The 72,089-nt window shown below is 46.9% G+C and overlaps 1 protein-coding gene across 1 annotated transcript; it reads left to right on the top strand.

Annotated features, from left to right (window-relative positions):
- The first annotated feature begins 34,828 nt into the window (after positions 1–34,828).
- Positions 34,829–46,704, top strand: LOC129385512 (uncharacterized). The gene is made up of 3 exons (XM_055072136.2): positions 34,829–34,950; positions 41,691–41,933; positions 46,411–46,704. Exons 1-3 carry the CDS (start codon positions 34,829–34,831, stop codon positions 46,469–46,471), a joined length of 426 nt encoding a protein of 141 aa, XP_054928111.2. The 3' UTR covers positions 46,472–46,704.
- Positions 46,705–72,089: the final 25,385 nt, after the last annotated feature.

The following is a 72,089-nucleotide window of genomic DNA, read 5'->3' as shown; positions in this document are numbered from 1 at the left end:
TCGCACACGAAAGTATTCTCCGTGACCTGCGCCAAACGGCGTGCGGAATGCGAACATTCAAATATGTGCCGGATTTCGTAAGCATTAGAAAGGCAACGATCAAAATTGGAGAAGAGAAGTCGAAACTGATAGCCCTGGGAGACAGAGGCACCCCACAAGGATTGGTTCTTTCGCCGCTTCTCTTCAGCGTGGCACACCTCCCTCTCCCGGCTTTGCTTCAACACATAGAGGACATAGATCACGCTCTCTATGCAGACGATATCACTGTGTGGACGTTGAGGGCAGGGTCGGAGAATTGGATGGAGGAGACCCTTCAGAGAGTGGCAAAGACCGTGCACGAGTTCGCTAAATTGTGCGGCCTGAGTTTCTCGCTACAGTAGTCAGAGTTACTCATCATCAAGCCAAGAAGAAAGAAAGGAGACCAAGAGAACGCCCGCATCACCCTCAATGAGACGACCATAACGCCAACCACTTAAGCACGTATCCTGGGTGTCATCTTACAGAACAATGGCAAGGTGGGGGCGTCGATCGGCAAAATCAAGGTTTCAACGGAACAAATCTCGAACATGATCTGAAGCGTCACAAACAGACAAAGAGGATTGAAGGAGGACGATGCACTGACACTCGTCCAGGCCTTCGTGACGTCGCGCATCGTTTATGCGGCGCCGTACATCAAGTTAGTCAAGAATGACAGGGACCAGTTGAAGGTCATTGTACGCAAGGCCACGGAAATGGCGCTGGGCATGCCGAAGCATTCTTCGACCGAGAAATTTCTGGGCATGGCCAAGCACAGCGTCGCTGAAGCGTTAATAGAAGCTCATCTGTCTAATAAAAGAGTTCGACTCAGTCAAACTTCGGCAGGACGTCGCGTTCTTTGCAAGTTGGGCTGGCAAGAGGCAGAGTGAAAGAAAACGGGGCCGTTACCCAGGTTGTGGGCGCATAATATCGACAGTAAGTCGCTGCCTCGAAACATGAGGTCGGGTCGTAACAATGGCCGCAGAGTGGCTCGTATAGCGGCCTTGACGGAGACTTTAGATCAAATAGCAGAAGAGGAAGAGGGGGTCACTCTCTTCACAGACGTGTCATTACCCAAGTTTTCGTCGAAAGCCACGCTGGCAGTTACGACGCGGGATGTGCTCGTAACCTGCGCCTCCATCAAGACGTCTTTTCCGGAGGTGGCAGAAGAGGCCGCGATAGTGCTAGCACTCGCGCATCCCAAGGTGAGAAGAATTGTCACTGACTCGCAAAAGGCGTATAACAGCTACAGAAAGGGGTGGGTGTCTCTTGTGGCACTAGATATTCTCAAGCGAAAACGCGACGTACCTGAAAGGAAAGTTGAGTTGATATGGACACCAGCTCACTCTGGGCTGAAGGCCAACGAACTTGCCCACCAGTTCGCCCGAGAGATGGAGCACGTGGCAGAGGAAGGTGAGCCACAGTCCATAATTAGTTACAGGTACATTACGAACCAATACAAGACGGAGAGGCGCCGTTACCCCGATCCTCACAAATCGCTTAGCAGAGAACAGCTAGAAATCTACAGGCAGATACAGGCAGGATCCTTCCCACACCCTTACCTTCAAAACAAGATGTACCCGGAAAGGTACGAGAAGGAATGTAATTTCTGCAATATTCAGTTAGGTACGCTCCAACATGTCATTGGTGTATGCGATTTTGTCAAGGCAATCCCCCCACTTCTTACCTGCCCCACTTCCCTACCCCATCCCTAATCCATCCTTATCGAGGGATGGGTGACCTTGCTAGCCAGCCCCGCCCTTGAAAACCAGCTCGTCCTGATCTCCAGGGGCCAGGCGACTAGGGAAGTATATGGGTCCCGTGAAGAGGGAACCACTTCCATCGACGGCGTCTAAGAAGTTGTGGAGCTTGGCTCAATAAAGTTGTTTCTCTCTCTCTCTGTCGTGCCTAAGGACCGCCATTCAAAATAAACATTTCGAAGAACCTGAGTTAACCGTATGCGACATAGACAAAGTGTGGTTTGCACGATGACTAGGGCCACAAAGTATATGGCCCTGGGTATATGCTACTTTTTAAAGAGAACATGTTTACGGTAGCTTGACCAGGGGTGTAAGCTGGGTTTCTTGATTTACGTAGTATATGGCACAAGAACGCAGAAGGAGGGGCGTCTCATAATGGCGACGACAATGCATTAGCATTCAAAGGATTTTTTATTCTATGCAAAATTTTATTATAAGGCAAATGATACAAAGGGCAGAACGCTCTCGGTAAGTGACATTACAGATGCAGAACGCCGAATAATATTAAAAGCAAGCGACTACGACAAAATGTAAGCAAGAACTACAACGACAAAACTAGTACAAAACTAAAACGGGTATCACGAAAAAGCGTTTGTAAACCCGTTAGAACAACCCGTTAGAACATGGCAGCAAGGCGCATATATCAAAACTTGCAGCCGAGATGCCTAAGCTCTATCAAACAGAGCATGTGAAGGTGACTAATGCAAGCGCCTCCCTCATAATGCATAATGTGCACTTTTAAATTTCGCGCATACGTTGGTTAGGGCAGTTATTAGTTACCCTTCCATGATCAAAAAGGCGACCAACCGCATGAGCTGCGTGAAACAGCCACTTTACTACCTGTTCATTCGAATAAATTGGCATGTTCACGCATTCTGTCATTTATGTACCTCCCGGTTTGCCCTACGTGACATTTCCCGCATTGTAATGGAGTGCAATAAAAAGCGTTTTTCGTACATTCTGCGAAGAAGTTCCGGTGCTTTTTGTCGCAGCAGCAGGTGCGACAGAACACGCCGCAGACAACGGATGGCAGCTGAGAAATCGGTGGTGTCAATGTGCTTACTAGACGGCGGAAGCAACGGACAGAGGATGGATATTGCATCTCGGATTGCCAAGAGCTTCGCCTGTGTCGACGGCCAGGCAGGGGAGCTTGCATACGAGCAGGTTGCCATTTCTGACAATATTTCCGGACAAGCTATAGCTGTAGTGACGTGATCATTACTCACACTAGCGTCGACATGCGCTATATGTCTGCAGGAAGAGCTCGCACTCGTAGTTGATGAGCTATTTGCTATTATACTCGACTCACTAAGGTGGCCAACGTATCGTGTGCGTATGCGAGTCAGAGGCCGATTGTCCGTAGCTTGCTGGTAAAGCCATGGTGGTCGTGGCGGGAAGGAATCGCAGGGCATCACTGAACCGTCTGCCATATAGTTCTCAAGAGCTGCGGCTTCAGGGATATTATGGCACTTTGCGGAACGAGCTTGGCGACGCTGTTGCACCAGTTCGTCTAGCGTATTTAATTGCGCTTCGGCCTGGAGTGCCTGAATGGACGTAATTTGTGGGAGACCCGTAATAACCCGCATTGCTGCTCGATTGATAGATTCCAAGCCGTCCCACTCTGCTCGTGTCATGTGGTGAAACTGGGCTTGGTATATCAATCTTGGCTGTAGCACAGTACGCATGAGAAGGCGGGTGATGGTGGTTGTGGCACCATCTGACTTTTGAGAAATCCTACGGATGAGTTGCACCATTTGGGATGTCTTCTGACGTGCTGTGCGGTTCCAGGGGCCGGCGGAGCCCAAATCGTACAGCCCGAGGACACGGAGTGAGTTGACGACTGGAATTCTGCTTCCGTGCAAGAGAAGGACGATAGGGGTGGTGTTAAACGCACGGCGGCCGCGCGCATTCGCGACCGGAAGCAGAGCCGTCTTTTGAGGCGACAACGTGAGTCCTACAAAACAACGCCATTGATCTGTAATTGTAAGAGCGAGCTGTAACCTTGCGGCTTGAATTTGGAGAGACGAGTGGACGGTCTAGACTGTGATTTCATCCGCATAAATGAGTGCATGTAGGTCAGCAATGTCGCCCAATCGCCATGCCAAGGGTAGGAGGCTAATGTTGAAAAGTATGGGGGCCAGCGCTGACCCTGAGGAAGGGTGTGAATAAACTTGCATATGTGGGTGGATAACTGAATCCAGCATAGCATTTCAACGAGGACAGCGTGGCTGACGTGGTCGTATGCCTTGCGCACATCCATGCCGATAGCGGACCTACCCTGGGCCGATCGGCCACCAATCAAAACCATAGAGGACCAGTGACCTAGGCCGTCTTCTGCGCCAAGGTGGGGGCGGAAGGCAACTTGCGACGGATGATACCAGTGATCTACGTCTAGCCACCACTGGAGATGGTTAGCCGCCATGCGTTCCAACATGTTCCATAATGTACACATAAGAGAAATTATTCGAAGATTTGATATGTTGTCATGAGGTTTGCCGGGCTTTGGTATGGCGATTATAGCTGCTTGCAGCCAGTGCTCCGGTACTTCTCCTGACAGCCATGCAGCGTTTAACGAGCTGAGAACAGCTTTCAAGGTGACTCCTGCTAGGTTTTTAAACGCCTCATAGGTCACGCCGTCAGGACCCGGGGCAGGCTTCAATTTGGCTTGGTCTATTGCAGCGAGAAATTCCGCCTCCGTGACTGCATCCCAGCGATAGCGTGAGCTGATGGACTCGGCGGAAACGTACATGGAACGGAGACCACAGGTGGTTGCGTATCATAACAGGGAAATAATGCCTGCGCCATGTTAAATGCAAAGACGCCTGCAGGGTTGCCAGACGCGAGGCACGTGCTGGAACCCGAGTCGGGAGAGCGTCAACCAGACAGACAGACAAAGAACTTTTATTTTGGTCCTGAGAAGACGATGAGTGTCCCCGTTAGGGGGCAGCGTCTGCGGGCCGCACCCACGACGGAGCCGGGAGGTTGAGACTCTCGGCGATATCGCGGGCTCTCTGGACAGCCCTAAGTTGCTCTTCCTTGGCGGAGCTGGTGACGAGCCGGAGCCAGTCTTCCTCCGAAGAGGGAGACCCTGAGCCCCCGCACAAGTCGAGGCACTGCCAGAGCATGTGCTTAAGAGTGCATCTGGGATGTCCACAGCGCGGACAGCCCGGGTTGATGCCGTCTAGGAACTTTGAGCAAATAAATGGAGACGGATACGTCTCCGTCTGCAGCATTCGCAGGGTGATTGCCTGTGGTCTGTTAGGTGTGGGTGTGGAAGTGGAAACTTCCAACGCCCTAGTTGATAGTGCTTGCAGACCTCGTTAAAAGTAAGGAGAGGGTCCCTGTGCCATTGCCATCCCCCAGCCTCCGATTGCCCACTTCCGGCGCGGCGGGTGAGATCTCGCGCCTGGGAGTGAGCAAGTTCGTTGGCGTTGGGGACGGCTTCATGAGCATCGCTGCCCATGTGACCGGAGAACCAGATTAAGGGCTTTTTGCCTGTCCAAGATGCTGCAGAGAGAACGCGAGCGGCTTCCTTGCATACCGAGCCTTTCATGAATGCTCTAACGGCAGCTCGCGAGTCTGTGAAGATAGTGGAACGGTTCGTGGTGGCCATGGCGATGGCTACAGCCACCTGTTCGGCTTTGTCGGCGTTCACATTTTGATGCGTAAACGACGTCAGCAGCTCCCCACGCAGCGATGTAGCCACCGAAACAAAATGATTGGAAGCAGCGTATTGCGCAGCGTCGACGAAGGCGACGTTGTCCTCAATCTTAGCCGCTAGGCTAAGAAGGGCCCTGGCCCTCGCTTTACGTCTGCCGTAATTGTGCTGAGGGTGCATATTTCTAGGTATCTGGGATACTGAATACATTTCGCTGACTTTGACGGGGAGCGCGCACTCCCTCTGTTTGGTGATGCACGAACCTTGACCGATATGCGCAAGTAGCTGTCTGCCGGCTTCCGTGGAAGCCAGTCTTGCAACTTGTGCCATCTGTTGCGCCTCGACTATCTCTTCAAAGGTGTTGTGGACACCTAGCTCCAACAGCCTTTCGGTACTGGTGCTCTGTGGGAGACCCAGTGCCTTTTTTATGCTCTTGCGAATGATTGTTTCTACTCTAGCCGCGTCCCTTCTGCTCCATTTGTGGGCCAGGCTATATAGTTAACGTGGCTGATTAGGAAGGCGTGGAAGAGTCTCCTAAGATTATCCTCCGATAGCCCCCCTTTTTTGTTGGCCACCCTCGTGATTAACTTTGTCATGGAATCGGCTTTGGTAGCGATGCGCTCTAAGGTGTAGTCATTACTGCCGTTCTCCTCCAGGAACATGCCCAGGATTCTGATTCTGTGTACTACCGGAATGACCGATCCGGTCTCGGTGGTGATAGAGATATTGGGAGGTGTCCCTTTCTTTGCACCGATTGTGGGTCGGTATAGTAGCAGTTCCGATTTCTTAGCCGACAGGCAGAGTCCTGCCTTCGCGAGAAACTCCTCAACGACTGTGATCGCTGTTTGTAATTTCTCTTCGATGTACCCGTCGCTACCTCCCTCGCACCAGACTGTGATGTCGTCAGCGTAGAAGGCGTGACCGACACCCTCAATCTCGGCCAGCTTTTGGGAAAGAGATCTCACGGATAAGTTAAATAAAAACGGGGAGAGGACTGCCCCTTGCGGGGTGCCTCTCGGTTCGAGATCGAATGTTCTCGAGCCCAGAGCTCCTAGGCGAATAGTGGCTTTTCTATCCTCTAGGAAGGAGCTGATGTACTTGTAGAATTTTTCTCTTAGACCTGCTTCTTTAATCGATTCGAGTATGTGAGAGTGTGTTACCTTGTCGAAGCCCTTTTCTAGGTCCAGTGCCAGGACGGCTCTGGTGTCTCTGGAGGCCTTGTCAATAATCTTGTGTTTTAGAAGCAGCATTACGTCCTGTGTGGACATGGATGGTCTGAATCCAATTTGATTAAACGGAAATAGATTCCTTTCCTCTGTGAATTTAGTGGCCCTATTGAGAATGACGTGCTCGGTGACCTTTCCCACACGGGAAGTGAGTGAAATCGGCCGGAGCGAGCCAAGCTCTAAGGGTTTCCCTGGCTTCGGGATGAAGATTACGGACGCGTTACGCCACTCCAGTGGTACCTCGCCTGTCTCCCAAACCTTGTTGATATTATTTGTGAGGAGCTCGATGGCCCCATCATCCAAATTCTTTAAGAGTTTATTAGTGATCCCATCGGGACCCGGTGCTGATCTGCAATTGAGTTCGTATAATACCTCTCTCACCTCCCCGTACGTGAAGGGGGAGCCCAGAGGGTCCGTTTCGTTCTCGTGCGTCGCAGAGAGGTAGTCATTGTTTGTGCCGGGTTCGATACAGAGGTACCTCGAGGCCAACTCGTCTGTAATTTGTTTCTCGGTCATGCCAGAGTTCTTTAAGTTGTGGATGAGCCTATCAATAGTGAGCCTCTGATTGGCTTTGGATTGTTTGTCCCCAAGCAGATGCTTGAGGATGTTCCATTTTGCTCCGCTCCTCATTTGCCCGTCGACGGCGTTGCATACTTCGTCCCATTGTCGCCGAGCGAGGGTTTGGCTATGTTCATCTATTTGCTTATTAAGTTCTGCAATCTTTTTGCGTAGGCGTCTATTTAACTTTTGTGTTTTCCATTGTGCCTGTAGCGCGGTTTTGGCTTCTAGCAGGTGTGCTAATCTACTGTCCATGCGCTCTACCTCTTTGTCCGTCTCTATTTCCTTTGTGGAAGCAGCAACGTCTTCTCGGAGGCGGGCGAATAATTCCTCTAACGAGCTGTATTTAGTCTCGTCCTTCTTTCTGATAGCTCTAAAGAGGTCCCAATCCGTTACTCTGAATTTTCTGAGAGGCGGTGGTGACACTCTTATCGCGAGGCTGCTGATGTAGTGATCACTGCTGAGGTTCTCTTGTAAATTGGTCCATACCGGTTCCTCCGCATTCCTAACCATGGTCAGGTCTGGCGTGGTATCCCTGCTGACTGAGTTGCCAATTCTGGTGGGGTATTTTGGATCGGTGACCAAGGTGAGACCGCAGGCTGCTATCTGTGCCGCGAGGGTCATGGAATGATGGCGTCGTTCCTGAGCGGTGGAAGTCCAGCCGCTTGATACCACTCCTGAAGCCTGGAAAGTCGCCACTTGACCTGGCGTCCTACCGACCCATTGCGCTGTCCAGCTGTGTTGGGAAGGTCATGGAAAGAATGATTCTCACCCGCCTAGAATGGTATCTTGAGCGCCACGACGTATACCCCGATGCCATGGCTGGTTTTAGAAGAGGCCGTTCCTCTATTGACGTCATCGACCTAGTCTCATCTGTACAACAGGAAAAACACCACAAGCGTATATCGGTCGCACTATTCCTCGACGTGAAAAGCGCCTATGATAATGTAACGCATGAAGCCATCCTTGATGCCCTGGAAAATAATGGAATAGGTGGACGCATGTTTCGGTGGATTCGGAGCTATCTATTCAAAAGATCGTTCTTTGTGCACAGTGCAGATGGCCGAACTGCTGACCATTACACTTACCGTGGCGTCCCTCAGGGTGGGGTTCTTAGCCCCACTTTGTTCAACCTTGCAATCCTTGGCCTTGCCGACGTTCTACCACATACAGTAAACCTTTCCATATATGCTGACGACATATGCATATGGGCCTCGGCAGTTACACGTCCCCAGGTGCGTGCACGGCTCCAAAAAGCCGTGACCCTAACATCATCGTACCTGCGTGCGCAAGGCCTCAGCATTTCGACCGAGAAGTGCGCCTTAGTCGCCTTTACCCACAAGCCCATGACCTGGTACCCCATTTCTATTTACCACCAACCAATTTCCTACGCAAAAACTCACCGATTCCTAGGCGTTATTATAGACAGAGACCTTTCATGGAGCCCCCACATCACATATTTGAAGAAGAGGCTTACTTCTATCTCCCATATACTAAGGTTTCTCGCCGGTAAAACGTGGGGCACATCCGTGGCATCTATGCTTCAACTATACAGGACGCTCTTCCTAGGATACTTGCGATACAGCACACCAGTGCTGTCCAATGCTAACAAAACTAACATCCATGTCCTACAGAGCATTCAAGGCCAAGCCCTTCGAACATGTCTGGGGCTACCTCGAAATGCTTCAACCGTGGCAACAATTGCCACCGCGAGAGACCACCCAATAAGGACCTATATAGATATCGACGCGCTCCGGGTGCATGTTCGCCATATATCCAGAGTCCCTGACCACCATCTCGCTCGATTGCCTGAGAAAAGACCCAGGGCAGCGTTCTCCAGATCAATTGCGGCTAACCGGCACTCTTTGTCTTTGAGGCACTCACCCGCAACAAGAATGCCATCCCCTATGTGGTGCTTGAAGAAGCCTCCTGTGTACCTTGCTGTTCCAGGAATAGTGAAGAAAGCTAGCCTGACCACCGCGGCTCTCAAGCAGATCACATTGGAACTTCTGCATTGTTCATACTCTAACCGCATTCATGTTTACACGGATGGTTCCGTCTCGGAAAATTCTACGGGCGCCGTTGTTCTACCATCTCAATCGGTCGTCATCAAGTTTAAGACATCACACGTAACGACATCTACAGGCTCTGAACTGGCCGCTCTTCGCGCTGCTGTCGAATACATTGAAAAAGAACCGCCCAACAAATGGGCAATATTTTGTGACTCGAAAGCAGCCCTCCAGAGCTTGAGAAGTTTACGACGTGGCAATTATGAACAGCTGGTGTCACAAATCCACGAAAGCTGCCATTGCGCTTCTGAAAGAGGACATAATATCATATTTCAGTGGCTGCCGGGACATTGTGGCATCGTTGGTAATCACCTCGCCGATGACGCTGCCCGACGTGCCCAGGCTGGCTCACCGACACTCCTTATACCTTTATCCAGAGTCGACGCTGCAAGAGAGCTTCGCAGTCTCGCTCGTACAATCACGTTAGGTTGCTGGCATACACCTCAGAACTCTAAGTGTCGTTTACACAGCCTCGACCCATCACTGAAACTTACATTACCAGCGAACCTTCCACGACGTGACGCAACACTGCTGTGTCGGCTGTGGGTAGGAGTAGCATTCACCAACTCCTACAGCTATCGTATTGGAATGGCGGATTCACCAATGTGCGCGAAGTGCAAGTCTGAAGAGACCATCAGTCACCTTCTGTGCCACTGTTCTCGCTTCGATAATCAACGCGAGACTCTCCAGTGTGCCTTAAATAGACTTGATGACAGGCCATTTACGGAAGCGAAGATCTTGGGGGCCTGGCCTCATAGTTCATTGGCCCAGAAAGCAGTTCGAGCGCTTTTTCGCTACCTGAGGGAAACAGACTTGAGTGCCAGACTGTAGACATCCTATACCTAAGTTCTCTCTCTCCCTCTTTCACTCCCCATTCCCCTCCCCACGTGTAGGGTAGCAAACTGGACTCAGTCTAGTTAACCTCCCTGCCTTTCTGTCTTCCCTTCTCTCTCTCTCTCTCTTGATGTAACCCCAATCTTGGTGTTGTGCGTTAAAGTCCCCTGCTATGATAAGCGGATGATCGCCTGCAATTCGACATGCCTTCTGGAAGAGAGCGTTAAACGTCTCCCTTCTGTCGGCTGGCGAACTGTACACGTTCAGAATGAAAACGGATTGGTTGAGTTTAGCGTTTTGGATGAGCTCGATCATGATGTGTTCGACTTTTAAGTTCGGCCTAACGTCGTGACGTAAATAGGCGAGACTCTTTGAGACGAGTGTCGCAATTCCTCTTTTGCCCTCCGAAAAGTGCGCTTCTGCATGGTAGTCGCGAAGAGCGATCACATCGGTGAGTGTTTCCTGGAGGAGGATTACTGACGGCCTTTCGTTAGCAGAGCTAAGTAGTTGTTGCAAGACTGCCTTCCTTTTGCGGAAGCTGGCGCAATTCCATTGCCAGATAACTAGATTGCTTGAGTTAGCCATTTTACTTACGTAGGGGGGGCGTACCGAGCAGCGCAAGCTGTCTGTCGGAATCTAAAATTTGGAGCATCGCTGTGTGCTCGTTCAGTTGTAGCTTGATGGGGCTAATTTCGGCAACTATGTCCGATCTTAGCTGGTCAAGCAGTTGCTTAATCCCCGAGACGTTAAGCGTCTCCTCGTCCATGGGCTCGGGGCTCGCCCTGCGTTTAGCGCCTCTGTTAAGAGAGGCGGCAGCTTGGCCGCCTATCGCGCGTTCTCTCTGCTGCATTTCCTGCAATAATGACTTAATTTCAGACAGTTCCTTTTTAAGAGACGCGTTTTCGCGCTCGAGTGATTGAATTTTGCCTAGCGTTTGCTCTTGGAGTTGCCCTTGTTGTGCGGGAGCACGGCTCTCACCTGTTTTGGCTGCCTTGTCCGCCCAGGTGGGTTGTGAGTTGATCTGGACCCGGGATCTGCTCCTGTATCTCGATCTAGAACGTTCCGCGGTGGCGTTCTTGGGAGCGTCCGTAGCTGGCGTTGTGGCTGGAGCTGGGGTTCCTCGACCCCTAGCACTGCTCGTTGCGTTGTTCTTCTTGTTGCCGCGTTTCCTTCCTCTTCTGCGTCGTCTCCTCACGACATAAGGAACTTGATACCTGTTTTTGCAAGTTCGGTCGCCGGTGAGGTGAGCGTCTCCGCAAAGCGCGCATTTGGGTTGCACACATTCGTGTCCGTTTGTGGTTTGCAATGTTCCGCACTTTTCACACACTTTTTCGGTCGGTCTGGGGCAAACGTCGTGCCTGTGACCGACTCGTCCGCAGTTGCGGCTAGTGTCTATTTGCCTCTTGTACAGCGTGCAGCGCTCCATGTTGGTGCCGCAGCGGACATAGTTGGGCACTTTCATGCCGTTGAACGGTATGATCACGGTAGTCGACTCTTTTATGCGCCTGACTCCGAGCACCATCGGGTTTCTGGGTGTGACAAAAAGGCTTTGCAGTGCAGCTTCGGGCAGATTGGCATCGACGCCTCTGACCACGCCTCTGCAGGTATTACCCGGAGGCGTAATGTATGCCGCGATAGGGTGCCGTTTATCCGCCAAGATAATCTCCCGGACTTGGGAGTATGCACTGGCGTTCCATTCGGAGGGTGTGCTTATAACAAAGATATTCTGCATTTCATTCGCACACACGATATCCTCCTCGGCTGCCACCGGGGGCAGCTTGGCCGCCATTAAAATGGCGTTCGTGACTTTGATCTGACTGCATTTTCGCACGTGTAGCCCTCCCCCCGGGCGGACGACAACTCGAAAGTGGGATTTAGGCAGGCGCGGTAGCCTGGAGGCTGCGGCAACCTTTCTTAGTTGGCTGGCTTGCTTGGCGCCAACGCGGGCGCCTTTTTGCTTTGCCTTGCGCGTCTCGTTCTCGACGCAGGTTTTGTCCGCGTTCCGCTTTCTGGGAGCGGTAATCCAGCCGTTGGACTCGGCGTCTTCTTTGGAGATTTGCTCTCCCTCTACCATTGCCTCGTAAGGCATGGCGGAATATTCTAGAACGCTCTTGGGCGTCTGCTAAGCGAGCGTCTGCGCCTTCCCGCGCTACGGCGGAGCCGATGTCTTGCTAAGCCAAAATAGGCTTAACCCTTGGTGTCGGAGAAAGGACCCACAAAACAGGTTTCAGTGGACCTACCGTGATAAATGCGCCATCCAATTGCTCCTTGTAACTTCCCGGAGTCGTTCCAGTAGAAATTGTGAGGAAAAAGTACATTGGAACAAGTAGGTCAACTTCGGTTGGCGGAGCTGATGCAGACACGTCCGCACGTCACGCCGCCAACTAGCGTTTCCAGAGCGTCCACCAACTTCCATTGCTCGGAACGTTCTCCAAATTGAGGCGGCGCTGGTGGTTGGACCTCGCGAAGAACGCCACGCCAACCAGCATTGATGTGAGAGGTGGCGTTCGTGGCGCCTAGCTGCAGCTGTTAGCTGACGGTGGCGGAGTTGAGCCTCCACGGAATCTGTGTGTGCCTGGCATGAACCTCGGCCTGACGACGCTGTGCCCAAAGCTGTAGGAGTCGAAGATCTGGTGCCGGACGAGATTCCTCAACACACGATGTCAAAGTGGCTGTTTTGAGCGCCGATTGTAACATTGGAATGGGGTCGCATAGAGAGGCGAGAGCGTCCCTTGATAACGAAGCACGAAATGTGTCCCATTCGATCACCCTACATTGGCGACGGAGGCGGTCGGTTTTCTGAGGAGCTAGGCCAAGCCGAATGGGATCGTGATCACTCCCCCGGCAGTCCGGTTCCCGATGCCAGGTAAACTGTCTGATCACCCAACCACAAGGTCAGGTCCGGTGAATACGGTGGCATTCGTGGGTGGGTGCAACGTCGTGTAGGCATGGATGCGTCATTAATCAGACTAAAGTTGTTCTGGGTGAGAGTATCAAAGATGAGACGCCCGCGTGCACTGGACACAGGGTACCCACACACACGGTAAGGAGCATTGAAATCACCGGCTATGAGAATAGGACCACCAGGATGATGCCGATGAAGCCAGGTGATCCACCCAAGCGCGATCGCAAGAGCGATCCGATATTGAATGATGATTGGATTTGCATAGACAACATCGGAATGCTTGGAAAGCCGGGTTAGGGCACGACGCACGCATGTGGCCTTGTAGTAGGCACTGGTAACAGTATACTACGCTTGGGCGGTATGAACGAGGTCGAAGGACGCACCCATTGTAGATAAACCGTTTGGGTGGGGTAGCGGGTCCTGAAACTGTTACCAGGCGTGTGCGACCGCATACTAGGTAGTGGGCTAGCAGCACATGACGAGTGTCAAAGATCAAAGCATCACGTAGTGTCTCCGGCGATTCGTCGGGATCGACCCCTGTGACCACGTAGCGAGAGATGTCCGTGCCAGAGAGCAGGTATGCTTGAACGGATAGGACGCGTCCACTGGGAAGGGTGATTGCTGTCAATGTGCACATGGCACACACTTTCTGTAAGGACGGCACCCACACGGACACCGTGTTGGAGGCCCGGTGATATGTCTAGCCTGAGAAGGCCGTCTCGGTGACGCAAGAAGCGAGCGTCTTCTGAACGGTAATCGTAGGGATGCCTTCTATGTTGTAGCTTTCCTTTGGACGGATGGGAACTTTGTACGAAACAGGGGGGCTGTTAGATGGGCGTTCCGGGACGGAATCTGGATTCAGCAGACACGGACGCTTTTGGACAGGAGCATCTGACGAGACAAGCACGGGAGACGCGCCCGCTGATGCAGCGTTGCACGGAGACGCCGGTGGTCGCGGGTCCTCTACCTCGCCTTCTATCATCTCTGTAAGTGCGCTGCCTCAAATCATGTTCATGGCCCACTTTAAATTTGTTGTTATGCTGCGTGATGACTGTTCCAATGTATGATTCCGCTGCTGTGTGCATTCCCTGTCTTTTGGTATCTCCCCTTTGAATTTATCTAAAACCGACGACATAGCGTTGATGTCATATCTAATGCGCTCTCATCCACATTGGTGTCGCAAACGTCATTGGCGTCGGCAGTTGTTTCCGCAAGTCTTTTCTTAGACGGCTTTTCCCCTTACCTCTGCGTGCTAGGTCCGAGCGACAGATCCTGCTTTCTCACTCAAAAAAGCATTCATGGCAGCCGCTAATTTACGAGCCTCTTACTGCAATTTCATATTACCTGCTCTTAGCTTCTTATTTTCATTACCTGTTCGTTCCAGCATTGCTTTCATCGTGCTGTCCTCAGTATTATTCTCTTTATCTTGGTCCTTTTTGTGACTCTGACCAACGGAGGTCACCAAGGCCTGGGTCACCTTTTATCCGGTGGCGTTGCTTTGTTTTGCCATGCGGGATCTTCCTCTCTGGGGACCCTTGAATTTTGTTTCTTGATCTCAATCTCATACGGCATCTCGTTCTGGTACAGGAGTGACCCCTCCGGACCCTGGATGGTGTTCACTTCCTGCGATTGGGGCGACTGTCCTTGTCATCATCATCATCATCATCATCAGCCTGGTTATGCCCACTGCAGGGCAAAGGCCTCTCCCATACTACTCCAACTACCCCGGTCATGTACTAATTGTGGCCATGTTGTCCCTGCAAACTTCTTAATCTCATCCGCCCACCTAACTTTCTGCCGCCCTCTGCTACGCTTTCCTTCCCTTGGAATCCATTCCGTAACTCTTAATGACCATCGGTTATCTTCCCTCCTAATTACGTGTCCTGCCCATGCCCATTTCTTTTTCTTGATTTCAACTAAGTTATCATTAACTCGCGTTTGTTCTCTCACCCAATCTGCTCTTTTCTTATCCGTTAACGTTATACCAATCATTCTTCTTTCCATAGCTCGTTGCGTCGTCCTCAATTGAAGTAGAACCCTTTTCGTAAGCCTCCAGGTTTTTGCCTCGTACGTGAGTACTGGTAAGACACAGCTGTTATAAACTTTTCTCTTGAGGGATAATGGTAACCTGCTGTTCATGATCTGAGAATGCCTGCCAAACGCACCCCAGCCCATTCTTATTCTTTTGATTATTTCAGTCTCATCATCCGGATCCGCAGTCACTACCTGTCCTAAGTAGATGAATTACCTTACCACTTCCAGTGCCTCACTACCCATTGTAAACTGCTGTTCCCTTCCGAGACTGTTAAAAATTAGTTTTCTGCAGATTAATTTTCAGACCCACCCTTCGGCTTTGCCTCTCCAGGTCAGTGAGCATGCATTGCAGTTGGTCCCCTGAGTTACTAAGCAAGTGTCCTTGTACTGTCTCCTAAACTCTTGCTGCAGTTTGCATTGCAGGCGTCATAATAGCGCACACGCCATTACCCTAACACCAACTACCTTACCAGGAACAGCACCTGAAGTGTTCTACGATGACATCATTTTTTCATCTGTAAGAATCTGCACCCTTCGCTTGCAAGAAAATTACATCCATACACCTGATGCCTCTCTAGGCCTAACACCGATAAGGCCCCTTGCCACCAAGAACCAACCGCAACATCACTGCCGCGTGTGCGCAGCAAGGCCAAAAAAGGGACGAGGCCAAACCTCTCCTTCATTGGACGTATTTGTCCTCCTAAGCCAAGCTTAAATGTTGGCACGCGCAATGACTGACTCCGTGGTACGCGCAGCTGCTTCTGCCCACACACCGCAGCAAGACAAAAGAACAACCAGCAATAAGGATACGATTGTCGATGACCTGCAAGAATGGCTACAATAAACATGGACACACGACCCTAATAGTCACAAAGCAATCGAACCGCAACAGCAGTGGCCACAGTGAGAAAGGAAGACCCAGAAGTAACAACCGAGTATAGAAGCAGCAAGCAGCGACCCTGCAGCGCAATCCTCTCAGCAAACCATGCAAGCAAGTGTAAAAATAGTGCTCACAGGGAGCCCACTAACCTTCCCCTCCCCTTTGAAGATGTCGAGATCATCTGCCAATCACAAGCTGGGCTGCAACTGTCCGAGTAGACTTCACTTGCAATTGCACGCGCTATTTGAAAAGCCGGCAGGCTCACCCAGCGAAGCTTCTCTGATGGCTTGCACGTGAAAGTCCAAGTCAACGAAAACATAATCATTGCGAGTACAGTCAATGGGACCATGACATATGAAGCACTCAATTAAATATCACAGAAATCAAGCAGGGTGGAACAAAATATAGCATCAAAGACGACAATAAAGCGCCTGAAAGGGTCAGCAACAGCTTTACACACGACATTCCACCAAGCACACCGCCCTTGCGGTGCGAATTATAGCCCAGTCTTCACTTATCCTGATGGAAACCGTGTGCCGTACAGTGTGATCATTCAAAGCAATGACCTTCAGTGCCGCCCCTACAGAAAGTCAGTCTAATCATGCGGCGGTCTGGGGCACTGGCAAGACGCGTGCCCCAACTGCAGCCAGACCTTTCTTCCCACTGTGGCGAAGCAAACTGTCCCCAGATCCTACCTGCCAATCGAGGTGAAAGATATGCCAACAACAGCATAAAACCGCATGCTAAAACTGCAAAGAAAGACCCATGCAGGACCCACCCTTTCTCCGCATCAGACAAATATGGGTAGCCAAGAATTACCCACAGGAACTGTGGTGGCCCGCAGGCTCTAACCGTGCCTTCCATGACACCTCAACCGCAAAACCGAGCAGCGCAATTCATTTCAACCCCTCACGAAGAAGGACATGCACCTGAAGCTCACGCTCCCAATGCCACGCTCCCCAGTGCTACTCAGCCCGGAATAGGGTGACTATCGTACAGCCCGACACCGACCAGAGGAAGTTGCAAGCTAAACTACAATAGCAAACACTCATTGACAAGGTGGTGAAGGCATGCAAAGAAGTCATTATAAATGGCTGTAAACCAAAAGACAAAGCGCCAATCCCCGACCGACTCGCAGAAGAACACATCAGGGAAGTTATCAAAGATCGACGAAGCGATCCATAAAGCACTCATACTCCTGGTAATATAAATTACGCAGCAAATCATGTAGCAGGCCATCCATCGGGTTACGCAGCACACAACCCAATTGCTAAGTCAGGAATTGCAGTAAACATTTCTGACCGGCCTTTCATGCAGGCGGATCTACAGGCTGTCCGGGCAAATCTCACCCCGAACACCTCTCCCGGAATGGACTGAATAAACAACAAAATCTTGCGCCACTTCAACTAACAGGCGAGAACGTACCTTCACGATCACCTAAACATCTAGAAGACAAGGGATATACCAGATTTGTGTAAGTGATTCAGAAGCCTAAGAAACCACCCGAACTCCGGATTATGCGCCCTGTATCCTTGGCGTCACAAACAATGCAGTTCTACGAGTACATGGCACTGCACCGCCTCACGAGCCATTTGCAATACAAATGGCACATTCCCAATGCACTCTACGTCTTCCGACAACTATTTTCTACTCTAGATATTATGCACGAACTAAAAAGGACCTCATTCACCCCCTTGAGAAATACAGCAAGAGAGTTATCCTCACAGTGAACTTAAATCGGGCATTTTACATTTTATCACACACTGCAATTAAACAGAATCGTGGTGGTCACCTTTTCTCTAGGCCGAACATGCGACTATGTAGGAGCACTCATGAAGAACCCTACTGCTACCATCCATCTGGGAAGCCTCAAACTGGCGGAATATCAGATAGCCGGAAAAAGGCACCCCAATATGTTCAGTTATGTCACCCCTCTTGTTTATTATCGCTATGCTAAAACTTCCGGATGTTCTTGATAAATTCGATGGCATATGGCATTGCCTGTATGATGATGATAAACCAATTTAAATTTGAAGCTGCCCTCCAGGACACCCACAAGACGTCATCCAGGAAGCCGCAGACTGCACCGACAACTACCTAACTAATAGCGAACTTGCCTGCGAAACTGAGAAATGTGATGTCCTGGAACTTGAAGTCGTAACTCGAAGACCGACGAAAGGTGAAATTGCGGATCGTAAATTTCTTGTTCATGGTGTCTATAACCCTTACGTCACCTGCCTGCACATTCTTGGCTTTCCAGAAAGACGGCACAGGAGCTACAACACTACCGATACCTTAGGATACCGCGACTCAAGTGGCGCACCTGGTACACTACGTGTCTAACAGAAGAGACAGTGTGACAATACAAAATAGCGTCTGCATTTTCTAAGCTCTCATTATAAACCGCATACAACACGGGACAACATATTTGGATATAAATAATTCATAACATAAAACTGAACGCTCGATCTGCAAATTCGTCAAAATAGCCATTGGTATGTATGAACGCGCCTCTTCACAACGTTTTATGCCCCTGCGCGTTCGCTACACGTGAAAGGGGCTTCCAGAGGCACGCAAAGTCAATCAAATAAAATTCTTAAACAAACATAAACAAGACGTTCCTCAGTTTTGTGCTGAATCGCTGATAATTTTGATACGGATGGGATGGGTTTATTTGCACGATGATTAATAGGCGCAGATGAGATCGCAGGCAATCAGGCATTTTCTAGAGCGCGCGCAGTTCTTCAATTTCCTCTTTGTCTCTGTCATGCAGCGTAACATCTTCCTCCGGCGCAGACGAAGCACGTCGAGCGAGTTAGGGAACCACATGATTGGTAGTGCTTGAGTTGGGCAGCCAATGAGGGTAGCGCTTCAGGTCAGCCACGTTAAACACTTGTGTCACCTGCGTCCGGCGATTATTGAATGTTAGTTTTGCTATGTAATAGTTGGTCAAGTCACTTGAGTATCACAAATGGACCTCTATAGGTTGAGATAGACTTGCGATACGCGCCTTTCTTTCGTGGAGGTGTCCACAGTAAAACGTGATCGCTTTGTGCGAAAGTGACAGGTATATGTCGGGTGACATGCATGCCTTGGATGAAACTTTCGAAGTTAAACTTGCGAAGAGAGCAAGCCGACGCGCTTCTACGGCACGGTAGAATGTTTGTGCAATGGATGTGTCTTTGATCAGTGTAAACGGCGGAATTCGGTCCAAGAACGTTTGCTGACTGCGAGCACACAACAGATAGAAAGGCGCATACCCGGTTAGTTCGTGCTTGTCTGCATTGTATGTGTTCGTGACGAAGGCCAGCACGGCTTCCCGATTGTCATTATCTGCTGAGACGTGCAGTGACAGCATATTGGTAAGCGTACGTTCCGTGGATTCGGTGAGGTCTTTCGTTTGTGGATGGTATGGCGTTGAATGGCCATACGCAGAAACACAAAGACGCAGTAGATCTTCAACTTCGGTGGTGTGCTGCCGTCCGCGGCCACCTATAGCAACACGTGGAGTACCATGGCATAGGATATCAAAGTAAGCAGTCCCACACACCCCGTGAATGAGTTGATAACGCCGAGTTAAATGCCAAAGTCGACTTATCAGCCTCCGAAAATAAGCCAACGAAAGCACGGACAATTATTGAAAAGCCTTCTGGTGCACCAGCAAACGCCGGTTGTAGTCCAAATGCCGAGTCAAAGCCAGAGTTGCAAAAAGTCAACAAGATATATGCTTCAAATAAAACAGTTACATTCACATATGCACACTTCGGCTAGACACACCACAATGCAATTCAGGTGGGTGTTACCAAAACTCTGGAAAATTATGAACGACGCGCACTAAGAGATCAACACGTACAGTACAAATTGAAGAGGAGTAACAAGTGTCCGCTTGCATTCACTTGTGCTGTTCTTGAGCCAGACGTCCCCGACCTAACTTCAGGCAAATCTCGAAGAAGGAACTTCTTCAGCAAATGCAGCTCGTCAGCTCGTCAGGACGCGGAAGCTGGAAACTCGTCAGCTGGACGCGGAAACCCTTTCTGCAGGTGGCCGGTCAACGTGTAACAGTTCTTCACCGTAGTCGTTCCCGCTCCGATTCTATCTGATACCAGCATGGCACTTTTATAGCCTCCGCCGGCCTTTCTCCACTTTTGAGACGGAGTTGTTCTCCCATAACATGAACAAAGCCTGGGAGTCTTTTAGACATTTCTCCATTTCTCGCGTTTAAGCTGCGGCCACAGTTACTCATCCGTCGGCACACGCCCGGGCTGTCACCCCCTCTCTCTTGCTTTCCTCGCCGTGTGTTGAGATCTAAGAGGCGTTTAGGCAGGCGCGCTCTCTTTCTTGTAAACTTCTAGTCGTCGTTGCTCGCGTCGCTTGTGTGTGCTGTATGCGCTCTCTCCTTCCGTGGAAGTTGTCGTGGGGCCGAGGTGCCACTTTGCTGGCTTAGGCTATACGCGGCGCTCACTATGATTACGCGAACTTTCATGACAAGCAGAAAGCGCAGCAAATTGACAATTTTCTTGTACATCTGGTCGTCTCAAAACACGTACGGCGTGGTTTTACCTGACGTCGGAGCAGCCACCCGTACGGGTACCAGTGCAGGATCGCAACGTTGTTCACATTTAATGGTTCGGACGCCAGGCAACTCGATAATGCTGGCACGAAATTCGTCGAAGTCGCCGTCAGTGCTTGAGTGTTGCGATATCAGACGAGAAAAGCAGTCTGCATGGCCGTGACTCCGACAGCTCTTGAAGGCGATAGAAAACTTGTATCTTTGTAGCCGTAACGCCCAACGTGCCAGCCGTCCAAAAGGATCGCGCAGTCCAACAAGCCAGCAAAGGGAAGAATGATCCGTCACTGTCCTGAAATGGCAACCATACAGATATGGCTGAAACTTCTGGGTTTCGAAGCCTACTGACAGGCAATCTCGATCGCAGACAGGGTGATTTCGACGCCTTTCTTTAATGGGATTTTGTTGCTTTCTTTATGGAGGACTACGGTGGCTGAGGAGCCGCTATAGATATCTTTCAGTATTTTTACATACCACTCGTCTACACCCTGATTCCGTAATGCCGCCATGTCTGGTGAAGTTTCGACTGAATCAAATGCTTTTTCGCAATCAATGAAAGCTATATGTACGGGTTGGTTATATTCCGCATATTTCTCTATCACCTGATTGATAGTGTTTATATGGTCTATTGTTGAGTAGCCTTTACGGAATCCTGTCTGGTCATTTGGTTGACAGAAGTCTAAGGTGTTCCTGATTCTATTTGCCATTACCTTAGTAAATACTTTGTAGGCAACGGATAGTAAGCTGATCGGTCAATAATTTTTTAAGTCTTTGACGTCCCCTTTCTTATTGATTAAGAATATGTTAGCGTTCTTCCAAGATTCCGGTAGGTTCGACGTCATGAGGCATTGCGTATACATGGTGGCCAGTTTTCCTAGAACAATCTACCCACCATCCTTCTACAAATCTGCTGTTACCTGATCCTCCCTAGCTGCCTTCCCCCTTTGCATAGCTCCCAAGGCTTGCTTTACTTATTCCGGCATTACTTGTGGGATCTCAAATTCCTCTACACTAGAATATTCTCTTTTCTATTATCGTCGTGGGTGCCACTGACAGTGTATAAATTTCTATAGAACAGCTCAGCCAATGATATTGCCGGCATTGTCTCTTAACGCATAGAACTGATTCTTGCTTTATTCCTAGTTTCTTTTTCAATGCTTTTAAGCTTCCTCCGTTCCTGAGAGCATGTTCAATTCTGTCTATATTATACTTCCTTATGTCAGCAGTCTTACGCTTTTTGATTAACTTGGAATGTTCTGCCAGTTCTATCCTAGCTGTAGGCTTAGAGGCTTTCATACATTGGCGTTTCTTGATTATACCTTTTGTCTCCTGCGATTGCTTACTGGTACCCTGTCTAACGGAGTTACCACCGACTTCCATTGCACACTCCTTAATGATGCCATAATATTGTCATTCATTGCTTCAACATAAGGTCCTCTTCCTGAGTTAAAGCCGAATACCTGTTCTGTAGCTTGATCCGGAATTCCTCTATTTTCCCTCTTAGCGCTAACTCATTGAGCGCCTTCTTAGGTACCAGTTTCTTCCGTTCCCTCCTCAAAGCTAGGCTAATTCGAGTTATTACCACCCTATGGTCTCTACAGCGCACCTTTCCAAGCACGTCCCCATTTTGTATGAGGCCAGGCTTTACGCAGGGTATAAAGTCTATTTTATTTCTAGTGTCGCCATGCGGGATCCACGACGTCCACTTTCGGCTATCCTGCTTGCGGAAGAAGGTATTCATTATCCGCACATTATTCTGTTCTACCAATTCTACTAATAACTCTCCCCTGCTATTCCTAGAGCCTATGCCTATTATATATATATATATATATATATATATATATATATATATATATATATATATATATATATATATATATATATATATATATATACCTCAGAGTCGTCCGTACGCAACAAAAAGTGTTTACTGAAGCCGAGAGTCTTCGGTACAGGCTGCTGTGAAAAGAGCTCATTTAGTCGCATGAATGCCTCTTCGTGCGGTGTCGGTTACGGGCACAGCACCTCGCCATTGAAATTCAGCCACGATTCGATCCATTGTTCTTGTCACAGCCTTGTGAATGGCGAGGGCCCCTTCACGCGCCAATTTCATCAACATCCCCCTAATTATTCTGTGGCACCACTAGTTGATGGAGTATTTTCCCAGGTGACACCGTGTTACCTGCAGAAAATGTCATCATGTAAGTAATCGCTTTCACGGCCATCCGCGATCATCATCTTGCCGCCGTTTTCGACGAAACGCCTGAGACCCATCGTGTCTCTCCAAAGCCTTCAATATGCTTTGCTCTATTCTAGTGACTGCAGTTTGCATAACAGCCAGTGCAGGGAGGGACCATGTCTTTATTTTCTTTGTCATCGCGACGACGTCGGTACCAGGTTCACCGGCTTCTCTATGTCTCGAGGAGGCGGCTGCGCTGCCATCTGTGGACAACGTGTGACCCTCTATGTCTAGTCGCTCTCATTGAGCAGTAAATGACATCCTCCTGGCAGGGTAACTGGCATTGTCGCTGTTATGTTCCTGTTGAGACCTTCAACTGGCCGGGTATTTAGGTGAACGGGCAGCTTCAGTGTTTCCAAACATCACGTCCTAAAGTTGATCTCGCATACATATAACTCGCGCGATGCCTGCAAAGAATCGTGTGTCTGAGTTCACTATCGCTTTCGGTATGTAATGAATCATGCGGTCCAGCAAGAACACTGCGATTTTTGTTCCTGTCAATTTGTATTCAGGCACCAAAGAGATAAGAACTACTACGGTATTGCAGTCCGTGTGCCGGAGGACCGACACCGGTTGTTATTCGAGGAAGCCTCTTCCCACTGGCAGACTTTAACCGTCACATTTCGGACCTGGCCGCATTAGCGTCATGCTAACTGTTGGGACTGTTTCCCCACATTGAAGCACGATGTATCCGCCCTCCTCTTCTGTCAATTTTGCGGCTTGTGAAGGAGCAAGCATGCGTGTAGCTTGTCCTTGATTTTCCCTTCTTTGGTCTTCACCTTCTTTTTCCTTTCTGTCGCACCATCCATTACCTGCAGGGTTCTCTTTAGTCTGGAGCCAGCACTGTGAAGCTCGATGTCCTGCTTTACCACAAAAGAAACACCGATTAGTTGTACGCGGCGTAGCCGTTAGACGTTCGGTCTTGCGAGCAGGGTCTCATACGAACTTCTTGGAGAACTTCTCTCTAGCTAGATTGGTGCGGATTTGTGCCTCTATGAAACCATTGGCACTCTTCGACAACGTATTGATGGTCTTACAGCTCCTTTGTTTGAGGAACACTCGCAGCCACGCCAAACACCTCCTCACAAACTGTTCAGCAATCATGCCATGTCTGAGGGGTCGAATTTCCCCTCAATGTGGGGTATTTGAAACCAGTGGTCGAAGTAGCCAATATTCTACCTGCATATAGTAGGCCAGTCTCTCTGTCTTCAGGCCTTGCGTTTTAAAACTTTTCTCCGTATCCCTAAGCGGGTAAACGAAATCACTGTTGTAGTCTAGGAATGCATTCGAATCAAGTCGTCCTACGAACGTTATCGCTTCTTCTGTCCGGCAGAGGCTGAGGGAGAGTGCCCATTCTGCACGGGGCCATTCTTGACTTGTTGCCATTCGCTCCAAACGTTGCAAGTAGGTGCCTAATCATCCCACGCTTCGTTAAACTGAGGCATCAACTTATGGGGACTGAGGAGCTCAGGAGCCTCCCTGGTAGCCGACTGTTCAGTGGTTCTGTGACTCAACGCTCTTTGTGTGCCAGCAATATTTTCCTTCCTGGGACTCTATCTTGAGCTTTGCCACTGGTTCTCCGTCTCCAATCACAGGCGCTCTTGTTCGGCCTGCGCTTTCCCGTCTTCACGATGTTGGGTGGGCTGGCCCCGTTCCCTTGCAATTTCTGCGCCAACCCAGCGCTTAGCTCCGCCCCTGCCATTCCTAACTCTTTCCCTATGACGTAGAACTTCTTAATCCCTGTCGGCCTTCCTGTGCGTTTTATAATCCGGGCAGCCTCTCCAAAATGTGATGGGATGCTGTCGGCCCAGGCCTCAAACGCACAGGGACGGCACAATAATAAGAGAGATGCCTTAATAACACACGGAGGGGTCTAGGGTAACGTACACGATCAAACACGTGTTTCTCTACTGATATTGTATATCTGTCGCTTAGTTAGGTATGCACAGCATCACTGTAGGAAGACTTCTGACGGCCTGTCGGTTATCACACATTGACGGCACAAGGAGCCGCAACGACCAATCTGGAGCAGCGGGTGGCGCAGGGGACGGAGGCCAGGGCCGAAGCCCGGCACACGATGAGCCACTCGCGTGACAGTTGGGGTGGTACCCCGTAGAAAGCCTCTTCTGTCAGCTCGCACAGGAACACCGGCCTTGGGTAGGCGGACTATGCGGCTCGTTCGGAAAGACAAGCCAGACCAGGCAGCTCAGGGAGGTGGCATGCCTGCCCCTTTAGCACCAGACACCCGTCTCTCCTCTTCCTCCATCGCCGCACCACAACAGTAACGCGTGTTTGGCCGCGCCATTCAAATAGTCTAAATTGCTATTACACTGTCATATTCTCTCAAACGGGTTAGTGTTCCGGTACCCGTCTTTGGTGCCTTCGGCTAGCTCGCTGGTCCTTGTCCATGTTGGTGTTGTCCTCTGGTTTCGCAGTTCAATCGTGGCTTGGGGGCGGGGCGTCCCAGTTGAAAAAGACAACAGGAATTCTTGTCACTACTACAGAAATGTCTGTCGCGACTACAGAAATTTCTGTTGCATGACAGAAGTTCCTGATGCTTCTGTAGTTGTGACAGACATCTCCGACGTTAGGACAGAAATTTTCGATGTCGCAACAGAAACATTCTGTCGCGAACACCAATAGTTCTGAAGTCGCAACAAGAACGTTCTGCCGCGACAGCAAGAGTTCTGAAATCGTGACAACAGCTTCCTATCGTGACAGCGATTCTGACGTTACGACAGAAATTCTGTCGTCGCAACAGAACGATTCTATCGCGACGACGAAGAGTTCTGAAGTCGCAACAGAAAAGTTCGATCACGACTACAAGAGTTTTGTAGTCACAACAACACTTTTCTATCATGACAGCGATTCTGACGTTACGACAGAAATTCACTCGTCGCAACAGAAACATTCGGTCGCGACGGCCAAGAGGGCTGTAGTCGCTACAGGAACGTACTGTCGCGACAACAAGAGTTTATGAAGTCGAACAACAACTTTTTATCGCAACAGTGATTCTGACGTCGCAACAGGAACTGTCTGTCGGGACTACACAGAAATGAGCCACTTTCTGTCCCAGTGACATAAGTTCTAACGCCGCGACAGAAGCGTTTCCGTCGCGACGCTTTAAAATTGCATGTAAGTTTCGCATCGGTGGTGTACACTGTACTTTTCTCTTGCGTGGTATTCAATCGTGCTACTCTGAAGCCGGCAATGCTGATAGCACCGACACCGGTATTAAAGTCGACGTGGCCACTTGTTATAATTGTGCCGTGACGACGAGGCACCTGCAACGCCATACCGGCCTCATCAAAATCATACCATCTGCAGGAATGGCTGCGTATCCGTTTCGCTTTATTTGGTAAGATGTGGCACACAGGCCTGTGGACTTACATGTGCCGTTACACTGACACATTAGTTAATTTCCCAGAAATATTGCATAAGCTCTTGCCAAGCGAAAATGAAGTCTTCGGTTGTTCCACAAAATTGCGTAAAAATCTGTCTCGCTCGGATCTCATTATTCTTGTACCGCGCTGCCGTGAGAAGCCAGTATGCTGTCCGAAAGAACACTCATCGACGAATGTTTATGTAGCTATTTTGCATTGAACACACGAATTACATGCGCGCTCAAAAGTGTAAAGAGCGAGAAAAAACTGTCCAAATTAGCAGTAACAACGCTAATGCCACCGTTGTCTATTTCTGAATTTCGTATTTAATGTGGATATCGTACAGCAAAATCGATGTTCTAGCACTCCACGATGGGCCTCTTGATGGTAACAACACTTTTGCTCTTCTAGAGATGCGGCAGTTGAAGCGGTGGGGTGATAGCGGATCTTGGCTCTTAAAATGCAAATGTAAACATCAGCGCAGACAGAGATTCGTACTATTGACATGGCCAAAATGTACACCCAAATCCATGTTCGGAGTGGTGCAGTGCAGTGGTCGTCACACACCGTACTCATTCCTAAAACTGATGATGCAGTGAAATTAAGATATGTTACGGCGTATTTTCCCATAGCACTCACCAATATCCAGTATAAATTCTTTATGGAGATATTGGCGGGTACATTGCAGTCAGTGATACAGGACATCGTCGGGCCTCACCAGACATGTGGGATTAAAGGCCGGTCTATGGTTGCTAATATTTACAGAGCGCGCAGTGTACTTGAGTGATGGGATGATAGTAATAGTCGGATTACCATTTTACAGATTGACCTCGAGAAGGCTTTTGATTGCGTGGCTCCTGAAATCTTGTTTGCTGTCTTAGACCATGCGAATCTTGGATCTGTAAACTGCGAGGGGGTCGCCCTGGCGTACCGCAACTGCACGACGAGACTGATCATGAATAAGGGTTTGGGGGCGCCCATTAGCCTGCAGCGTTCTGTGCGTCAGTGCTGCTCCCTCAGCCCTCTCTTGTTTTGTATCTACATTGAAACCCTGTGCATGAGATTGATAGAAAACAATAGAATTACTGGATTTAAGCTATAAGCTGTAGAAGTGAACCTGCTGGTTTATGCAGATGATGTCGCTGTTTTCACGGAGGATCAGGGGAGCATATTCGAGGCAGTAAAATGTGTCCGTAAATTTAGACATGTCACTGGTAGTGGAGTTAACTGGTAGAAGTGCCTAGGGCCCTGGCATGGATCGTGGCCAACGGAGCCAGATCATTTCGCCGACGTGCATTGGATGTTGACCCCGGGCAAGTACTTGGGCGTCCCGCTCGATGCTTATCGTGATAGCGAGCAGTACTGGAAAGGGCAGGCCAAATACACACGCGAGAGAGCGGAGAAGTGGAAAGGCACTAACCTCTCTATTTTTGCCAGAACCACCGTTTGCAACCTGTTCTTTATCACCAAGCTTTGGTACGTAACGCAGGTACTGCATTGTTCACGGTCCAACAGTCAGAAGCTACACAGGATTTTCGCCGTCTTTTTCTGGGCGTCGTAATGGAAGTGCTGTAGCCGGACTAACTTGTTCCGGTAGGCAAAGACGGGGGGCTGGGATTGGACCACCTCTTTGTACGGCAGCTGGTAAACCGGGTTTTATTCTTTAGGGACGCGACTGACCCTTTCTTGCGCACGGTATGCCAAATGAGGCTGAGTAGACGGCTGCCAGAGTATGTTGTTTCAACCGAAGAGCTTTCGGGAGGGATTCGAGGTTTTTACAAAGAAGTCGTATCGAGTGTCAGATTTCTTTCGGTGCGCTTTTCGACTGATTACCTGTCCGGTGTTAACAAAAAGACACTGTATCGTGCTTTGTGCGACGTTCTTTTCCCAGTGCCGTTGTACAGGTCCTTGTGCGGTGGAGGCCCAAGCAGCGATGTTTTAAAAAGAGTGAAGAAAATGCAGGTACCGCCAGGAACAAAAACCTTCTTTTTTAAAAAAGACATACTGGAACATTACCAGTTAAGAAGTTTTTGGAGGGAAATCGAGTATATATACCGTGGGGAACCCACTGTTTAATTTGCAAGCAGCCAGAGACAATAGATTGTCTTTTTTGAAACTGTTGGGAAGGCGTGTTCTTCTGGGATGTAATGCAGAGGACACTAAAGAAAGAATTTCCACTAGACCCGTATGACATCCGTTACTTAAGCATAGATAATGAGGATGGGGTTCCTTTTGATTTAATTATGCTCTTGGGCCTCCACTGTGTTTAGCACGCGAGAATGGCAGGATACCATGTCTACAAAAATGCGCAGCCTGCACGAGTGTATTTCAGGGAAAACATGCACTGGTTTGTCGCTATCCATAAAGCGGCAGAGGAACCACCCGAGTGGCTCCCAAGAGTAGAGCCATTGGTAGCATTGCGCGAATTTTGATTAGACGGAGCCAGCACATTGCTGGTTGAATATGTGCACATTCAGCAAAGGTATATTCTACTTTTGTATTTGTTACGGGGATTGTTGTCTCTTGTGAAACTATCTACCACAGCCAGGCAATGCATTAGAAAAAAATCGGTGTGGTGCAGTGGTTAGATGCTGGGCTCGGAATCGTCAGGGCGGAAGTTCGAATGCCTCGCGGGGACGATTTTTTACTTTTATATTTTTCTTTTTTCTTCTAACAAGTTTATATAGCCTCAAAGAGGTCTCTGTCAATTTTTTAAATAAATATTGATCAAGAACTGCAGGCCTTTTGACTACAGCACGTCAAACCACAGACAATAGAACTACAGAAAAACGTCCCAAAATACGACAGACTGAAATTTCCTGCTCTGTTTTTCAACTGGGGTTCGGTACATCAACGCACTAGTACCTCCATGAGATGTCGCCCAGTAGTCACAGTGAAAAACACAGAGGTGAAACTATGAATGAGGAAACTAAGTTTTTATTGGGTGAACCTGTGCCCACATAAGAGGCTACACTCAAAGCACAACCATATAGGCTAGTTATGTAATGCTAGTCGGCCTTTACGCATTACTCATCGATGGTTCTAGTGTAATAGATGTGGTGCGCGTGGTTTCTAGGAACTACTACACTATTTGAGTCGTTCATGGAAATAATACAAGGTTCGGTGAGGACATGCACAACAGATAGCATGAACGGTAACATTCGCCTAATTTCGAAATTATGTAGGCACGTCTTGCATTGAGAGAAAATGTTTAGGATTCCTAAGCCAGTGAACAGCGGCCAATGGAGAAAAATAAACATGCAGACATGTCACTATCCCTGAGCCCCAATGTGTCGTAACCGTTGCCTACAGGTGGAGATGCCTCCCCTCACCAATTTTGGCCTGATGAAGCAAGTTCTACTTCGATGAATACTGGTTGCCAAGCTGCGTGGTATATCAGACGGCTACGTCACGGCTTCTTCAGTAGACGTCTGCTGTGAGTCTTGCGCATGTCCGCGGGATGCACGTTGCTTCGACGCCACATTTTGTTCTATGATTGCTGCGGACCTAGTGCCTGAAGAAGCGGCAGTTTTATGCGCCCTTTCGGTTTACTACAACGAGAGCTACGGCCTCAACATTCGACAATTTGGCCACACGTCACTTAGTAAGCATCACATATATACAGGTAATGATATTTACTTATTTATTTATTTATTTATTTATTTGTTCGGTATACCTACATCGCCTGTACGGCATTATCGTAGGGGGGTTGAAATACAGGTGGACACAATGGAAACATATTCAGCCACATCAAAAAAATACATCAGTAAATACAACATAGTTAAAGCACTAAACTTCGCAAAAGCGGAAAACAAGCTAACAAACTACAAAACAAAGTAACAAAGTAACTAACAAAAAAAAGTTGCGTATGTGCAGAGATGAATAACATAGCAATAAAAGAATATGGCTATCAAGAGCATTTTCAAAACTAGAAGCTGCCATCATTTCATTAGGGAGCTCATTCCAATCGTTAATCGTGTTAGGAAAAAATGAATACTTAAACACATTGGTACGGCACTGACGAGCTCTAATTTTGTTAGCGTGGTCTCGCCTAGATGAAACGTAACGCGGCTCCTTGATGAACAGCGTTTTGTCGATACCAGTTATACTTTTATATATATTATACAGGAATTTCAATCTTAGGATTTTCCTGCGTGAAGAAAGAGTTTTCTAACCCAACCCTTCCCGTATTCCGGATCCTCTGATAGTAAAATTATAATTTCCTGTTACGAAGCGTGCTGCTTGCATCTGGACGCGTTCTATTTTATCTGTGAGGTTTTTAGTGTATGGATCCCAGATAACGCATGCATATTCTAGAACAGGCCAGACGTTTTTAAGTACAAGGTTGCCTTCAGTGATGAAAGAGAATGCTAAAAATTTCGTCGGAAAAAGTGAAGAAGACGGTAAGCTTTCGCGCTAATTGAGTTAATATGATTAGTCCAGTCAATTGCGTTACAGAAAACGTAACTCCGAGGTATTTAACATCCTTAGCGGTACTGAGTGCAATATTATTTACGCAATAGGAACTCGGGAATTTTTGCTTTTTCTTTGTAAACTGCACATGGTAGCATTTCACGTTCATCGCTGGCCATATCAAGTTTCTGCATCAAAAATAAAAGTTTCTTCACAATGAAGTGACCAAATGCTTGCCAGAGGCATTCTCGAGCCCCCGTCGAGTGCTTGGGCGTTGCCGTTGTGCTTGTTAAAAAGAAAGATGGCGCGTGGCGCTTTTGCGTACGTTATCGTCATCTCAAACTAATTACCGAAAAGCACTTCTACCCCTTGCCTCGCATTGAGGACGCCTCGATTGTCCTCGCGGTGCCAACTACTCTTGATCGACAGACCTTCGGCCTGGTTATTCGCACATTTATGTCCATTAAAAGGACCACGAGAAGACCGGATTTGTAACCCCTGATGACATATATCAAATAAAAAAAATATGTCGTTGGATCTATGGAACGCCCCAGCAGCGTACAAAGGTACAATAGACTGCCTGCTTCAAGGATTCAAATGGTCAACATGCGTTTGCTACCTAGACGACGTTCTCATATTTTACTCTACATTGAGACACATCTTTAGCGCTTGTCAGCTATTGTTCAAGTATTCTACAAGGCTGGGCTTCAATTGAATTCATCGAATTGTCCCTTTGGTCACTGGCTGATTACAGAGCTGGGTCAGCTCGTTTAGGCTTGCGGTATTTCACCACACCCGCATACAATTCGTGCTGTCACGTCTTTTCTTGTACCTCAGTCTGTCAGAGACATCCGACATATTACAGTACTATGCTCCTATTTCCGACGGTTTGTAAAAGACTTCACGGTGATTGCTCGACCACTTACTGATTTTCAGAAGAAGGATGTGCCGTTTACATGCGGTCGCGCTCAAGCTGCCACTTTGCTCAATTTACCACCACTCTCCAGACACCTTCTATACAGACCCACTTTGACCCATACTCTTCTGCAAAAATCCCTAATGGTACCAGTGGTCACGGGATTGGAGCCATTTTAGCCCAACACCAAGGAACGCAAGATCGTGTTATTGCATTAACAAGCCTCCTCTTTACAGCAGCGGAGTGCAACTTTTGATTACAGAGCGTGAATGACTGGCTCCAGTATGCGCTGTTTCAAATTCCGCCTGCATTTTTATAAAACGTACCCCTTTGTAATCATGCATTATCACGCGCTTGGTTGCCTGTCATCAATCAAGCATATCACCGGCCCGCTTGGTCACTGGCACCTGCGGATACAAGAATATTCCTATATATTAGTGTACAAGTGGGGCTGCCACATCAAAACGCAAACTGTTTATCACGCTGTCCAGTGGACGAACCACCCGCTCTCCCTGACATCGATACCGACGCTTCTGCTTTCTTCGTTTCTTAACTCCTCCGCATCGCCGACGAGCAACGTCGTGACACAACCTTGCGTACCATCATCGACGACTGGGAATCTTCACGTTCTGACTCGTCCCTTCTCTTGTTTGTCCTCCGGAATTGTGTAATCTACCACCACAACATGTGCCCTGATTGTCCCGCTCTGCTCATCGTCATTCCACGGACCTACTGTCGGCTCTTTTATACGAACTACCTACCGCCGGCCGTCTGGGCGTCTGCTGCACTTACGACCAGATTTGCCAATTCTTCTTTTGACCAGGCGTTACCCGCGCCGTCAAGAAATACTTTGCAGTCTATGATAAATGCCGCAGCCTAAAAACAGCATCGATGCTCCCTGCCGGATGCCTTGAATTGCTCGACGTCCCGTCGGAGCCGTTCTGTAGCTTTGGCTTGCACTTACTTGGCTCCTACCCTCTATTCGCATTCAGCAGCAAGTGGGTCGTGGTGGTGGCAGATTACTGCACTCTGTACGAAATCACCAGAGCACTTCTAACAAGCGGCCCTACAGTTGTTGCCGTTTTTTTTATAACACGTCATCTGGAGCTCAACACCACCTGATCACTGACCCTGAACGGACATTCCTTTCAAAAGTTTTCGCGGACATTCTGCAGTCCTGCTCAACCAGGCACAACCTGACTACGTCTTACCATCTGCAAAATAATGGTCTCACGGAGCCTTCGAATTGAACCCTGACAGACGTGCTTGCTATGTATGGCTCGTCCGTCTAAACTGATTGAAATCTTCCCCTGCTATAGGTCACATTCGCCAATAATTCTTCGTTCAACGACGCAGCTTTTTATTCCCTGGTCATCTTGTTATTACGTCGAGAACCAACTTTGTGACTGCATACGTCCGTTCCATTTTCCGCAATAGAAGCCAGCGAATGTTCAGTAGACGCCATCCCCAAGGCAGCAAAAGCATGCGAATTTGCTCACGCTCGCCTCTTCATCTTCCAATAGAACCGACCGCGCTTGTACGATTGACAACACAGAGACGCTCAATTATCGGCTGAATCCCTGGTACTGCTTTGGTTGCCCACCCGCCACCTTGGGCTGTCCGAAAAACTCCTGTCTCGGTACATAGTTCAATACCCAGTGTTTTATGGCGCGACTCCAGTTACATATCAAATTGTCCTAGTCAGAGCCAGTGCTTCATCTGCACTACATTTCATGAACGTTGTGCACATCACACTCCCCAAGCCTTATCACTCGCCTGCTGACACTGATATCTAGACGCAACGGGCAGGTGCTTTTGCTACTGGGGATAATGCCACATGCATACTGTGTGCTTCTTTGGACGATAAGCGCAGGCGCCCCCGACGAAACGAAAGAACTGCCCCTGGGTCTCGAAAAGTCGGTAAAACTGGCCGGCGCTGCAGCTATTGTTGTAAATGTTTATTGTAAATAGCATTCAGTGCTTCATCCCCCGTTCACGTAACAATATAAAACAACGCCATTTGCCACAGTGGGTATGACCGTCAATTCACCAGGCAGTTCACCACCGACGTGATCCCTTTTTCGTCCCTTTATTGGGCGAAAGAGCAACAGCGACCGACAACTTCATTTGTGAGTAGTAGCAATGGGGCACCACGAGAGCATCAACGGCAGCCATGATTTATATTTTTCGTAATATCATCCAAAAGTCTGAATTTGAAACAAACATTATGGTAAATTTCCGAATATTTCATTTAGTGGTCCTCTAAGGAACACATGCATACGGCTTTAAAGAAGAAAATGACTGCTGAAATACATTGTTTTTAGCCTCAGATATCAACAAGCGAGGCAGAAGAAGAAGAGGGTCCATAAAAGTAAGGCTGCCTTGTTCGGTGCCTCCCTATTTTAGCGAAATGTGCGCCTCACATCTGATGACTAGCATTGTAGAAATAACTTTTCTGGTAACGTTTTTATGGCAAACAATGCCATAAGCTCCAAAATGCCTTGAAAGTCATCGTCGCAGAGACATTTCTTTACTGATGTATGGAGCCAAGCTGTAGTCCGGGAATGAATATTTAAAAAAATGAAAGTCTTATAACAGAAAGCTGTTCCAGCAGTTTGGATTAAGGGTGTTGTGCAAGTGCAAAGTACTCTAGAGCAAATCGGGAAAAAGCATGACATTGCTCTAGCGACGTTCTGCACATAGCATATAACCGCTTCTCGGTCCCTTTAACCAAATAGTTCTTAAATTGAGAGAAACTCACGCAGTCAGGATTATGTGCGATATTAACATTCGGGCAGAATGAAGTTGCTAAAGCAAGACACAGGGCCCAATAGATTAGAAGCCGGTTTTTTGCCTGTTCCAACATCTTATAGTGGTCCTAAATATTTTGACCACAATATTTCCAGGATACAGTGAGCATACAGCTAAGTTGCACCACGTGACTATTTAGATTCAGTTCGCGTTTGGTTTGCTGACAGTGCTGATGTAAGCGACTCCATCCTCATATATCGTGGGGTAGACTTCACACACACAAATGCGTTTCACCCATTATTCGTTCTTTCGGGCAACTACTCATTTATATTTAATTTTACATGTATGAAGGCGTTCTTTAGTGCACTCTTTCTTCGATACGAATGTGAACGACGGTCAAGGCACATAAAACGCTCTTGCTTTCACCATTGCACTCTATGTGAAATCTGGACGATTGTGGCTTGTCTTGAACTTGTCTTACATCAGTTTACAAGCGGATCATGCTATGTGTATTCAGCTAAACTACTTTGTTTATCCACTTACAGGCTTGGTAATTTGTTCGCACAAGCATGCTGTCTCTACTGTGCCGCGCAGTGTCCCTGCCAAGCGACCGACCGAGGATGAGTCGGCAGTTGGCACTGCCCCTCCGCTCGCTACCACCGTCGAGGGCGGGATACGTGCACGCGTTACCATGGGGCTTGCCGCTCCACCACCTAAAGGGCCAGAGCACGCCGCTGCCTAGGTAATGTCGACGTTCAGCAGGCTGCAGCTCATTCACGGAAAGGCATTTAACTCCTGCGATGAGGTCGTTTCCTATCTAAGGCCTTTCGCGAAAAGGCGCGCATGAACAGGATTCGCTCAATATGACCACGATAGCATTCCTTTCAGTTGTAGTGAGCGTGACATGCTACTTTCCTTCCCCCTCTTTCTTTATTAGGCTTATCAGTATTGCACAAATATTAACTGAAGATTACTTTTCAGTCCTTTACTATTTATTGGCGCTCAACCTTGCATGTCCATGCGCTGATTCAATTTTTGTATCAATGATATATTCCACAACGAATTGCAAGTTCGACTAGAAGCTCTCGGAAACGTTATCTCCTAGTTTTCACGGTTTCCGGAAAGAACTAGGCTTACCCAATGTATATTTAGATGGATAGGTGGACATGCAAAGGGTGATGTGCATGCAAACTTTAAACTCTATGGCTAAATTAAAAGTAAACAAAAATTTAAATTCCGCCTACAACTGCTTATTTGAGGGCGTCATTTGAAACGATCCTAAGTTTCGCCGCTGTTCAAGAGAACAATTAGCAGTAACAGTTACGTAGTTACAGACAATCAGGGTCATGTCATGGGTCACGTGTACTAAAAGTTTTGGTTGTGTCGGTTATTTACACGCTTTCTAGGAATCGCTTATACTAGTGTTCGACAGTATTGCAAACATATACTACGCACCACACAGTGAGTTTGCCGCATGTTGAGAAGGAAACTTAAAAGCGACAAAATTTACATTCTAAAAGAATGGGGAATGCATTATGCGCCATGAGCGTGCAAATTGTCGACATTGTTAGATAAACACAGATTTTGCTACAAAAAATACCTTAAGCATTCGAAAGCGTCAAAGGGCCGTTACGTGCTATTTTCCATTATCCAGAGAGTCACACCGAACTCTAGTTGATTCAAAAAACATCTTTTGTGCCCCCTCAGTGTCGTGCATTTTCGTAGTGTCGTAGTTGGTTTCCATGTTTTCCTCAATGAACAATACGACACCCTGATATATATGATGTTAACACAAGCCCCCACCAATAGGTGGTGTGCAAAAAAAGTTATAATTGTTTGTTGTAATCCGTGCCTTTGTATTAAATATCGCATGGAAGTTCAACGTGTTATTAAGCCTGTCTTCTACGATTGGCATAAATGTTAGCCCACTCCGCTTGCATAGCCACAAATGCTATCCAGATAAATCTTGTCACAAATGGTGAGGGTTCCGTGGCCTATCATTGTGCGAAGTTAAATGAGAGTGGAAGGATTAGGTCCTTTGTGAAAGCTTGATTTATCAAGCTTTGAAGGTGTTATATGGCCATTTCGTCTGGCTCCCAGTTCATCGTACATCTAAATGTTACATGTCACATGTTACATCTAAAGCGATTAGGCTTCATTGCCTAGTTCAGTATTTTTGAGCCTATATATATATATATATATATATATATATATATATATATATATATATATATATATATATATATCTGTCTCGCATATTACGCCGACCTGTTGACCCTAATTGTTTACAAGCTTAGCCTAGTTATATCCCCGTGGCTATGTGCAGTCGTGGTCGTTCGATTGCCATCATTCTAGCTTCACGATTTGACTTTCGGCATGACGTTGTTGTTACGCCTTCTACGCCAACCAGGTCAACCAGGTATTGAATAGCTTATGTTGAAGTATAATTCTGTCACCCAGCAACGGGGAGGATAAAAGAAGGAAGCAGAGGCTAGAGCTAGAGTCATTATTACACGACATTTCTTGTAGTGTCGGAATCTGCCAGTCATCGCCGTTCCACTTCTTTTAGCTTCAGTGGCATCCGCAGGGCGGGTGCACAAGAACCGTATTGCGATGCGGGCCAGCTTTACTAAAACAATTACGCAAATGAACTAAGAGCTGCAGGCCTGCGTTCACGATGCCTGCCATTAGGACAAACACGTCACCTATCTTATTAAGAAGACTGGAGCTCGTCAGCCTCGATATGCAAGTCTTCGACGCAACTGACGACGGCGCTAACGATGAAGAAATCGTGGCAGCGGCCGAATACGACCAAATGGTGTCTTACACAGTGACCGGAGCGCGGTTCTTTCTTCGAGGGCTCGTGAAAAAAAACGATCATGACGAGCCACTCAAGGCCGGCAGCAACTATACCCGACGCCGACGGCTGCAGTGACTACTACTCAGTAGAAAATAAGCTTAGTGCCTCTTGACCTCGTATACCAACCTACACAATAGCTCCCAGTGACGGAGCCATGCCAGGTCATCGTATATTGGACTTGGCAAAAATAAAAAGTTCTACGTTTTCTCACGCACTTCGCGATTGGCAGTACTTCTGGGATCACTTAGATGCCTCAATCCCCATGAGCACAGGGTTAGCCCATGGAGAAATTTAAATACCTGTTGAATGGCACAGCGAAGATAGCAACCGAGAGTATTTAGATTTACCGAAGAAAATGATGGCATCGTCATCAAGATTTCGACAGAGCGATTTAATCTGCGCGATCACGATGAAGAACTCATCTTGTCACCAGTCAAGTTTTCGGCTGAGATCGAGAACCTTCGGCTGCTCTACGACAAGATGCAGTTTCTGGTCTCCACGTTGACGTTTTGGGCGTCTCACTTCATCAATTTAATGTAGCTCTCAACCGCGTGCTGAAGTGCCTGCCTGACGACCTGGCGATATTCTGTCGCCAGAAGTCTGCGGAAGTGTCGTAGGTCATATCATCTTACGCAACTCCTTACGAGAGAGATCGGCAGGCTACAGAGATGCTGAGTTTTCTATGTGTCCAGAGTGAAATTAGAGAGGACTGAAGGCCAGGGCGCGCGGCGTTTGCATATTCCCGTTTCCTGCGTAATGACGACGTCCTATCTCCTCCAGCACGCGACATATCTTTGCCAAGTGTCGCACAGCATCATACGAAGCAAGTGCCATCGTCGTAATTTCACCATTCTCTGCGTGGAATTTAGGCCAGCTTAATGAACCACGATAGCTTGGTGACAGTGGATGAAGATATACCGCGCCTTCCATCGCGTGACAACAGTATGTCTATGGTGCCATCTGTCCCAAGCGCCCTGAGCGGAGTCAATGTGGTCTTGCTCCAGACAGGATGGGTGTGGATTGACTGCGGATCACGAAGGCATCTCGTGCGCATTCTTCTCGACAGCGGAAGTGAGCACATCTTTATTCGAGCGGATGTTGTGAAGGACCTCAAGTGCCCGGTTATCGGAAACGAGGGACTACGGCTTGTTACTTTCGGCCACTTATAGCCTCGCCAAATCATGCGTAGTTGTCCGGCAGCTTTCTTTCTACGAGGCCAACAGTGACATCGCGCTAACCGTTGAGGCTGTGGAGGTACCTGAAGTGTTTACGGTCAGAAGCCCGGCGCTTAGCAGTACAGTCTTGCATCTTCTGTGAGAGAAGAAATATGAAGTTGCCGACACTTTCAACCCCAACGCATGGCTGTCATTTTAATATCGCCATCACTTCAGTGAGGTAATATCACTGTTCTCATGCCATCGTCCCTATAGGACCACTGCCGTTTCATCGACATCAATCTGTCTTCGTCAATCTAACCTAACCATGCTGTCCTTATTCAATATTGGTTATTCCGCCATTGCCATGCCATCATACTCATTGCTTCGTCTACAGGAAGGCACTATCACGCATCCTTTGTCAGACCATCGTCGTAATGCCGTCGTGGCTGTTCAGTCGTCATCATTTTGGCTTCGTTATGTTATCTCTTCATACCATCGTCGTCATAGACGCTTCGTTGCACAGTCGTGGTCGCGCCACTGCCGTCATACGCTCATCGTGATCATATTGTAATCATGCAGTTTTCATGCCATCGTCGCCATTTTGACGGGGTCACAACAGTCATCACGCACACGTTATCACCGTTGGCTCGTGGCCGTCATGATTGTTTTATTGTCCTCATTCCTATATCGTCATACCATTCTCGTCATGCCGTCATCGCCCCCTTGTTGTCAGATATTCGTTTAAATGCTATTCGCTTCCAAATACTAAATCCCGCTGTTGTTTACCATCGTCATCACAAGAGTAGCGTCATGCCTGCCCTCGAAGACTCCTCCTAAGTGATTTTGTCTTCATAATTCTATTTCCATCTTGTAATCATTCAATCATAGATTATGCAAATGTAGTCATGCTATAGTCATCATCGCATTGTCATTAGATAGACGCTATCATGTATCCGTTGTTGTGCCGTCTTCTTCATGCCATTTGCGATCGTTCTACTTTTCTCAACTGGTTGTCGTTATACTGTCGCTGTGACACGATGGCCGTCATCGATTTGTCGTAGTTTTATTGTCCACATGTTATCGTTACGCTGTAGACGTTATACCGTCGCCGCATTTTAATAGTCGATATGTTATGTTGTCATGCCATCGTCGTCATACCGATTCTGTTCCGTCGACGTCATTTCATCGCCGTTAATTAGTTGGCTTCACCGAGTCATCGTCATGCCATTATACAATTAGCGACCTTGGAAATCGAGTGCAATAGCAAAGTTAGACCATGTCGATGTCTGTTGCAGATAGCAGAAGCAATGGAGGTCTTACAATCAATATACCACTAGAGAGATTCAATAAACGTGTCTTCATAAATTCAGTGCCTCTACATTGTGAGAATTTATTTCGTATTACTATGACGCTCATCATGAGACTAGTCCTGTTGTAACGTTTGATGTAGTGGAAATAGATGGAGTGTTCCTGACCCAAGACGAGTATTTCAGGTTAGTAGTTGGTGCCCTTTTTTCACATTCATGCGTTATACAATGTCCGTAGTACGTTTTCCGCAGGTTAAAGAATATGCTTGGGCGATTACATGATAAGACACATTTGTAATTTAAAATAGCGCGGAGCTTAAAACACCAGCAGAACATGACAGACACACTTTTCCTTTCATAATTTTTTCAAGGATATTTCCTTCTCTCGTCATAACTGCGCAATTATGTATTGCTCGGTTGTCCTGAATAAAGCTTGCTGTGAGTCAGTACCGTGTCTGTGTTCTTTCTTTATTAAAATGACAATAAAAGTGCGCCCGGCTGCTCTGCTTCAACACAGCACGCCAATCCGCTGATGTTCTTCATGCAGATGTCACTTCCCACCAAATGGTACTAGTGTTAAGTACCATTTCTCTAAGACACTCGGAAATGTAGAGAATAAGGGCCGACTTACGCCTTCAAGGCCTTACTAAAGGTATCATTTTATAAACGATCCATTCTTCGCTTTGCTCGATCATTGGCCATGGAGTTCCCCACAATTTAAATAAAAATCATTTTGGTACCATCTATAGCTCTCTCAAGACAGCTGACTAAACTCGGTACCCTAAGGAGAACATACCTAAAGATTCCAAAATTCTTTATTAGATAATTTGCTAAATTATGTTTTGTTAAACCATTCACTTTTCACTTCTGATTACCAGTAAAGTTTCCTTTTTTAATAAATATAAACGATGTGTCTTGTTTAGTTGAGCAATGATACCAGAAGGACCCGCGGCATACCTCACATAATGCATCAAGATAGAGAGAAAATGAAGGCGATGTAATTGCTTAACAGTCTATAAACGGGCTGTAACCATCATAATTTTCCAAATTATAGTCAAATTGACAGTATAAACTCACCAAAAATAAATTAGCTGTAGCTCAGAGTTCATTCGCTGCCTGAGGAATCTGCTAAGAACGGCTGGATGATGCGATGAAGCGCTTGCTTCACAAGCTTTTTGCAAATGCTATAAGTACCTTCAGCTCTTTAAAATTTGCCCCAGCATCCCCTTTTATTCTCAAAGCGACAACTTCGCGATGCGTGAAATTTAAACAGAATATTTTCCGGATCTCCGGCATGGCCGATAAATGGGCTTCTCAAGCTCTCGGGACAAGTGATTTTCTGCAAAATGTCTCATCTGCACCACTTCAATATCAATCGTAATATGGCCCTCATTCTGCGCAAATATAGAATTGCAACAGTTTTTCATTCTCACAGAAAAGCAGGCATACTTTGTAAGCGCTTTATATAACGCATTGGGAAATAACTCCTATTTAGCCATTTTCATTTACACAGTTAACCTTCCTACCTCAATGTTTTCGCAATCATCACCCTTGTCATGGCCAACATTTCCTCCGCCTATATTTAGTTCTCATAGGAGACTAAAAACTGACATCTATTCATTTCAAGCACATAGGTTTGCACTAACAGCTTTACTGTAATAACGAGTTTTTGTGATTGATAATACGCAGTTCCCACAAAAACCATTATTGTATTCAATAACCGTGTCTGCTGAATAGATTTAGTAGAGTATGATATTTTCTAGTTCTGTTCCTTCATTATTGTTTACCGCGTCAACAACAAATGCATAAAACGTTACATAAATCTTTTAGCGCAGTTTTTGACACCCACACTACACGTAACGAAAGGTCGGTATCGTTTGTTTAATCATAGCATGTTTCTTAAAACTCTGATTTCACATTTATTAAAAGTGCTTGCGGCGCATTTGCTTCTTCAAATGCTCGTAGCACACTCTCAGAATGTTGCCATCTAGCTCAAAATGTTTGAGCAATATGTGGATAACCTTAGCGGCAATGGGCTAACCTGTTCTCCGAGACTGTACCGTCAATAAAGTGATAACGCAGCTGCGTGACATCTGTTTGGATTCTTTCGTCCTTTTTTCCTCTGTTCATCTCTCTACTCATCCGGACCAACGCATAGGATCACCACCGACAAGTATGGCTACCCACGGGTGGAGCCGCAGGAGACGCGTGACCTGCCCCGCCCTCCCGAGGAGAACATTCACCGTGAGGTCCTGCGAGCGTGCGCCCTCGCCTCGGCCCTGCTCTTGCTGTTCGTGGTCGTGTTGGGCACGGCGATGCTCGTGTACGGCGCACGCAACCTCTTCGGCCAGGTCGAAGACCCCTCAACAGAGGATGGTGGAGCTACCCTCGTCTACTACAGGTAAGTGACGTACACCGCACAAACTGAGCTCGCCTGATTTCCTGTATTCCACGCGATGGCGTTGATTGCACGTGTTGCACCCAATCAAGCAAGCGAAGCCTGGTATACCCCTGTAACATAGAAATTTAGTCGCTGCAGGCGGCATCACTTCCCCGCAGTGAATGTTACAGAGGCGGTGCACTACCAACTCGGGAAAGGCAAGGGGTATTTCAAATCGACTGCAATGCCAATGAGCAAACTAACTAATGCGTCATTGCATTGCGATTAGCATGTTCTAGGAACTTATTTTACGGTATGCAGCTAACCTCCATATACCCAGTGACCGTAACTGTCTAAAAGCTTGAGCGAGTAGGTACGGGCTGGTTTTGTCTTGCCAACCAGAAAATCGTCGGTCAACTGGGTATATGCCCGAATAGACAAATCCCACTGTGCGTATGTGATTTTCGTATTTGCCATTCTTAAACAATCCCCTAGAATGAAGGTGCCAAAGTGACACAACTGCTATGTACCTCAAAAGATACTGACAGCACCTTATCTGCAAAATACGCTTTCAAATTGATCTCTAACCACTGCAACAATATTGCAGCCAGAATACTAGCGATAGGGAGGCATATTACGCAGTTTCAACTGGGGTGCAATGGTTACAAGAAGCTATGCGATGTCGTGGTATCGTTCGTCATATTGGTTGGCAGCGCGATTACCACATCATGTGGCAGCTGAGGTCCCCATAAAGTTTGGCGATTCACGGATATTATGGAGATATGGCATGGAGATACATAGAGCATCATCATGATTACCAAAACATCTGCATTATTTAACCACTGCTTACGCATTCATAATAGGAAAAAAAACATTTTATTCTCCCTAATCGTCTAGATTGGCTGCATGTGCATCAAATGTTTTGTGGTATTTCCGAAAGTGTATACCGTATACATCTGCGTTATTTTGAGAACGCTATTTAACACAATGCTTAACTGCGAATGAAGTAATTTGTTGAGAGTCCGTTACGAGAATTAAACGTCGCGAGCTAGGACGATACAGTGTTCTGAGCAAGGCGGATAGAGAATGAGTGGCCCTTTACATTTCACATGGCGCATATGCACTGAACATCGCAAATGTTAGAAAAAGCCGTTTCAACATTATTGCCCACTCTGTAATGAAATATTTTATTCATTTTTTTTCACCAGTCATGCTGAAGCTGTAAATTTCTTGGCAGCGAAGTCGGCGCATTAAGTGCACTCCCAGGCGAGTGCATTTTACGGAGCGTTAATAAATCATTCCGTGTGACAGCTTGCAAAGGACGCTAACGGCGAAGTGCACTCGCTGATAGGGAATATTGGTTTCTTTCTTTGTGAATAGTATAACAGTGCTTCTTAAGAGCACTTATAGCTGCCATGAGTAGACTGAACTCCTTAAGCAATAAAAAACCGGCAATGTTATGTAGGCAGGAAAAGACTAAAACATTACAGAAGATTGAGACAAGTTCGCCTCATTGCCCGCCATGACTCAATCGAAGAGTAATATCGACTTGTTCGGAGTCACTGCATAGACCAATTTCTTCGTTATTATATTTTTCTGGCAACTTCCCCAGAATTCCCAGTTAAAACTAACTTTATTTCCTGTACATTGCGCTTCGGCGGTAACCTTACGTTTGCCTGGTAGCTTGAGGTGGTCTTTTTTTTCTGGGTTTGCTTTTTATTCATACTTAATTGCAATAATAGCAACATATCCAGAACGCAACAATATCATGGCATAACATTGTATAAGATTTGCAAGATTTCCTACTATTGTTTATCAACAAATTCATTTTATTCCTTAAGCTATATGTTAGGGTGTTTTTGAGTCCTGCAGAAAAGTATGTATTTGAACCCTGCCTCAAGTCCTGTTATCTGGTGTTTTGAGCTCATTTTTATTGTGCGACATCTAAGTCTACTACGCATGTTTGCGTTTTTCTTGGTTAGTGGAAAAGTGCGTGCTCCGCAATGTGCCCCCGCTAGGCTATCTTCATGCTGCGATTTCCGACAGTTTCGTCACGTATTGATGTTTCGAGTACACACTGGCTGATGTTCACTTCCAGATATGCTAGGTGAGGCTTCTTATGGCGGGGGGGGGGGGGGAGGCAGTCTTAACACCGTAAAAATAATGTGCCCTTATGCCACTGCTGTATTGCAGAATGTTTCTTAAACAAGTACATTTCGAGCCTATTCTACATACCGCTTAAACAAACATTCATCACATGTACGAATATGTAGATTCACAGGCCTTCTTTAGCCTGTGTCAGTAGCATCATTTCAGCGGATGGATCGAATCACACTGGAACAATTTCGAAATCACATAATCACACAGGTTCGATAGACACACAAAGAGTGGCCATGGGCAGCGGACAGTTTTCCGAAATAAGTCAAACCTCGCTTTCGGTGAGAGAATTTCTCGCAGGTTACGTCATTTAAACGACTGCCTTTAATAACGGAGTGTTATTTAGGCGTGAATTTTTGAGCGACCATGGAGTGGCATAAGTGCCCCGCAGACGCTACCAGCAGATTGCACTTTCGTCTAACGTCCAATTTTCTGAACATGCACTGGAGTAAGGGTGAACTACCGCGTAAACTATTCATGGCGTCACACGAGCCAGACAGCGCCTCCTCTAGTTTAGCGCTCTGTAATGGTGACTCGTTTCTTCTCAGTTCTCGCTTTGTAAGCAATCATAACGCGGCACTAACTTGCCTAGTTTTCAGTAGTTATATAGAAAATCGCCCCATCTTTGATTAGACTCAACGTTATTCTGCCAGAGGAGTACCCGGGACGCTGCATCGTGCAAAGAATTGTACGTAAGAAGAAAGTCATTAAGACAGCACGCGTATGCTCAAGCGAAAGTTCCAAAGAATTCTAAAGAATTTTTTATTCTGTGTTCCTTCAAAAAAATGCGGCAGAATCCATCTCACGATGACTGACGAGGGTAATACGGCACGACAGAATGAATGTAGCGACACAACATATTGCCACCGCTCAAACTAGCTATGTATGAGGTGTGTACCGCAGCGGTACTTCTCTCTCTCGCGCTTCCCTAAGAACACTCGTCGCAATGTAGTGCTGCCGCTGTGGATCCTGCACCTGGGCGCGTCGTTGCGTGCGAACGCTGAGGAGTGCGCCATGTGGAAATGTGGCTCCTCTCTCGTGCCTCTTTCTGGACACACTGCGCCACCGCGTGACATTGCAGAGTATTCCGCGCGTTGCCTTCGAGAAAGAAGCGTGGTGCCTTAGTGTCTGCGAAAGCTCACAATCGTTCTCTCGCTTGCCACACACTCAGCGAAAGCTACGTGGTGGCCTTTTTCGTTATTTTTAACTTTATTTTTAACTTTATTTTTTATCGTTTATAACTTTTCCGTTATTATAGATCGGCACATTTGCAGTAGCGCATACCTAGTTATCCAAGTCTGTTTCAAAGAGGTTGATTGAAAAGGAACCCAAACTTACTGGTACATATCGAGTGAGTAAGGTTGGCATCGAAGATATTCATTTTAGTACACCATAGAGCGAGTGAAGCATACTGAATGCATAGAGTCGGCATGAGTTTCTCCAAACAGAGGTAGCTTACCCAATTCCGCATCTACACTGACCGATGTCGGCACAATAGAGGTTTGTTGAAGAGCGGCACGTATGGTCGCCTTGTCATCTACTCAGTGAAACAAGTTCATCCGAAGGTTGGTTGCGAACTCTGTTTCCTCAACATGTTCGCCTGACGCGCTAGCCAGTCTACCACTGACTACCTGGTGACACAGATAAGAGAAAAAAAGGTCACATACAAACATACCAAGTGGTCACCTGTATGTACGTAAAACGTCACCTGATCATGAAAAGGTAGCCATAATGATCAGCTCATGCGATGGCCCTGTGAGACAGGCTACAAACGGTACGTCTTAAGCATACGATGACTTATTCCTGCATATCGTCAATCAATTTATGATTTCTTCTTTTGCTGCAATCATACAGCATCAAGCAATCATGAAGACCTTAATAAGGACGTAGAACGGCTAGAGTGCCTTGACCATCCAACGTATTGGACGCGTCATGTAGTGATAGCGGTGCTCCGCGCGCCCAATCATTCACAGGCTTCTTATCTACGCTGTGAACGTGCAGAAGCTACTGAATCCATGTCCGACCTAGTGAATAAATTTATGTGGTGTTTTTCTGGCTTCACGATTAGCTTCAGTGTAGGGTACTCGCATAACGTGCGCTTTACCTTGTGTCAATTCGTTAATTCGCCGAATGTCGACAAGCTCAGGTTGGCCTCCATGTCTTTCCTGTCAACAAAATATTTTTTCTATTTATCTTGCGCAGCTCACTCGATCGTCGAAAAGTTGCAGAAAGGTAAAAGTGAAGTAGCAATGCATTAATATCTATTTGCAGGAGGAATGCTAAACTTTATTATATCAAATTTAACGCCTCGTCTGATCTGTTATTCATCATTTGTGTGCAGGAAGCCAAGCTTGCCCAGAGAGACGCATGGGTACAATAACACCACACAGTTGAGGTGGTGACGAGCCCGACGCTGGCATTTCGGCCGAAGACGGCGTGCACATGGCGACAGCACCGTACTAGCCCCGCTTTGGCGTAATCGCGTTTTGAGCAGCGTATACACTGTGTGTATCTTTTAATGCCCGGAAACACCTTTTTTCTCTAGTACGCTGTTTGAATCATATTCCTGGATAAATATTTAGTGTACGTTGAATGTCTTGCATAAATTAAAATGCCTTTCAACATAATTATGGTATCAAACATATAAACGCATGTCTTGACTAAAAGAGCAAATTGACCACCCGTGCAGCCGTAGTGCTGCCTCGTCGGCGCAAAAGCCGCGTGAGCCACAAAGACCGACATCATTTCGTTGGAAGCAATTCCTTTACTTCATTTAACATAGACTGGTGCTGCTACAGTGGTCTTGGATGTACGGTATCCTTCCAAATCATTGGCATGTAAACTCTCAATGCCACCGCTCATCATGCCATGCCACAAAAGCATACGTCACGCTACTGTTCGGCACTATCTGCGTTTTTGCCTCCTGTAAAAAAATTGTAAATGCTTCGCATTCGCTCCATACCAATTACAATGAAACACTCGGGTGGAGAAATGATTGTAGTATTTTTAAGGGGCCCAGCCTTAGCTAGCACCACCCTTCTTTCTCCTTGAACTCATTAAATTTGACGTTTCATCGGCTCCCCAGCTCCCTCTTGTATGGAGAAGGTGAGCTCTGCTGGTTACGTCGACTCGTACCTGCTAATGTTAGCCGTGCTTACATTGCAGGCACATTTTTGGTTGCAGAACAACGACACAAGTAGGACTTGTATGTTTAACAAAGCTGTTCCTGCAGAAATACTACGTTATTTAGGGAAAGTTGTAATGACGAGACATTGAAGTAGTTGCAAACGTTCAGTCTAACTTGGGCTGTGCCACTCTCCGGGACGCTACAGTTACGCTCTTCCACCAGTGTATCTTGAGTTTTCCGTCATGACCTCCCCCTGCACGATTTATGCATTCTGGAGAGGTCATCCTCGGCAGAGCTTGACAAAACAGTCAACTCTGCAATTAACCAACAGCGCTCCGCGGCTGCGTCGCAGTGTTATTGGTTGCTATTGATTTGCCCGGATAGGGCAGGTAGAGAAGTAGAGAAAATGGAATATTATGTAAAAAACGAGGATGCCGTATTTCCGATCACGCGTTCTCCCCATTTTTCCACTACGTAGTAACACAAAGCAGACCACACAACTTAAGCACTAAAATGCTGCATGTATTTTTTTCTAGCGATAGTACGAGCGCCTCTGAAAATGTCACATACACGACCTCTTCGGTTGCTGTGGCGGAGTAGGCTGCTATAGCTCTTGCATTACTTGACACAAAACGCACTACGGCGTACACGTACACCCAAGCAGCCGTTGAGTGTTCGCATCGGCATTGATAGCCAAAGAAGCAGCCAGGATTCTGAACGGCAAACACCCCTCTGACATTGTTCACCACATAGTCTGGTTCCAAGCTCGCATGTCACTAGGCGTATCACCGGGTCCCCTCAACCCCAATTAGATAGCCCACGGCCGTGCGCGAGGTTTCATATGCCGCGACGGGATGGTGTCTCCGGTGAGTGTGTGAGAGCTCGTCCACAGTGATTCTCTAGTTACTTATCATGAAATCACACCTCATAACAGAGGGAAGAGGGAGAGATTTTCTTTCCCCCAGCGTAAGCTCAACAAGTACCAAGCTAGCACGCTTCTCATGCTCCAGACGGGATCCTACCCCTCTAGAGGCTTTCTGAACATGCTCCACCCGACCACTGATCCATTCTTCCCAGATTATGGCATAGAATTTAGCTCATTAGGTCACATGCTCTGGCAGCGCCCTGTGTTACAAGATTTCAACCGAGAAGGAGACTGGACGAAGGCCATCACAGAGCCGAAACAAGACGTCCAGCTCCAGGCTGTCCAGAGATTCCGTGAACGAGCAGAGAGGCATGGCCTCTCTGTTCCGACATGGGACTAGCCAATGGCTGCGTAGGGACCTACCTAGCAGGCCCCCCACCTTGCTCCTCAAGACCCTAATAAAGGCGTTTACTACTACTGCTACTGCGAAACTGTGTCTGTGGGATCTACTGTAATACAGCCAACTAATATTGCAGGACGCGCAGGTCTTATGCGCAAGAACAAAAGAATTATGGCGGAGCCCAGCTCTCGCTGACTGTCGACGGTAATGCGATTAGCAATCAAGCAATGCAACAACCAGGCCCAGGGGGCGGGGCGGCCCTTCCATCCTCCGATATTAGGCGGCATATCCCCCCCCCCACCCTTATTTACCGCCCACGCCACCACTCCTCACACGCTTTTCTAAAGCGCCACCAAATCAATGTTGAGAGTGGACAGCTATCTGGCGATAAACATTTTGCTGCTTTTTTCACTCCTTTTGGATGGCGGTAGATATCGGCAGCTCTTGGGATGTGAGGGCCGGTTTTCTCATCGATTCGGTGCCTGGCAAGTTAACTCAAGCTGCGTTAAGTTGTCCCTATCTATGCAACGGTCACGCGCATCGCTGTTGATTCGTTAGTTCAACCTGCTTTGTATAGACCAATCCAGGGACCAGGAAAGGGATTCGGTTCCTGGTCGGCTGGTCTGTATGCTCGTGGAAGGAGTTGAGGCTGTAGAAAACGGCAGTTCCCTTTAACTTTTCCTTTTGCCTTACTATTTCTTCGAGGGACGACTCGCCGCAACGCTGGCAGATCCTCGGATCCATATACCCGCGATATGAGCCAGTTAAGGTGCGAAATAAAACACTAAGAGAGAATGTCCATCATCAAACCCTGCAATAACCCTTAAACTTATGAGCATAATGACTGTCACCCGTTACGTCGTGTGGTTTTCTTTAATTGTACACCACTTTTCGCGCAATATTGCCAAATGGAAACAAGAGTTGCAAGGAGGTGAGAATTTAAGTACTCTACTAAGGGAGAGAGCCAAGGCAACACCCAAACAAGAAGGAAAAGCGAAAATTAACAAATTTAGCTGCTGTTTATGAATATATTCACTGATAAACATTTTATTAATTAATAAGAAAGTAGAGAAGATGCCGCCAGGAATTGAGAAAAAGTACGTTTGTTTTGAAATAAGATTCTACATTTATCAGTAGAGCTGCCTGACGTCGCCACTTCTCTGCTCTGCTTATGTTGATGTTTTTCTAACCTTCCGCGGCGGGCGCAGTACGTGTAGAATCGCAGCGTCCTGCGCTCTACGCTGTTGTACGGGACGGGCGGTCACGCATCGTTACGCAACTCCCCAAATAATATTACGAGACGGTGTTTGCGCTTGGTAGAACAGTAAAGGAGGGATCCAAAAGAACTGTGATTGTTTCGCAAATATATATGTCTGTATATTTCTTCAAGACCTAATTAAAAGAAACGCTACTATTTTCGGATAAAACTTAAGTCTGCAGTACAGCCCTGCACACGCCCTCATACCCGGCAACCACTATTCTTCTGCGAGGTTGTAAATAAATCCTACTTCAAACTTTTTGTGTTACCAAAATAAGGTGTTACCGTAAAAATAAAATTATTAGCGCGTAATTTTACATGTTTTCCGTCGCCTGTTACCGGCAGAAATGACGCCTCCGGCAGAAAGGACGTTCCACGTCCGCTGCCAAGGGCTGTGAGGGGTGGCGCTGACTAGCACTCCCAGGATTCTACTAGGACACATAAATACCCAAGAAAGTGGATGGGTAAATGGCGCCGCGGTAGCTCAATTGGTAGAGCATCAAACGCGAAATGCGAAGGGTGTGGGTTCGGTTCCCACCTGCGGCAGGTTGTTTTGAAGCAAAAAGCTTCATTACGCAAGTCAACACTGCATTTCGCGCGAGCCGACGTATGTCGGAAGTGGCTCCGTAAGCGTGTTCGGAGACGGCGCAGGTGGCCACTGCCGCGCGCTATGCGTCATCGTTTGACGTTCGCCGCAAGCGCGTGTTTATCGCGGAGGCCGACTATATAACTGCTTGTCAGAGAATAGGCGTGCGCATTGAACATGGAAGGAGATAAGAGTGATACTACCTATACAGAGAGCTGTGTTTATGGCTGTACAGAAATCGCAGAACAGTGTGCCCAGCCATTATGAATAAAAAAGTTTAATAATCCTGCATAACTTACGGTATATCTCATTGATAAGCAATGTGCATAATTACACAAGGCACACGTATAGCATAAGCAAACCAAAGCATATCCATAAATGAAACCGTAAGCATAACCATAGGCTAAATCATAAAGCATAACCATAAGCTAAACCGTACGCATATCCATAACTTAAAGCATAAGCGTATCCATAAGTTAAACCGTAAGCATATCCGTAGGCTAAATGATAAAGCATAACCATAAGCTAAAAAGTAAGCATAACCATAGGCTAAATAATAAAGTATAACCATAAGCTAAACCATAAGCATCAGCGAACCTTTTCCCTTCGAGATATCCTGGTTTAACCTTAGCTAAGCCCAAGCCACTTTTTTTCATCCGCTTTCATTTCCAATAATTTATCGTTCCTTTATTTCATTTATTAAGCGCAAGTAATTTCCCCTATGTTGTCCTTGGTGTCAGTGTTTGTTGGCTTCTTATGATATGACTAATAAAAATCGGGTCCCTCGGTTACCCCCTTTTTTCTCGCTTATTACATAACGAGGGTCTCGAATCCGGCAAAATTGGTGCCTTCAAGTTGCATGTGTGGGCTTATTGACCAGTTACCTTCACCCAAAAAGATCACGTTCTCGTGACCCCTGCGGCAGAAATGAAGTGCCACGTCCGCCGCCATGGGCTGTGAAGGGTGGCGCTGACTAATAACACTCCCAGGGTTCTACTAGGACACATAAATACCCAAGAAAGTGGATGGGGAAACGGCGCCGCGGTAGCTCCATTGGCAGAGCATCGCACGCGAAATGCGAACGTTGTGGGTTCGGTTCCCACCTGCGCCAGGTTGTTTTTTCGTTAACTTTCATTTCCAGTAATTTAGCGTTCCTTTATTTCAATTATAAAGCATAAGTAATTTCCCCTCTGTTGTCCTTGGTGTCAGTGTTTATTGGCTTCTGATGATAAGTTTACACTCACTGTAATTAGTGCTCACCGTTCGTTCTTTGTTGCCGCAGCCATCGGCTAATTGTACCTGTAGCCTTGCTCGGCCGCGTTTAGGCATGAACGGAGACCAGCATACGTGCCTACATGGTCCGACGTGCATGAAGTTGATAGCCACATGGGTGGAAATGCTAGAAATAGTGAAGCCGTTGGTGATGTCCACGAAATTGACTTGCCCATATTGAGACTACCAAGTAGACCACCAAGTATGAGCCACACATTAGTGACCCTGAAAGAAACGTGTAAGTTGGAAAGGAGTTAATGCTAAAATGCCGCGTAGCCCATGTCGCTGTGGTGGTTGCGGCAGCAGCTGGTTGCGTCACCCGATTGCTTGGCAATGCAAGTTATTCACGTTTAATGGCGACTGTCGCTGCAAGCTGTTGGAACACCGTCCAACCCGCTTGCGCTGCTGGTTGTCGCTCGTTTCTTGGCCACCATGTGCGACGACGATGGTGAGCCATTTACGAGCTCGATTCAATAATTCAAGCGTATCTCGACATGCCAATTTTATTTCTGCTCTTGCACAAGAATGTGTACTGCTTTTCTTCTGCCAATAAAGTCGCGCATTCTCTCCACTCCCTTGTGGCTTGTTTGTGTGGGCGTTAAGAACAGTCTTTTTGGTCTCCTGGCAATTAGAACGTACCTACTTCGTGGCAGCTAGTGCATGCCACGTAGCCAGCAGGGAGAGCACGGCGCGTACCTGCGTACGCTACCGGCGAAATGCGGCCATATCGTATTTTGCTCTAAAAAAACTTTATATCTCCATCTCCTTCTTGTTTAGGCAGCGCCACCTGGTGTCCACCTACGTAAGTTCCATGCACTTCTGCTGCTTATTTTCGTACCACTGTGCAAGGTACAGTTTCGTTCTGTAAAGCTGGTTTTTTATTCTGTGGCTCGCTTTCATGCATAGCGACCGCAAGGAGTTTTTCTTCAAGCGATTTCTTGGCGTCTTCTCCTGACTTTCCGGGTGATGCTGCGGTGGTCTTGCTCGCACGGCGCGGGGTTTCTTGCAACAACAACAGATTGCACTCGCCTCCGCCAATAGCGGTCGACGACGCCGCAGCCGCATTTGACAGTTGGCTCGTATGAGACGTGCTGTGATCGCTTTGCTATGCGACAAAAATGCAGTTGCTTGGCTGTGGTGGTCGCATATGGAGCTGTGATAGTGTCAACATTACAATTGGTTATAACCAGAAGGGAGCCCTCGTAGCTGGCGCCTCAAGAGCAAGCTGGCCTCGTAGCAGAAGGATCACGTAAGCACGCGCCAGCAAAATAGCTCCAAAGCATGCATTTAGCGTCGAAGACACCCTGGCCGCCAAGAAGAACTGCGGGTAGCAGCAGCTTTTTGGCTACGAAGCGAACCATGGTGCAGACCGTGAATGTACGTATGGAATGTACACTATAGACATAATGAATTATTCGGTTATGTACTGCCCCATAATTCAATTACAGTTTACCACTTCTACCCCGATGCGATGCACCATGTCAGGCAATGATCACGTCCAACCCTCTAAGAGTATATGAACAATGATGCACAATAACGCCTCAAACAAGCACGTCTACCTGTGTGTTCTGTGGACTATGCTGAAAAACATCAATTGTACTGAGTGGACCACAAATATGATCGCTTTGGGGCAAACATGGTCTACTCAGCAGTATGGACTCACTAGACCAGCAACATGTACTTCTGGAAAACATCACTGGCGCTCAAAATATTACGTTTAATATTCACTTATCAATCTCGTATAACCCGCCGTGGTTGCTCAGTGGCTATAGTGTTGGACTGCTGAGCCCAAGGTCGATGGATCGAATCCCGGCCATGGCGGCCGCATTTCGATGGAGGTGAAATGCGAAAACACCCGTGTACTTCGATTTGGGTGCACGTTAAAGATCGCCAGGTGGTAGAAATTTCCGCAGTCCTCCACTACGGCGTGCCTCATAATCAGAAAGTTGTTTTGGCACGTAAAACTCCATAATTTAGTTTTCACTCTCGTATTGGACTTAACCTAGAATTATTTACGAATTTGGCGCCAACCTCACCGCTAATTTTCGTCATTCAAAGCAAACATACAAAGCGTCCCTTAACGATTCCCACAATGCGTGGGATCCGCAGATTCTTTTCTTTACCGGGATGTAGATTATGTAATGCGGTTGTGTTCTTGTATAATTGCAGCTAGAAGTAGAGGAGTACGTTCTAGTGTGAAAGATAATTTTAGGGAGGTCGCTACTTAATATCGAATTGCGAAGGCATGCTTCTGCCTTGAAATTTTACCGACTGTTTCACGGAGAAAGCAATACCGAGATTTAATTGACGTATATTTTGCGGCCCCAGTGTGCATAGTGGTCTACCAGGTGAAGATGTTTGAAGAGATTAAAAAAAGTATGTTGAAAAATGCTAATGCCAGATCAGTCGTATTTAAGGTATACAACAAAATTATCTGGTTAAATATGGCTGAATGACAGAAGATGTATTATGGCATGGCCAAGGAACTGTTCCTGCTGTTAACAGCGCAAAATGTAGACAAGACACGAGACAAGAAGACACCACAAGCGCTGACTTTCAATAACTGTTCAAAGTCAGCGCTTGTGGTGTCTTGTTGTCTCGTCTCTTGTCTACATTTTGCGCTGTTAACAGCAGAATGGAAAACCAACAAGCCAAAAGTTGCTATTCTACCAAGGAACTGTTGAATTTGAAAAGGCGAACTGCTGAGAATTTTTCGCAAATACTGCTAGGACGGCTTTCTTAACTGGAATACACTCCAAACAAGAATAGAAAAGGAGCTATCTGTTATACTGCAGGGTATTCGCTATCACTTGAGAATAAATTAGGTGTACTATGTCATATGATAATGCCTCCACGTCTGTGTAGTCTTTGGTAAACGAAATTGAGTGCTCGAAAATAAGACATGCATGCAAGGTCAACAATTAAAAATTTCATGACAATGTGCAACAGGATAAGGATTAACCACCCTACTGGCGGGCCTTGCTGGACAAGTTGGCAAACCGATAGAAGTTTCGATTGAAAGACTACCTTTCGAATGCCGGTAGCGTGATAATTTGGCTGCTTTGTAAAGGCTCATTCTGCTTTAGAGAATATACTAAAAAAGCAAGCGTGATCGTGGTTTAACTTTTAGAGCGCCGGGCTGACGTGCACAACGACAGAGGTTAACTTCCATAAAGAGCCATTTATTATGTAATTTTTGAATAAAGCTAGGCCAGACGCGCAGATACCTACTTTCTGCAAAGTGCCTACAATCACTCAGAGAATGATTTGCATCAATACCACGGAATATACGGGACTACTGGTGTTTGAGCGAGGGTTTTAGTCGACCTCCAGTGTATTTTTGTATACTAAATATGCCAGTAGCAAGATATGGCAAAGATACAAGATAAGCTTCTGAAGAAAAACTTTTTTTAAAATCGGTAACAGGGGTTGCTTGCTAGAGTCGCTTCTAACTAATGTATTTTATAGCATTATAGCTTATAATATTACAAAAGTGCCTTTCACGCGCCTTACTTGGGTATCGCTGTATACAGGACAAAATCCATTACTCTTCCATGCGTGTGTCACATTCACAGACGGTGACGTTTTCGCGCGACGCATGCCACTATATCTGAGTAAAATTTAGCCTGGCGTATGATATTCATGAAGGTGTTGATAGCCAGTTCGTTTTTGCAACCGAGCAGGTATGATCGTGTTTCAGAGATCTCATTATACAGTAGTAGGTATCGTGCAATATTTATTAGTCATCCGTCTGGTCATCAGGAGTTAAAAGGCCTACATGCGTGCAATATTTCTCTATAATGTCACGCTTATTTGTTTATGGTCCCATTGCGTTGGACGCGTACGGGGAAGGAATTACCTGTGGAGACTCGTGCAGCAAAACAAAAAAGACATATGCAATCAAATTCACCATGGCGTAACGTACTCCTCACTCTAGAGAGACTCAAGCGCCGGAGAATGAGACGCGCGCAGCAGACCCAACGTGCCCACCTGTGCGGTGGGCACGAGTGGCACGGGAATGCTTCGGACGTCAGAAGTATTGGAGTTAATTGTGTGCCTTCGTTCCCATATGCCTTCTGCTAGACAAATGGGACCCTAAGAATAGGCACCGAGCATGATTACAAAATTCAACCGAAAGATGCCAGCTATATGCAACATAGGTTAGGTATGTAAACTGTGTAATGCGCGAATAAGAAAATCATGAGCCATTCCACTATGTGAAAGAGGATGACCAGCCAAGCTGTTTAGCACAGGACATACAAATGAAACATATTTTTGAACAAATATATGAAAACATTTATTGCCTTCGTCGGTGGTCATTGCGGCGATAGGCTCGCACAAATTCTCATTTAACCTCTGCTATTGTTACATTAAATCACTCATATTCAGACTATCGAAGACCAACGTGCCTACGAAGGGCGACGGCAAAAGAGAGAGGAGAATGCAATCGTCGCCAGCGTCCGGCAAGCACCGCTGATGAACCTGGTGCAGTAGACGCCAAGCGCATGCGGTACGTCGCCCTTCGTAGGCGCGTTATTGCTCGGGATTCCGCACTATACGCGGCCTCCCCAATAAGACGACAGAAGAGAGATGAAATTGTGAATGAAGAACGCCAACTTGTTTTTCACTGTTTTTCTATATACACTCCCGTGGATTACGGCATCGCCATCCCGAGCAGCCGGACGAAATTAGACACGCTTGAAGTTTTGACGGCACCGCAACCAGGGTAGGGTGGAAGGAAACAACTTACCTCTTGAAATAAAACTCGCAAGAAATTTTGACATTACATGCAAATGCCACTTATCATACCAAGCACGTCCTGGAGTTTTGTTTGTCTTTAGCGCCGTTCTGTGATTTTATATAGTATTTACCGCTTATGTATGATACTTTCGCTATTTTGTCTGTATAAGACTGCTAATTATTGCAATACGTTTTTTGTATTGGGCCCATTACTCGCCGCTTTAGGCTATGGGATCTTTGTACGCATTTTTCATATTGTGTAATAAATATTTGTGCAGCTTTAAAAAAAATGAAAGGAAACTATATACGCAACCTCTTGGAAGGCCGGCAAAGCGCACTGTGGGCGTAGACATGGCCTACGCGGGTCAGTCTTATGAGCTAAAATCCGATCTATAAGCATGCTGGTAACAAGACAAGGTAAAGAACCATGTTCTATTTCTGTAGAAAAACCTGTTTAAAATGGGTAACAGGGGTTGCTTGCCAATTTCGCTTGTAACTAATGTATTTCGTAGCATTACGGCTTATATCGTTGCAAACGCGCCTTCAGTGCACCTAACTTGGCAATGAAGACCTGAGCAAGATCTTCCCAAGATGGCCTAAGAAGCAGATCGTTCACAGATATGGTCTTACACAAGTATTTGGTAACCTCGAATGTTGCATGCCTAACATGAGTAGTTAACAGCGCCTTTTCAATGTGAACATCCAGGAGCGCACCTGACGGAGATACTTGCCACTACCTCCTGAAGGCATGATGCAATAGTCTTTGGCTCACACACTTCTGCCTCGTACAAAGGCAGAAGAATGGAAGGAAACCAAGAATGGCCCACGTTCCTGGCCCTTTCCTTGCCGCGACGGGGGACCTGCTTTGGTAGTTGGGGAGCGAACGGTTTTTGTAAGACCTCGTCGGTTGTCTGTTCGCCTAGCACCGCCTTCTGCCGATGGCTGGTGCCCGGGCTAGCCTTGGAAACCCAACTGGCGTAATGGCAGTCGTGTGGCCTCGAGATCCTGGTGTCCTGGTGTGGTCCGCTGACCTCCTCTTCATGAGTAGGGCGAGGGTCGAGGGCTTCGATCGTGTTCTTGCCATCGCGGACTTGGGGAGCTCCATGGGGAGCTCCGAGCGGTTGCTCTCGGCCTCGACCGTATCGAGACCTGGCGGTTCATCTTCTGCTAGACAGCCGCATCGAAAGGGGTAGATGCTAATACTGTTATTCTCACTCACGCACATTATCAGAGGCTGCGAGGCTCGCTGCCGAGAATAGTATTTAAGGTCCAGCTGGGCCTGTCAGAGACAAACCCAATGGGGGCTGCACTCGGTCCGCATTGTGCGGAAGATCACCCGATGCTCGCCTTGTGGGAGAGAACTTTCACTATGCCCGTCTAACCATGTCTGTTTACTCGGTGGTAGCCTGGTCGCTCCGGCCACTGGGCGAGCCGCTTGTGCCCCCATTGAATTACCTCATTCCTTACAGTCAGAGGCCTCGCCAACCACGTCTAATGGCACGAGAAGTCGCCAGGGCAGGCGCAGTATCTCGGCGAGCTCCACAGCCTGCTCTTGCTAAGCCTGACCCAGTGGCTGGCTAGAAAACGCACTGTTCTATTACCTGAGGAGCGGAATCCTCCCAGGTCTCAGGCCTTCGACTGGGGGGCTGTCTGCTACAGACAGAGATCGGCCGTTGAACGATACTTTGCAGTCCCCGATGCATGATACAGCTGGCTCTACCGCTGGGTGTGCATCCATTCCAAATGGCCGTGCGGCGAGTCCTCACTCCGACCATTTCGCTCCAGATGGTGCCACCGATGCCTCGCCACGTCTCAGGATCCAACACAACACCAGCTTGCTTCGTGAGCAGGCCGTGATGCTGCGATCTCTCATCCAGCAGCATCCTTGTCCTGAGCGATGGGAGAGGGCGATAGTGGTCTATTGCGGAGCCACAGAACTCGCCACCACAAGGATTGAACTGTCTCAGGCTTCTGGAGATCGCCCTCCGCGCCCCATCAAACACCACAATGCGAAGTATATCCAGAAGTTGTACAGGTGCAACCGGAGGTGAGCGCTCCGCCCCATCCTCGTGGGCCTCTCCCCACTGGCTCTCATCGTTGACACACGCTTAAAAGCCACCTGGATGCGGAGTTCTGCCATCAGCACCTCCATTCTTCTTGAAAGGGTTTCTGCTGCCGTGAAGGTAAACTCGGACCCCTTCGCAGCTGAGAAGGTCGCCTTTTTGCTCCATAGATCGGAAAAGACCGCACCCGTGGAAGATCCGCTCATTTACCAATACTGGAAGGCGGTCGACACGCAAGAGAAATTCCTCGCTTCGTTATTCAACGTCTCCCTACATGACCACAGAACCCCAGACAGTTGTAGAACGTCCAGGACGCTCCCGATCTTCAAGAAGGAAGGCCAGACCGACCTGTGCAAATTGGTGGTCTGTTGCTCTTGGCGATTCAGCTGCCAAGGTATATGCCAAGTGTATCGGCCGGTGGTAGAAAAAGTGGCTGGGAGATCACGACATCCTGTCCTACTGCTAGAAGGTGTGCCTGCTGAATGACGGTGTTTTTTAACACAACTATGTGCTCCAGAAGCGACTGTGCAGGTCCGCAGCGGTGGTGGTGAAATTTGCGTTGCCTTACTTGGTTGTACCCACGGTTAAGGGTCTATTCTCCATCAGGCGTTGTTCGATGTCCTTCCAGGAGCCGAGGTAGATACGGCAGAATTCGAAAGGACAAACGAATTGCTGATTTTCGCAATTTTGTACATGTATGCGATCGTCGTACACTTGTTGATGTGCTTGAACTCGTGGCGAAAGTTTGTCAGCATCGCTTTCTCTTTCCCACCTGCAGTCGGGGAATCCCTCTTGCGACGCACATTTCATGGTCGAGCAGGAGACATCGGTCGCCGTCGATGCCGCCTTCTACGTCTGCCGGCGTTTTGGTGCCGACGGAAGTGACACTGCTAGATGGCGGCTGGATGCTGACTTGGTCACCAAGTACACTCAAGGAACGCTGACTGGAAGTTCTCTCCAGCAGTAACGTTTGGTCTTAAGGGCGTTATCGACTTCCGACTTTCGGCCAATGACTGTGCTCTTTTGATTTCAAAGGTCTATGCCGAGAATGACGTCGCGCGGCCACTCTTGAAGGATAATGAAGGCCGCAGTGCAAGTTTGGTCGCGCACCGTAAATCTTGCTGCGCAGATTGTAGTCGGCTTATAAGGTGTCCTCCAGCTGTCGGGATATGAGGGCTGACCCATGTAGTTTTGACGTTCTTCAGTTGGCGGCGAATAGCCCACTGATGACGGAAGAGTGGGCTTCTGTGTCTACTAAAGCGGTGACATAGTGTCGCCATCGAGAAGCACGTAGATGTCGGTGGTTCTTGGTTTGCATCGCGATTGCGTGAGGGCGTCTCATCACAGCTCCATCGTGTTGCTCCATAGTAGGTACACCTCGTCGTCAGGTATTGTTTTGTCGGCGTATCTTTGACTTAGAGGCTTCGTCGGATGACAATCTGCCGTTCCAAGGTCCTCAAGATATATCTGGAAGTGTCGTCGTCAGCGACGAAGGATCTTCGGTATTTCGACATAGAGCAACTGCACCTTCATAGCTTGCTGCTTTTAGTTGTCCGGATATGAGCTTGCGGACCGGCCACGGGCTGATCTTGTGTACAGTTGACGCTAAGGCTGCAGGTTACATCCTTGTGACGGCCAACTGTAGGAATGTTGGGCTCTGCGCTGTGTAACAGCGATGTAGTCGGCGATATCACGAGACCGTTCCCCAAGCTGTGAATGCGACGCGTTCACGGTGAAGCCACGCAGTGCCAAGTCACGGCGTGGGCACTGGCAGTAGACATGGCCCGTTTCTTAGCAGTGGTAGCATAGCGGGCTGTGTTCTGGAGCGCGCCATACATCTGTCTTCCGTGGCTAGCTAGGATGGGCGACGGGACGGCAAGCTGGTGGCGGCGGCAGAGAGCCACGGAACTGCGGCGTTACCGGGCCCTGGCTCGGGCACAGAGAGAGTCGCGACGGCGGTCTACGGTGGCGTAGGTCACCGATTTCGGCTGAGGCCGCTGCGATTAAGGGAGTCTAAGTTAGTGCTGAATCTCCTTTAGGACGATGTCAGCAATGGATACCACTTGAGGCTGCGTCGACGGTTACATCCTGCGCAGTTTTTCGCGTACGACGATTCTAATGGTATCTCTGAGCAGATGGGAGTCTAATGCTTGAGTTTCGCTTTTTGGTCAAAACACTTGGCGATTCTACTGGTGGGTGTGGATTTCCAGCGTCTTCTCAATTGTTGCTGCCTTTGTCAAAAGCTCACCTATACTTCGGGGGGTTGCGTACCAGTCCGGCGAAAAGTTCTTGCTTACGCCGCGCATTAGTAAGCGGACTTTCTTGCTCCTAGCATATTTCCGGCCCTGTCTGTTGGAAAAGAAGGGTCGTCTCTTCCGTGACGATGGCAATGATCTCACTGGGCAGTTGCACTAATGTTTCCAGCATAGCTGGCGATCGCTCTTTGCACACGGCCCTCGTGGAGGTCTTTAGGAAATGGCGTCTAAATAGGTCCTACGTTGATAAGATGGTTTCTGGATTCTCGAATTACGTCCTGGCGCCGTCTTCCTATGAGAAAAAGACATGGCGCAGCTTGTCGTCGCTAGTATAGTTAAGTGTAGCGACCGTTTCAATCGCTTCCAGCCACTTTTCACGGTCTTCAAACCATGAGCCGTGGGAGGTCGGCGGCTCCCTTGGCTGTTGCAGCACGAGGGGTGACGCTGGGCCTGCTATTGGGGTTGTTGACTTGGCCACGGTCTTTCAGGTAATCTCAGCTTGAAGTCCGTGCTCCGGGGCCAGGTTTTGTACCATGCGTGTTGCCCGATGGTCCGATCCCACGCAGCTGTTCCCTTTGGTGTGTGGGGCTGGTGGAGGCGCTGGTACACGAAGGCAAAAGCACCTCCACGACATATCACGTTATATTGGCAATGAAAAAAACAGTCCCATAGCTGTAAACGACACTCAGACCACAACGATAGCGATGAACACAGTCGGCAATCGATGAAATCTCATGTTCGGTTCAAGCGCATTGGCTTTTATACATGAGGCATTGACGGTTCCAGAATAAGCGCTAATGTTCGCGGATCTTGCAACAAAGTACTCAAGAATTCGCGTCACGCATACAATCAAATTACAGAAGGTGCAGCGACAAGAGACAATGCATAGAACCATCGATAACCTTACACAAACATCCGGTACTTGCAGGTGTGTCCTGCGCTCAGCGATAACTTTTAACATTTGTTAGCCAATAAACAGTGGTCACCATAGAAAGATAAAGAAGCACACGTGTAGAGATATTTATTATGCACAAAAGTAAATGAACACTTTATTTTCAATTTATAGTAACACATCATTTGGCCGGGTGATATATTCGCTTACATTGCTAACCATTTGATATCTTGCTTCCAAGGTCTTGTGTCAGTGATTTTCAGACGTTAATTAGTTCCACAAACCACGCAACATAAGTTGATGGTCAACCAAGTAGCTTCCTAAAGTGTGACAGAAGAAGCCTTCCAACAGTTAAGTTTGGAATTCCATTCATTCCACATTCCTGCAAATATTACAAAAGAGGATATTGGAGCACGATGTACAAAAGTGACAAAAATGTGTTAAATCGCTGACGATCTCTCAATAAATGCACGAGTTTACAGTGTTGATGAACCTGATGAATATAGGCCATTTCTTGTTCTTCAGGGTTAGTCGATTTTTTCTAAGTTACCTCTGGCAGATACAATTATTATCCTTTCGCTGGACTGCTGCAAGAAGTGGTCATAACTTGCATGAAAAATCACAGTATGGTAACAGACTAATACCGTAAGTTCGAGATTGAATTCTATTGTAATCAGATTAAGCCACGAGCTGCAGTTTACGGAATGAGGACGTTCAGTTCTCAAGATACGTCCACTTGTTATTAATTTGGTTAGTAGCACATGCTTTGGATTTACCTTAAAATACCCAGTTCGTGAGCTTTCTTCAACTGTTAGTAGGCGAAGAAACTGTTTTAAAGAAACGTAAAGACAGTGACTATTGAGTTGTCTATTCTCGAATACCTTGCATTCAATTAAGTTGAAGCCAAGTAGGGAATTCCTCGAACCTATTCTAATTTCATGGAAAGGCGAAAAGTGGTTTTGCCTCACTTTTGGAGTTACATTGATCTGTTGTGCCTTTTGCTCGCGATGACAACAGCGGCATTTCCGAAGATTAAGTCTTGCATTTCATTTCCTTATTGTCGTTCCTATGTCCGAGAGGGGTTCTTTGTTAAGAATCACTCGCCATGGTGGTCCAACGGCTTTCGCGTTGGGCGAGTAACACCGAAGGTGTGGGATCAAATCCCCGCTGTGGCAACCACAATTCGCTGGGGACGAAATCCAAAAATGCGCAAGTTTTGTGCATGAGGTGCACAGCAAAAGCACACGGCGGGTAAATTTTCTCAGGAGTACCCCATTACTGCCTGGCTTACAATAATATTGTTGCTTTGGCACGCAAAGCGAGCAAAATTGTTTTTGCGAACAAATAATAACCCCTCGCAAGGATCATGGAAGTCTCACGAGGCAAATACATTGCGCGATTCGACAGTGTCCACAGAAAAGAAATAACGGTACTGTGCTGAACGTTTTATGTTTGAGTCAATAAAGTGAGTGCTAGATAATGACGTAAGTAATTTAATTATCTGCATAACCGTCGGTGTTGTTCTTTGAGATAGTGGACCACTGCACCGCTTGTCGTCGCTGTCAGCTCGGAATAGTTAGAACAGTTTAGAGTCACGAATCGGACAAGGCTGGCGAGTCCGCCTGGGCATACATATTATTTCAATGACTATTTGTAAAATTGTTAACAGATAAATTCATTTGCTTTGGCCATCTTAATTTACATGTACGCTTTGCTCCCATGAAAATGTTAACCATAGACATATTCAACTTGAGATCGAACATAATGATCAAGGCTTCCTCGATGCAGATGTCTATGTAGGTTTCCTGCTAAACAAAAATTACAACGTGCTCGTAGTTAAATTTCTCTCGCATAACAATGAAATTTGGACATGCTTTAGAAAATGTACCAAACTGCTAACATGAACACTTGCTTCAATAGTGTCAGGAACCTAAAAGTAAAGTCACTATCCTAGCATAAAACAACTAGTAGACGCTTTCAACTCACAGGAGTGCTAAAAATCTTGTTTTCGTTTAGTTTTGTTACAGCAAGGTTTTTCAAGAAAAGGCAATATTGATGTTGCTCCAATCGAGGTATCAAAAGTGAAGACGCGGACATACTACTTCTTTTTTGAGGCATGCCATGTCAGTGTTCGTAGAAATTTCGCTCCTATTCTGCAAAAAAAGAAAACATGGCAATACAGTAAAATATCTTGTTCATCTATTTTATGGTGGGCGTTTTAAGCAGGAACCGATAGCATCGATATGTATAAACCAAAAAAGGAAAATATTAGACAAGAATGTTCAAATTTGTATGAAAGCAGTCATTCGAAATTCTTCAGTTATCTTGTATGCTCATCTCGCGAATCTTTTTAAAGCGGCAGAAATGTTAAATGACTGTGCTGCTGTTCAACAGGACATGGCAAATCTTGCGTGATTGTGCGCTGGAAACAAGCTGGTCTTAAAAACATCAAAAAACGGCAGTTGTAAGGTTCACGCGAAAGACTAACAGGACTTTGTTTTCGTATTGCGGTAAAACGTTGTACTGGCAAGAGCTCTGGGAACAAAGGACATTGCAGTGTACTTCGATAGCCCTCTGATTTTCTCGCCCCACGCTCAAGAGACTAGGCAACGTGCACTTCGAATGCTCAGCACAGTATGTCAGGTGACGAGAGACTTCAAACCACCTGGGCTCTTTGTAACTATAATGCAAAACAATAATTCATAACAATTGTAAATAACTGAACAGAAACTGATGTGTGATTTCTTCCGTCATTCTGTAAACTTTTTCTGTTTTTGCCCAGCTGCTTTGTCGTCTCTTTGTGTACACATTTTATGCTCTGTTAACATCTCCATTCATGAAATTACATTTTTTTACGTGTGCCCGCGTGTGTATGGGTATATGTGTGTGTATGAGCGCGCGCCGTTTTTCGTCTACATTGTTTTGCCGAGCGGGCAAGCACCAAGACCCTCGATGTTGTTCCTGGGCATTTACTAAACACCCTTGATTGATTGTTTGACAAATCAATCATTTTTGTATTGAATCACGACCTCATAATCCATACTTAACATGTCTCACCATTATGGACAAATGCGTGTATTTTGCATTTGGTATGCACCAATGAATGAGCGGAACAAGTAGTAGGTCTCCTATAAAGGTGCCTTCAGTCGAGGACACAACAACTAAAGGCTACGGCGTCATTCTGTATTTGAGCGTGAGTGTTAACATACGGCCAGATTTTATATGCGTCATTTGAAAACTGCGAAAAAAAAAGATCAGTAGTAGCTTACTTACGCCACGAAAAGGGTAGGACTCTTAGATTCGGTATAAATAAAGTACAACAAGATTTAAAATGGATATAAAATGCTGGGCTACACAAATTGAAGGCGACGCCAAGACCTTCTTAAGACTACCTTTCCTCCCTTGTCGCAAGTGTACTCAGTTGTCAGCCTTTTTCTTGCCACATTTCCCCTCAATAAAGGCAGCCTTTGTTTTAGCTTGCCACATGTGAAGTAAAATATTTTACGAGTTAAGGTTGTCTCTGCGTAAAAAAAGCCCTTTTATTGTTAGGTCAAGAATAACGAATCTATTTAATAGGCAAATGGAAGTTACTAAACCAATAGTTGTATTGATATTCATAACGCCAACGGGGTAACAGAATGAATTGACGGAATGGGGCAACACTTTCTTAAAACTGAAAGCGCAATATAGCTATACTAACATCTATGTACAGATCTGTTACAGTGTTGGCGCTTAAATATTCCATTACGTAACTATGTGTACATTGCTGGCATGGTTAACGATGTCACATAAGCCATTAAACAGCAAAGCACTCTTTCAATGCTTTTGTTGATTAGCTTGTGACACTACAGATTTGATGCCATCGCCACGCATTAGCAGACTAGCGTATTTTAAAAACAACACGTATGACAGAGCTCTGCAATTATCACTAGCTTGCAATCAGCTACATTCTCTGAAGCTGATTTCTTGAAGTTGATATGAAGTGGGTGGCAGATGTCCCGCATCGCTGCAACCGTGGTTTAGTGAGCAGACTGAATTCTTCATGAGGTCAAATTTGCTTTAGCTTTAAAGTTTCTGTAACTCTTACCGAAGTCGAAAACAAATATATGTTTTACTTATGCGGTGAAGCTTTCGGTTGCTCTACACTAAAAGCTTAATGCAACAAAACAACAAAAAAGACTCACGTAGGCCGCCCAGAAAAGAGGCATAGAGCATTCAGAGATTACCTGATAAAAAAGAACCATAGTGTTTAGCCGTCTCTACTAGCAAATCACTAATTGTAATTTGCTGAAGAATGCCTAAAAAGAACACAACATATAATAGGCCGCAGGAATAAAAAGCACATGGTAATACTGTGGTTGCACACGTAAAAAAAAACGTTTTGCCTTCGCCCGTTTAACTAACTATCCTTAAAATGCAGGGATATCTACGAAATGAAATTTGATAAAGTTTCTCCAGAACAAAAATATGATGCAGTTGATAAAAAAAACATTGTGAGCTACAAATTTAAGCTATATGTCTGGTCGAAAACTCAGGTTTTGTACTTGCATGCTTACGAAAGCCTGCCGTGCAGTCTTTCTTTTTTTGCAGTTGCACTACTGTTGAAGCGGCCAGAAAGAAGTTCTTTATGCCTTTCAAACACTGAAACACATAATATTGTGAACATGTTAAGCCAGAAGCACCTCCGTACCAAAGACAACACTGGCTCTCTTTGGTAAATGCTTGTTGGACAAGAGCTCGTGTATTACTTTCCTGCTACAGCTAGGCAACATGGCATAATCTTTTCAAGCATTTGATTAGGGCATCTTGAAGCATTTTTGTTTCTAAAATTTTTCTTAATTAATGTCCTGTATTTCGTGATGTAGAGCTGGCGTTTGGCCGGTGTCGTATTTCATGTCCTCTCGTTATTATTGAGTATTAATACCGAAGTTTTGCTGTTAGGCGTCATTGAGGAAATGGGTGTTGGCTTAACTTACCAGAAATATTATCACTTGTTTGAGTACATACGCCCACAATGTCAGCATAAGAGCACTTTTTTATTGCCGAAAGACTCCTGTAACTTTTTAGGATCTACATTTTGATGAGCTGCATTATCGCTACTTGAATGAAGAGCGGAATTGCTGTACTGCACTTCGCTGCCCTGTCATTGCGCCGCAAAATAGCATTTTCTTCACGGTTAGGACATTCATCATTATTAAAGCCAGTATAAGCTAACAAGCGGACGTTCCTTTTTTTGGCAATGTCTGTGTTAGCTCCCGAACACAGCATTTTAAAATTTCACATAAAATATTGTTTATTATTTTCGGGTAACACTTTATACTGTATGTAAATGCAATATTCACTGAGCTTTTATTTCTATGAATTCTTAAAGTTCATGGATGGAAGCAATGCAAGTGCACGTCATGAAAAGCGTGCCTGGACCTTTAAGTAGCCGCTCAACAATTTTGCTCAGTGTAATCGAGTACCACCGACAGGAAAGTATATTAAGAAAAACACTTTGACAATGGCAATGCGTGTTCTTCAGATGCGCGTCAATGGACATGAAAAATATCAAAGCAAACAAGTTTCACTGCGACTGAAAATTTGATTCACGCGCGTTAACCAAGGAACAACAAATTCTGAACGTCTTCTTAGCAAAAACATTGCTGGTTCTCCCCGTTGACACTTCTGTTAATACCATTGTTGAGTACATAAATAAAAGCATATAAATATAATATAAATATAAAAGGCTCATACCGATATTCAATTTTGTCTTCTTTGCGTATATGTTTTTGTTAGGTCAATAATATGGCTAAAGTGCCAGTTACTAAGGTACTATCTCCGCCTTCTTGTTTGTGATATTTGTCTGCTCAAGCGATTTCTACACATTAAAAATCGTGCCTGCACTTTTAGAAAACACACGATTAAAACAACGCACATAACTCGTAAAGTAGATCAGGATTTCAGGCCTATAAGAGGTCCGATTGCAGGTGCCCTACTGATGATGCAAGTAATATGCAAGTAATGTGCGCCCTATTTACATGCGGCTCTTGCGTATAAGACCCGTATATCTATCACCCACATGCAGAGAGTATCAGAGCCGCATAGAAATGCGCGACACACCGCCATGCGGTGTTTCTAATCAAATATGTAGTGGTTGGAATCGGCTAAAGACTTTGGCGATGGAATTTAGGTGGCTTAATGGAAAATTTTGGATAAACAGAATTATTTGTTAGGCACAGGTGCCCCCCGCAATCTCTGGACCATAAAATCTCACCGGTACAACGCCAATGAACAAGGGGGGTGGGGTTCTTTGATATTTTTGGTTTGGCCTGGGCGCCCAAATTTTGCGGATACAGTATTTTATTGCAATGATTTAGCTTTAAATGCTGCCCACCATGTGCAGCATCGAACAGCAGCAAAGTGACAAGCAACGCATCGTTTTTGAAATAGCACTGTGCTTTTCTTTGATCAAATAGATGTTGCCATGCATTATTATTATTCCAATATCGACCACCAACTAGCCCGCTTCTCCCTCTTAAGTACACTTAGATGTTGCCAACTTTACCTAGAAAAGAAACCTGGCTAAAACTGCGCGAAGCAAGTATCTCTGTCGTCTCTTGACTGTCGAAAGACACCCGGGAGTATCTTCGGAGAGATAAGAGCGAAAATCACCAAACAAGAGCTTAATAATATTTCGCGAAGCTTGTGTACAATTGTACAATAAGCCCAACTTCGCCAGCTTTACGAAAAAGTGGGAGTTTGTAGGAATGCACGCAGAACCAATTTGATGTATTGTTGTACAAGTACCATAGAATGACAATGGGTAAACAGTGGCTAATCACACAGTACGCCAATATTCATATGCTGGGAAACAATTCCAGGTACATGACTTCACACCCCAACACACTAACCCCTGCTCCACATTACCACGTTCGCACACGGGATTAACATAACAGTTTGTAGACACGTTTCACGCATCTATGGCTTAGTCATTTACGTACATTGTTCTCTGCGGCAATACCACGGTCGTTGTTTCAAAAAGTATTCATGTATGTAGTACGACAACGGCTCTTGACAGCTGTTGTGTGGAGTGGACTTAAAAGAGGGTAAAATTAGGCAACGCAGAAGCGCCGCGAAAATGAAATCAGCCTTTTCAGGCCCCTGTTATTCTTCAATGTTTTCTCGATTTACTTGATGAAGCATTTGTAATGATTAGTAAAAAAATCTTATACACCATTAAGCAGACCTGCAGTATACATGAATTCTCACACATAAAAGTTGCCCTGCCTCAGCGGCAAGGCTGTATGGCTGCATTTATTTAAAAAGTCAGAAACCCATGCGAGATTTTTTCATACGTGACATTGTTTTCCATCGCCCGACATTCCAATTAAATTAAGTTGACCGCCTCGGGTGCCATGTCTGTGACATTATATATTTCCTTATCCAATATACGGCAGCTAAAGAAAGATGAAGATACCGTGCATTGCAAAAGATACCACATGTCAACAGCCCCACATCAAGCCCAGGACGTTTCCAGCGTGTCGAAACACCTGTTCAGCACGCCAGCAGTCGCCTACTAGGCCTAACCCCAGAATATGGTTCCGTACCAGGAAGTCCTGTCTGTTACCACGAGTACCCAAGACATGGCTGACCCAGGCCCCGCACAGGTGACTCTTTTAACTTCTCGATATCCCGTGAGCTTCCACGGCAACGCCTACGATGATGTAGAAGACTGGTTCGAAGAGTACGGGCACGTAGCCAAGTATATTGAGTAGCAGCTGGACAGAACTATCCCACGTGTATATCTCTCATGAAGACGAAGCCCGCACGTGATTCGTAAATCGCGAGAGAGTCTGACTAAGCTGGCATGAGGTTCGCCTCCAGTTCATCTATACGTTCAGGAGTACCGAAACGCGATACCACTCACAGCGTCCTCTCCAATCGTGGATTAAGAAGCCGAATGAATTGCCAAGTTCGCTGAGGACATGGCTCGCCTTTGTCGTCGTGCAGACCCCGATATGTCCAAAGCAAAAAAAACAAAAACTCGCCCAGCTCATCTGCGTCGTAAAGGATCAGCTCTTTGCTAGTCTTGTGCGGAACCTGCCGACAAGTGTCGATGAATTTATTAAGGAATCGTCAGCCATAGAGAGCGAGTTACACCAACGCTGCCGCCAGTATGATGATCTGACCAGCAGGGGACCGGCAAGCGACGCAGCGCTGATGGTCGCAGATGAGGGTTCCTTGCGCCGGCTGGTACGCGAAATTGTTCAGTAAGAGATTATGAAGCTCATTTCTACGCCAAGTGAATGTACAACTTCGTCGGTGGCTGAGGTTGTGCTCCAAGAAATAAGGCAAGCCTTTTCGGCTACCGAGCCACGTCCCCAGACGTGGCAGCCCCGCTACGCAGATGTCCGTCTACCGCAACCTCCGATCGCCGACAGCTTAGTACGACCTGCAGTCAGCACTGGCATCACCTTGGTTCCGTATGGAACTACCGACGTGACCACTGCTTCGCAGAACCGCCATGTGACGCATGGCGGACTATAGGCCCTCGTGCTTCTACTGTGGGGAAGCGGGCCACACCTGCCGTCATTACCCTTATCGCGTCGCAGGGTACCCAGCATTTCCATCCAATGCTTCTCGTTGCACTTTCAAAGGCAGCCAAGCGAACATCGACGCGAATCGGACTAGCATGCAAGCCGGCTCTCCCGGTTACCGGTCGCGCTTCCTCTATCCGGCACATCATTTCCCGCCTGCAAGACGCCGTTCCACCGACGTGGCCTGAAGGCGATGCGTTTTGCCAGCCCACGCCGGGGAAAGTGAAGGCCGCGACCTACGTGGGGAAGTTTGCCACATGTCCAAGTGCCGAAAATGGGCATTGCCGTTCTACGAGCAACCAATTCAGCCGGATGATTTGACGACCCACGAGATTGTTAGCGCCGATTTTACTGTATCAATTGACGGCCATGACATGACGGCCCTGGCACACACTTGCGTCTACTTTTCGATCGTAAGTGAGAAACTGGCGGACAGACTTCACAAAGTGAAAATGAAGTGATTAGGGCCGCACTTTAGGAGTATTGGCGGCCAGCTATTGACACCGAATTGGAAGTGTACTACAAGGATTAACATAGCGGATTCTTCATTAGTCGCAAATTTTGTCATTCTTCCCGACTGTTCCGAAGATATAACCTTAGGTAGGGATTTCTTACGCGAGGACGGCATGTCATCAACCTACCAGAAGGTATACTAACCTTTTCTGCGGATTAAAGTGTAGAACTAGAACGCAAGTCCTTGCTCATCATAGATGACGTGATCGTGCCACCGTTCTCTTGCCGTGTTTTTTCCCTCAGCTGGGACACAGAGTGCGATCGGGAAGGTCTGGGGAAAGCAGATAATTACGCTTTTGCTCACTGAAGGCTTTACCATACCTAGAAGTTTCCTCAAACTAATGCGGTAGCAAACAGAACTACTGCTCATAAACTTCAGAAAGGAAAGAGCACACATTACAAAAAGCGCAGAAATTGCTTACCTTGACGAAATTGCGGAGTTCAGCGAATGTTTGTGTTACAACAGGGAAAGCAAGACGCTTCGCCACCGTTACCTGTTTTTGACCTGAGTGCTAGCTTATCACCAGCGGAAAGGCACCGCCTTGTGGACCTGGTGCACCAGTTTGCTTCTCGTCGACACCCACGGCCGGTCAGACGCAACTGAATAACCACCAGATTATCACAGAGAATACAGCGAAACCAATCCGACAAAACCATACCGGGTAGCACCAAAAGAACGTGAAGTAATCCAAGAGCATGTGAAAGAAATCCTCGACGACGACGTTATGAAACCAAAAAAGAAGCCTTCCGGCATCCCCGGTAGTGAAGATAAAAAATACTGTTGTCTACGTTTTTATGTCAACTACCGTGAGTTAAACTGAGGGACACAGAAAAATGTACTATTCTCTCGAAAGGCTAACGCATGCCTGCTACTTCTCGTGGATGGACTTAAAAGTCATCATCATCATCATCAGCCTGGTTACGCCCACTACAGGGCAAAGGCCTCTCCCATACTTCTCCAACTATCCCGGTCATGTACAAATTGTGGTCATGTTGTCCCTGCAAACTTCTTCAACTCATCCGCCCACCTAACTTTCTGCAGTCTCCTGCTACACTTCCCTTCCTTTGGAATCTACTTCGTAACCCTTAATGACCATCTGTTATCTTCCCTCCTCATTACATTTCCTGCCCATGCCCATTTCTGTTTCTTGATTTCAACTAAGATATCATTACGTCGCGTTTGTTCCCTCATCCAATCGGCTCTTTTCTTATCCCGTAACGTTACACCTACCATTCTTCTTTCCGTAGCTCATTGCGTCGTCTTCAATTTAAGTAGAACCCTATTAGTAAGCCTCCAGGTTTCTGCCCCGTACGTGAGTACTGCTAAGACGCAGCTGTTATACACTTTTCTCTTGGGGGATAATGGCAACCTGCTGTTCGTGATCTGAGAATACCTGCCAAACGCACCCCAGCCCATTGTTATTCTTCTGATTATTTCAGTCTCATGATCCGGCTCCGCGGTAACTACGT

Source organism: Dermacentor andersoni, chromosome 7 (genome assembly GCF_023375885.2).
Source record: "Dermacentor andersoni chromosome 7, qqDerAnde1_hic_scaffold, whole genome shotgun sequence".
Classification (NCBI taxonomy): Eukaryota; Metazoa; Arthropoda; class Arachnida; order Ixodida; family Ixodidae; genus Dermacentor; species Dermacentor andersoni.
This window is presented reverse-complemented; position numbering and strand designations above follow the sequence as displayed.

Excerpts from the sequence above, each read along its gene's own strand:
- LOC129385512 (XM_055072136.2), top strand. The coding sequence starts at position 34,829 with ATGAGTCGGCAGTTGGCACTGCCCCTCCGCTCGCTACCACCGTCGAGG. Across the intron at positions 34,951-41,690 it reads CAGAGCACGCCGCTGCCTAG|GATCACCACCGACAAGTATG; the intron begins GTAATGTCGACG and ends ACCAACGCATAG. Across the intron at positions 41,934-46,410 it reads GCTACCCTCGTCTACTACAG|GAAGCCAAGCTTGCCCAGAG; the intron begins GTAAGTGACGTA and ends ATTTGTGTGCAG.